Genomic DNA, 72,089 nt, shown 5'->3' with positions numbered 1-72,089 from the left:
TTTGCATGTGTGTAATTCGATTAGGCCTTGAGAATTATGCTAGATTGCATTATAATTGCTAATGACACGACCAATTGATTTAGGAATTGCAATTATCGATTGGTTTGGATTGTGATTCTCTTAGTTTGTTATTCATAGTGAACCCTAGCTTAACGATTAGGAGATAGCTCTTTGATTCCAATTGATAGCTCTTATCATTAGTTTTCACAACCTTTGATTGGCATGATCTTCCCAATTTGTTGCAATTATCATGATTGCTTGTTGATCCCCATTCCTAGTGTTTTATTTGTTTGATTGTTAGTTTGTTAGTTGTTACTATTCCTTCTTCACCTTCGACTTCGACCTAGCTTAAGCGCATAATTGAGAGTGCTTGAACATTACCGTACCTTTGGGTTCGACTCTTGACTTACCCCTATACTTGTGTTTAGGTTTGTTAAGTGTTTATAAATTTAGTTTGACTTAGGGAGGATTAGTAAACGACCTAGTTTTCCCCTAGTCACTGGGCCATACTAGTCATCATATAGCAACATCATATCATATATCATAAAATTGCCACATAATAAATCACTCATCATGCTTTCCTAAACTAAAACATCGAATGTTCATAATTAAGAAAATATGGCACCTAAATATCTCATATTTTAATTACTGTAATTAAATAATGTCATATATTATTCATGATCATCAATAAAATATCATATATTTTAAATTAGGAATAAGATAGAATCAAATCATATTTATCCTCAGATATTATCCTAACTAACTTATTTAGGAGATTCTATCCTAATTACTAGGCAATCACAAATTTTAAACCAATTACCTAACTAATTATGGATAATCACATTACCAAGTCAACCTTTATCTTTTAAAATCTTGCTCAATTATTCTTGTAAAAATTATTTTCAAAGATTAAAACAAATTTTAATATTTGAAATTATCTTTTAAATTTTAAAATTATCTTAGATAATACCACATTTTATCTAAAATAAAAATAAAATAAATAATTTTAATGAAACAATTTTTTTTATTAAAACTTGCTACCACGTCAGCTAGGGAATAACCCTAACCAACGAAGCAATCGTTCCCGCAAGGTTGCAACCGCAACCAGGAACAAAGCCCAGCCACGGTACACCAGCAGGCAGCAGCCTAACCAGAACATTTCTGGTCAGCTTTACAGTGGGCTATGATCGCCGATGTTGCCTTCACCCTCGCCTGAAATCCATGCCGTCACTTGAGGGCTGCCGCAGTAGCTAGGCCGAAGCCCAGCCACCAGCAGAACGCTGGCTGCAGCAGGCGGCAACACAACGGTTGCACTTCACTGTTGCCGCCTTCTGCCGCCCTCCCTGGTGCCCGCCTTCCTTCAACTAGTAGGGTCGCCGCCGTGGTCCACTAGATGGTGGTTCTTCCGCCCAGCCACGGTGACCCTCCCTCAAACCCTTTTTTTAGATAATTAATTAAAATAACTTTTGTATTAATTAATTATTACTCTTAGAGAATTATTCAACATAAAACAGTTTTATGTCTAGTAAACCGATTAAATTAAAATCAAAACTAGATCTTATCTTGAATTTTGCAATCATATTGCAATATTTAATTAATCAAGGCACTTAATAATTTAATTTAAACATACATATAAAACTTTTTTACATGAATTAATTAATTATACAAGAACTAATTTAATGTATAATTAATTTGATCATATTAAATTACATATCAAATTGAACCAAAATTTTCAAAAATTAGGGTTCTACACGACAAGGAACAAAAGGGCTAGGGTTAGGAAAATTTGAGCAATTAAAATCACCATTTCAACATATTCCAATACAATTAAAATCACTATTTTAATTATGTTATTGAATTCATATTTAAATTCCTCCCATAATTGAATTAAAATTTGTGAACATTAATGATTTAGGATCAATATGCGTAAATGCAAGAGGCTAACTAATACCTCAGTAGGGTTTTAGGTACTATAATGCGGAATTTCACGAATCATATTTGTTTGCACCTAAATAGGATCTACAAGCATAACACATAAAGAATCACATTGTAGACATCTACTTTTGGCCTCCCGTCCCGACAGGAAGTGCAATGAAGATAAATAAAACCATCTTCGTGTTGGATCGAAGTGAAGAATGCTTATGGATGACTGGCTAAACCGCAAAGACACAAAAAGACTAGCCTAACCCAAAACAAATACAAAACAAGGTGCAATTAACTAAACGCGATCTTAATTAGGCTTAGGCTCGTGCTTAAGACCCAATAATGACAGATTTAGAGGCGCCTAGGTTAAAATTAAAGCTGTCGAAGAAAAATCCGCGCGCATCTTAATGAGTCGCGTTGGTCTGACGCGCGCAACGCGCGCAACTAATTCAGTTGCGCGCAACACCCAGCGCAACTTCTAGAGATGCGCTCGCGGAAGATTCAGAATTTTGTAAAATATAGAATCGAATCTTACCATAAAACCGCGCGCAAGACATGGGCAGCGCAACTAAATCACTTACGCTGGGATGCCGCGTGCAACTCATTCAGATGCGCGCGACACCTGCTGCGACATAATGCTTAAAACCCTAATTGCACCCATTCCCTATAAATAGGGGCTTAATACGAGGCTTAAAGACACAGAAATAAACCTAAAATCCTGGCAAAAACTCTTGTGAACTTGTGCTTCCAAACCCTCTTGTCTTAAACACTCACCCCTTTTAATCTTTGTTACTACGGTGGAGGTTCCCAAACAAGAAGGAGTCCATAAGTGTTCTAAACGGAGATCTAGCAAAGAGAAGTGGTAAATTCTCGAGCACTTAGATAAATCACAATTATTTTTCTTGTTTAAAAGAACTTTAATCAATAAAATAGTGTTGTTTGACCACCTTAACAGGACATTTAATTAATCGATTCCACATAGTATCTTGTGTTAAATAAGATTAGAATTGAATAATTAATTGATTGATTGATCACCTAAGCCAAGGCGAATCTTGTTCATTTTTTTTTCTCCTTTCACGAATTTGAATTAAATAAAGAATAACGACTTTGCAATGTAATTCTTACGTGATTAACGCTTGTAAATAAAATCAACTAACTTAGTTTTAGGTATTGCGTTGCATATACTGTTTGGTGATGAAATTGTAAAAAAGGAAGAGCTAGTAGAGGCCGCACTAGGGCTAGAATAGCAATTCTCCTTTAAAGGGAACGTTATTTTAGTACCCTCGCTCCCAAACTTATTTCTGGTTTATGGAGACCAATTTGGGCATGGGTAAACTTATGATTTGTGCTAAATATCCCATGAACTCCACATGGGAGAAAGGCATGAACGAGGTTTATGGGTTTTCCCAAAACTCATTGGCGACTCCTACTTGTTTTTTTACAAAAAAGCGTGATGATAGAATCAATTCTAATTCAAGGTCCCCTAAACAGTTAGGAATTCAAATCCTAATACACCCTTACAAGTGTAAAGTCCTAGGCTTTTAAATGGCCACGGGCATCTAAGGAACGACCCCCCTACGATGGGATCACCCTCCTTACAGTGGCGACTTCGCTGGGGACTTAGAGGTTACATGATTAGTTCTTAGTTATGGTCCAAGGTTTCCAACACCAAGTTGTCTATGGGTTTTAACAAGAATTAACTTGGATAATCTCTAGTTAGAGAGCGAGACTTAAATGCATAATATCTTCCTTTTGCACAAAAGTAAAAACCAAACAAGCAACATTACATCATGCATAATCATAGCACACTTTAACCTTTGGGGATTGGCTTATTGACTAGGGGCTGCCAACACCAGGCTTCTATCCCGAAATCAATAACAATCATCCCACCCATGTCGTCAACAAATGTTGAGACAGCAATGTCATGAGTCAACACGTTGAGTGATTGATTTGTGCATCGTTTCTTAAGATATGGTACCCTTAGACACCCAAGCCTTTGACCTTAGAATGGCATTATGTGTATCTTGGCTTATGGTATGCTTATGTATTACGTGACTATATGCGACGTGTTAGGATAGCTTTCTTTTTTTTTCTTTTAGTTTGGTTTAGGTTCCCAATTACAAAGTTGTCTCTTCGTAATTTTGAGTCATATTCGAAGGGTAAAATAAAAAATACCGAAAAAATGATGGAAAATATAAAAAAAAAGCGCTCGAATAAAAAAAAAAGAAACTTTACGAGCAGGTGGCGCGCGCAACTCAATGAGTTGTGCGACCCCAGCCAGCGCAAGTGATTCGGATGTGCGCGCTAGCCGCGCGCAACTTAGTCACTTGCGCGTGCCTACTGTTACGAGCCCTTTTGATTTTTGCGAAAACAAATTGGCTCATTCAAACAATATCTTCATTGAAGAATTTTTTAAAGGTGATGTTATCCATTCGAATATATTTTGCTTTCTTTCTCCTTCTTTTTCTAAAACAAGCGTATCGATTTACTTATCCTTTCGTACTTCTTTTAGGGCCGGTTTTCAAGCTTGGGAACGAAGACTCCCGGGCGCTCGCATTCTACGTTTACCATCAAACAATCCACTCCTTTCAAACCACCTTCCCTCGACAACTAGTCCAAGTCCAACAACTATGTCAACCATTGAGCAACTACAAGAAGAGATTGATCGCTTGAGAGAAGAAAAGGCTCAAGAGGCCGAAGAGAGAAGAATTAAGAAACTTGAAAAGGCTGAAAAGAAAAATGCCGAGACTCTAGCCTTGCAACAAAATATGGAAAAATTATCCGTTAAATAAAAGTCGTTGGAGAAGCTTGTTCTTCGTTCCACCATGGGGAACAAGTACTTCGACGCAGAAAAGTTTGCTCCTCCCCCAGGACTTGCTTTACCGGAAAAGTTCGTAGCTACGGACTTGCCAATATTTAAGGTGACCAATAATCAACAAAAACTTTTAATGTGTTTTACTGGCACCATGGCATTAAAGGGAGTTGATCCTAAGCTTTATGCTTTGACTTTCCCTTTATCTCTAGACCCCAACCGCGAGAGAGTGGTAGTATGGGCTAGATCCGAAATTCAAAACAACATGGGAAGATGTAGTTTCGGCTTTCATTACCCAATATGAGAGTAACGTGGAGTTCAAATCGACTCTACGTGAACTTGAAATGCTTAAGCAAGGCGACGATGAATGTTTCCTTGCTTTCTATGGTAGATAGTGAGAAAAGGCGGCTCACCTTGCTCAAAGGCAACCTGAACTCGAGTTCATACAAAAGTTCATTGACAATTGTCATGAAAAGTACAACAAGCATCTACGTTACCTTGGTTTGGACACTTTTAAAAAGGTCTATTATGTGGCTACTAGGATTGAAGATGATCTTGCTAAAGAAAAAGCAAACAAATCTTATCATCATCAACCTAGGAATAACTACAAAAAGAGGAATGATAATACTTCATCCTCTATTGATGTATTTACGACTTCTACGTAATATAATAATAGTAATGATCCACGAAGAAGATGGACAAAAGAAAGAAAATTTACACCATTTCCTGTGAGCTATAAAGAATTATTAGAAAAATTGAGCGAAAAAGGTCTACTTACACCAACAGGGCCAACACCACTCACTCCACCAGAAAAAAGGTACGCTCAATGGGATGGTAGTGCTTATTGTGCTTATCATAGGGGCGTTGGGCATGATACCGAACGTTGCTATGTCTTAAAACACAAAGTACAAGATCTAGTAGACGATGGGAGAATTCCCACGCCTAAACCTAACAACAATGTATCCCCACTAGGGGTATTTCACATTGATGAGGACCATATTGGAAATGATACGTTCAATCCTATGGACTATATCACACCTATAGGGAAACCTCTAACCACAACACTTATAGGGGCAACTAATGAAGTGTGTGGGTTATGGGACGACGACTCTCAAGACTTATATGTCCCTTAGTATGCTGCCGTCCTACCTCCATCTTGTCTCCAAAGTGAGACAAATGGAGCGCTTGATTGGGATCATTTCTTGGGGAAGTCACAAGACTTATCAAATCTCTCCTTGGATGAACAATGGCATCAAGCACAACTCATGGAACATCTTGAAATGGAGGCACATTCAAAGCCTCTAGAAGAAATTTGGTTCACGAGTCCTATAACTAACCCAAACAAAATAGATCATCTAACTCGTTCTGGGCGAGTTTACCAAGCACCACCAAATGGATCTTCAACTACACAGAATCAAACTGAAGGTCAAATACAAAACCCAATACCACCTCCACTTGAGGTGGAAGATCCATTGATCAAACAACTTCGCCAATCCAAGGCGAATGTTAGCATTTGGGAACTCCTAAGTACTTCTAAAGAACATAGGAATTCTCTTATGAACGCTCTAGCGACTATGTCTGTAAGTACAGACACAACCCCCCAAGATCTCGTTAGCTTGCTTACTAGCGAGAAATCCGATAAATCAATCATTTTCAATAGTGATGACTTGCCTTCAAAAGACATTACCCACAACAATGCATTATACTTAACTTTAGGGTGCAAAGGGTATAATATCCCTCTCACTTTAGTAGACAATGGGTCAGTTGTAAATGTGTGCCCACTACGGACAACAAAATATCTAGGCCTTAATCCAGAAAAAGATTTTCATTCAACAACACAAAGCATTACGGCCTATGACAACTCAAGGAGATCGGTGTGTGGAACTGTTAAGCTACTAGTCACTACAGGCCCAATTCAAAAGATGGTTGAATTCCATGTCATGGATATTAGACCCACATTTAACCTTCTACTTGGACGTCCTTGGATACATGAGCTTGGTGCAATACCATCCTCACTTCATCAAATGATTAGGTTGAACTATCAAGAGCTTCCTATGACTATACATGCCTCTCCTCTCAAAATAGCTATAAATGACCAATCACTTCTAGAAATAAACCATGATAATGATGAAGAGGACATGTGGGGATTTTCCGCTAAGCCAATCTACACAATTGAAATGGAAGAGAGCCTTGAAGGATCATTCAAGCTTGATCCATATTCCACCCGGATAGTAATCAACATCTTGTTTAAGAGTAGTAGTTACTTTCCTGGGATGTCTTTGCGAATAAGAATGAAGAAATCTCTTTCACTTCCTATCCCAAAGGAAAGTCTCTCTTTTGGATTGGGATACAAACCAACCAAGGAAAAACTAGAGTCTCACGGTGCTAAAAACAAAGCACGTAGAGGCAACAATAAAAAGGGGATAATCACTTTGCTCCCATCTTACCAATAAACCCTTAATGGACAATTCATTAGGGAGGGAGAAGATTACCCTTGCTATGACTTTCCAGAACCATTAGTTCTGGGAGGAATCAAGAAGCCTGGATTTGAGATATTTCATGATTGCTACTTCTTGAATAACGATCTCGAAATCGTTGAATCAAAACACCCAACCCTAGGGTGCTATGATAGGCAAGCATTCAACTTGCTATTTGGACTAGAGCAAAACCATGTTGCTACCATGACTAATCAAAATGCCATCCAAGATGAAGCTTTTGACCCAACCTCGTTAATTACCCCTTCTAATGAAACCTTCGAGCATGGATGGAGGAAATCTTTCAAGTGGACTAATCATAAAGGTGATAAGCTGGAGATCATCACAGGAGAAGGGAAGATGTTCGAAGAATCGGATGATGAGTTTAGCTTAGACTTTAAGGAAGCTGAAAATTTGAGCCTTGTGGCTATTACTAAGTCTTTATTTTCTAGTGCTAAGGACGAAGATCCCAAAAAGGATTCTTCTCTTAATGTACTCTGTTTTGAATTCAATAATATGAGCTCTATTTCCGAGTATATGCCTTCTCTCGAATCTTTTGAATGCTATAACAATCAATCTAATGAAGATGATAATATTAATAAATTGGTTGAACTAATCAATGAACGAGAACAAAAGAACCCTATAATTGAAGAAACTAAAACAGTCAATATAAGGACTAATGAAAACAAAAGAGAAGTCAAGATTGACTTAACTTTAAAGAGATCGATTCTTATATCGATGCTCAAAGAATTCGAAGATGTGTTCTCTTGGTTATACAAGGACATGCTTGGAATAGATAAGGAAATTACGCAACATACAATTCCCCTGAACCCTACCTCTAAACCAGTAAAACAAAAACTTCGACGAATGAAACCTGATGTCGCTTTGAAAATAAAAGAAGAAGTACAAAAGCAATTAGACGCAGGTTTCATTCGCGTATGTAATTACCCAGAACATCGTCTCAGTCCTTAAAAAGGATGGACGAGTTCGCATGTGTGTCGACTTTAGGGACCTTAACAAGGCTAGCCCTAAAAACGATTTTCCTCTACCTCATATTGATATATTGGTAGATAACACGGCTGAACATGCGATGTTATCCTTTATGGATGGATACGCAGGTTACAACCAAATCCTAATAGCAAAAGAAGAACAAGAAAAGATATGCTTTATCACCCCTTGGGGTACATATTGCTACAAAGTCATGCCATTTGGTCTAAAAAATGCAGGAGCTACGTACGAAATAACGGCTACGACTCTCTTGCATGATATGATGCATAAAGAAATAGAAGTGTATGTGGCTGATATGATTGTAAAGTCCAAAGATAGAATGGGACACATAAAAGCTTTACGCAAATTTTTCACTCGCATAAAAGAATATAAAATGCGATTGAATCCACAAAAATGCGCCTTCGGAGTAACTTCTGGTAAGTTACTCGGATACGTAGTAAGCACACGTGGTATTGAGATCGATCCCTCTAAAATAAAGGCAATCGGTGATATGCTCCCCCTCAAACTACAATACATTAGTCGGTTTATCAACAAATTGACTATGACTTGTGAGCCAATATTCAAAAAATTGAAAAAAGATGAAAAACATGAATGGGACGATCAATGCCAAAGGGCTTTTGAGAAAATCAAAGATTATCTCAAAAGTCCACCAATTTTAGCACCACCAGTACCCAAACTACCTCTTAGGCTATACATCACTGTTACAGACACGGCCACAGGTGCCATGCTAGCACAAGAGGTAGAGAAAGTCGAGCGTGCAACATACTACATAAGTAAAAAATTCATTCAATATGAAACAAAATATAGCACTTTGGAAAAAACAAGTTTAGCATTAGTGTGGGAAACTAAAAAACTACGACATTATATGCTACCACACACTACTCATGTGATTTCTCAACAAAATCCGATAAAGTATTTGTTTGAACAACCACTTATACAAGGAAGAATATCCAAGTGTTTGGTGATGTTGGCCGAATTTGAATTAAAATATATTCTTGAAAAATCAATAAAAGGAAAAGTAATTTATGATTTTCTGGCCCAACATCCTATTCAAACAAGTCATGCAAAAACTACTCATCTTCCGGATGAAGAGATTCTCATGACGCAAGATGACAAATGGGTAATGTACTTCGACGGTGCAACCAATCAAAAACGATGTGGCGTGGCAGTGTTACTCATAAGTCCAGATGGAGCACATACTCCAATCTCTGTCAAACTAGACTTTGAGGTTACTAATAATGCCGTGGAATGTGAAGCGTGTATTATTGGATTAGAAGCAGCAGCTAGCATAGGTGTACAAAAATTAGAGGTATATGGAGATTCTAGTTTGATTATAAATCATATACTAAAAAAATGGAAAATAAAGAACTCCACAATGATATTATACCAAGCACACCTAGAGCAACTCATCGAGCATTTTGAACATATTGATTTTAAATACCTCCCAAGGGATGATAATCAATTTGCCGATGCGCTAGCAAAATTAGCCTCAATGATCAACATTCCAGATCATTTAAATATGATGCCATTATGCGTTGATAGAAGAGAAGAACCAGCATATTGCAACACAATAGAGGAAATAAATGACATTGAAGGAGACAATCCTTGGTATGATCATATCCTCCTATATATTACCCATGGCACATATCCTGAAAATACTTCATCGAAAGACCAACGAGCTCTAAGAACACTTGCGGCCCAATATGGTCTATTAAATGGTCAATTATGCAAAAAGGGGCCTAATGGTCAAAGCTTATTGTGTATAGGCCAACCTGAATCCACACGCCTTATGGAAAATGCTCACAAAGGCGTTTGTGGTCCTCACATGAATGGTAAAATGCTTGCTAAAATAATTTCACGACATGGGTACTATTGGTCCACCATGGAACATGATTGCATACAATATGTTAAACAATGTCCAGAGTGTCAAATGTTCACTAACTTATAACACCTTCCACCATCCGAACTATATAATCTCACTTCCCCTTGGCCTTTTTTCGACTTTGGGAATTGACATAAATGGAAAAATATCTCCAATAGGAGCAGGAGGGCACGAGTACGTATTAGCAGCCGTCGATTACTTTACTAAGTGGATGGAGGCCGCTTCTTACGCGAACATCACTTCTAAACATGTTGCAAAGTTTCTCGAAAGAAACATATTTTGTAGATATGGAGTTCCACGCAAACTAATTAGTGATTAGGGATCTCAATTCAAAGCTGAAGTTGAGACCCTCTTAACTCGTTATAAAGTAAAACACCATCATTCATCCTCATATAGGCCTTAAATGAATGGAGCTCTAGAATCGGCAAATAAAAATATAACAGTCATCATTAAGAAAATGGTTGTAGACATCTACTTTTGGCCTCCTGTCCTGACAGGAAGTGCAATGACGATAAATAAAACCATCTTCGTGTTTGATCAACGTGAAGAATACTTATGGAGAACTGGTTAAGCCAAAAAAACACAAAAGACTAGCCCAAATTAAAGATAAAAGCCAAAACAAAGGTCCAATTAACTAAACCCGATCATAATTAGGATTAAGCCCGTGCTTAAAACCCAATAATGATGGATTTAGGAGCGCCTAGGTTAAATTTTAGTGCTGCCGCAGAAAAAGCCGCGTGCATCTCAAACAGTCACGCTGGGCTGCCGCGCGCAGCTGATTCAGTTGCGCGTGACACCCAGCGCAACCTCTAGAGTTGCGCTGCGGAAGATTCAGAATTATACGGAAAATATAAAATCGAATCTTACCATAAAGCCGCGCGCAAGACAATTAGTTGCGCTGCCCATAGCAGCGCAACCTAATCACTTGCGCTGTGATGCCGCGCGTAAGTCATCCTGTTGCACGCGACACCCGCTGCGGCAGAATGCTCGTAACCCTAAACCTAATCATTCCCTATAAATAAGAGCTTAAACCTAGGCTTAAAGAGACAGAAAAATAACCTAAAAAACTCTGGCGAAATACTTGTGAACCTGTGCAACCTAGCCCCTTTTGTCCTAAACACTCACCCCTTTTGATATTTGTTACTACGATGGAGGTTCCCCAACAAGAAGGTGTCCATAAGTATTCTAAACGGAGATCTAGCAAAGAGAAGTGGTAAATTCCCGAGCACTTAGTTAAATCACATTAATTTTCTTGTTTAAAAGAACCTTAATTAATTAATTAGTGTTGTTTGATCACCTTTAAAATAATTAATTAATCAATTCCACATAGTATCTTGCGTTAAATAAAGATTTGAATTGAATTAAATAATTTTCGGTTGATCACTTAAGCCAAGGCGAATATTGTTTATTTTCTTGTTCTTTTCACGAATTTGATTAAATAAAGAATAACGACATTACGATGTAATTCCTACGTGAATTGGTACGTGTAAATAAAATCAACTAACATAGTTTTGGTGATGAAATTGTAAAAAAGAAAGAGCTAGTAGAGGCCGCACTAGGGCTAGGATAACGATTCCCCTCTAAAGGGAACGTTTTAGTACCCTCGCCCCCGAACTCATTTTTGGTTTACAGACCAATTTGAAAGTAAGCTACCGGAAGCTGAATGGGTAAGAGCGAGGTATGAAGAGCTATTATTCCTCGATGAACGACGATTAAGAGCTTTGCATCATGTACAAGTCTACCAACGACGCATTGCACGACATTATAACAAAAGGGTACGACCCAGAAATATCAAAGAAGGTGACTTTGTACTAAAAGAGGTTAGAGGCCCACCAACTGATCCAAGAGGGAAATTCAAACCTAATTGGATAGGGCCCTACCGCGTAATTGAAATTCTATCAGGAGGAGCTGTCAGATTAATGGATATTGGAGGTGATGAAATTCGCCAACTAATAAACATTGATCAACTTAAAAAATATTACATATGAAATCCGGATAAACTCGTTCATTCATTAAATAAATCATTTTTTAGCATTCAATTAAAAGATTCTAAATATTACGCACTTTATAGAATAACACGGTAAAGTTCAAACACTTGGGGGGGGGGGGGGTAATCTAAAAACAAAACATATGCCATTCAAGTGTTCAGATTTTTTCGAACACCACGAAAAAACTCTTCACACTTGGGGGGGGGGGGGTTATAATGCGAATTTTTTTTAACACTCGTAGCACAGGTGCCGCGCACAACTAAACAGTTGCGCGCGGATGTTATGCGCAACTTAATTAGTTGCGCGCGACAGGCTCGCGCAACTTTAGATGTTGCGCGCGCCACCTGATGACGAACTACGAGCCCATAATTTTTGCCTGAGAATAAAATTGCGATTTTTACTTGTGATAAAAAGAGGGCATTTCTCGAAAATAACATATACTCGAAAAATAAAAATTAAGCTTTGATTTAAATTATTAAACAAAGTTTGATTAATTTTTTCATTCAATTTCGAATATAAAAAAATATAAAAAAAAAAACATAATACAAACATTGCAAAGAACTACGCAAAGACCTGATTTCGAATACGAATACGTAGGCAATCTTTATGATTCGGTCATATAAAAAATATATAGATGTTAAAGCTCATTTTATTCCATTCGAAATTCAAAAAAAAAAAAACAAGAGGCATTGTTGAACTAGATAATAAATTAAAAAAAAAAACATAGTAGTGATTATACTTTATTCGAATTAAACTAATGACATGTTATGTAACACTATAAGGTTTTACTATATCCTCAATTGTCACAGTAGACGGAGGAGTAGTTTCCATCGTAATAGTTTGAGGGACCTTAGAGCTTTCCCCTTCACTCTTCTTTTCAACCCAAACATTGTTCTTCAATTTAGGGATTGGGGCCTTTGCAACCTGTTTTCCTTTTCCTTTAACAATTGTTGTGGCCTTCTTGCGAGTATTTGGTGAAGGTTCTTTAATCTTCACCACTTGTTGCGTATGTTTAGGAGGAGCCTTTCTTTTTGGTTCCTTCGAACGAGCCTTTGGAGATGAGAAGTCTAATTTTCTTCTCACTCCTTTGCTTTGGCCACAAGGAGTAGTAGTGGTGGCCGAATGCATCAAAGGTTTGGGTGGATTGCGAGCCGAGGCGGCTTGATTTTTTGATCGAGCCTTGTTGAACTCACCTTTGTCCGCCGCATTCATCCATGCCTTGTAGAAGGAGGATAACACAATGCTCGCATTAGGACTTTGTACTACCCACCTAGGGAGACTTGACCAATATTCCATCCAACGAGGGATCCTTTCAGGTTTAAAAATCATATCTTTAGGGGCATCACAATCCCGAGGGGGGATTACTTGTTTCATTTCGTATTGTCTCATCACCCTACAAGGAAAAATGTAAGTAGTACTAGATAAGCCTAAAAGCCTAATATAGGGACAATTAAAACTATTTCCAACCATACTACTTATGTTCCACAAAGGAATCACAAAGCATATGTTGGGAACCCCATGACAGAAAAACGACGTCCATTCTTCTTCATTCTTGTGTTTGTAGAGAATTCGACGTTCGGGGAATGTTCTCACTTCATGAGCCCCAAAATTTTCTGGCTGTTCAATAATTTGCAAGCGCTCCATGAGCCAAATTTGAAAAAAAAAATGAAGAAAATTTAATTTGCGACATTACACGAGCAGGTGGCGCGCACATCAAAATCAGTTGCGCGCTCGATCCGCGCGCATCGGTGAAGATTGTGCTGGTAAGGCCAGCGCAACTTCCTAACCTGCGCTGCTTTACGATAAAAAAAATAATAAAAAAAATAATAAAAAAAACGTACGTGTAATAGGAGTGGACTTTCCGTGAAACCATTCTCGTTAGGGTCTCCTCTAAGGCGATTCGAGCATACAACGGTTTTCGCCAAAGCTAAAGGAGCAGGTGAATGACATCCTTCTATTTGCTCCACTATGGACACCATGGAATAATCTCCGTATTCTTTACCTGTCCTAAGTAAACAATTGACAACAAGACAATAACATAAAGCACGAATTTTAAAGCGTTGTTTAGTCAAGTTATCACGAGGGGCGACGAAATGTTCAATGAATTGAACTAAATCCACGCCTTCTTCTTTTCTAATGTTAACCATATTGTTGTCACTCAAACCAAAAAATCGTTGAAAAACAGGTTTGGGATCTGACAAGTTAGGGGCATATGTCACAGGGAGAGTATTTGTAGGGAAGCCTAGTAGAGCCTCAAACTCGCCAGGTAATGGGACAATTTCATCCCCTTTAAAAAGAAAAAGATGGTGGTTCGAGTCCCAATGATTGACAGCAGCATGGAGAAAATCAAAGTTTATAACTAGTTGCATATAATTCAATAGAGGGTCAAGGTGGTATATTTTGAAAGATAGTTTATCCTCAGTTGAAAGGGAAGTGACCCATTGCTTCAACCTTTGTTCAAATGTCTTTGCCATTGATCAATGTAAAAAAAAAAGGGGAGAGGGGAAGAATTTAGAGTGATTAGTTCTTTTTAATTCTTTATAACACTACTAAGAGAATGAATGCGAGATGATCAAAAGCCTACACAAAACTAATTCAGTTGCGCGCAACACCCAGCGCAACTTCTAGAGATGCGCTCGCGGAAGATTCAGAATTTTATAAAATATAGAATCGAATCTTACCATAAAACCGCGCGCAAGACACGGGCAGCACAACTAAATCACTTACGCTGGGATGCCGCACGCAACTCATCCAGATACGCGCGACACCTGCTGCGACAGAATGCTTAAAATCCTAATTGCACCCATTCCCTATAAATAGGGGCTTAATACGAGGCTTAAAGACACAGAAATTAACCTAAAATCCTGGCAAAAAATCTTGTGAACTTGTGCTTCCAAAACCTCTTGTCCTAAACACTCACCCCTCTTAATCTTTGTTACTACGGTGGAGGTTCCCAAACAAGAAGGAGTCCATAAGTGTTCTAAACGGAGTCCAAAAGTGTCATATTAAATAAAGAATAACAACTTTGCAATGTAATTCCTACGTGATTAACGCTTTAAATAAAATCAACTAACTTAGTTTTAGGTATCGCGTTGCATATATTGTTTGGTGATGAAATTGTAAAAAAGAAAGAGCTAGTAGAGGCCGCACTAGGGCTAGAATAGCGATTCTCCTTTAAAGGGAACGCTATTTTAGTACCCTCGCTCCCGAACTCATTTCTGGTTTATGTAGACCAATTTGGTCATGGGTAAACATATGATTTGTGCTAAATATCCCATGAACTCCACATGGGAGGAAGGCATGAATGAGGTTTATGGGTTTTCCCAAAACTCATTGGCGACTCCTACTTGTTTCTTACAAAAAAGCGTGATGATAGAATCAATTCTAATTTAAGGTCCCCCAAACAGTCTGGAATTCAAATCCTAATGGCCATGGGCATCTAAGGAAGGACCCCCCACGATCGGATCACCCTCCTTACACACATAATACATACCTTTGACGCGTGATTTCCACAACCGATTGAATGTCAATTAGGGAGATAATAGAGCCCCAAGCGTTGTTCCTCTACTTAGTCCATGGGATAGGATTGAACCTTCACTACTGCTAGGTAGTTGGGAACGAACACTTTGAACCACCTTCTATGGGGAGGGGAGGAGAAAACCGACCACGAACACCACCACCGTGCACCACCTTGCACTAGGGGGCCGTACGGTTGTACAGACGTGACGGAGGGGGTGACGAGAGAGATTGTGTGAGGCTAGGGTTTGGTTGCTTACTAGTCTATTCTCAATTGACTGCTCAAGTGTTCTATATCAAACCCTAGGCAAGGCCTCTATTATACATCATATGTATAGTTAGACTCCAAACCAAGCCCAAACTATTCCCTCTTCAAACCGATATGGCCGGCCACTCTATGAGGCCCAATAATGGGCTTCTTTCTTTTGTTCAATCCATCACCCTTTTGTGTGACCTTATAGGATCCATTCTATTGGGGTTTGGATTATTTGACTAGCCCAAAGATCATTGATCAAGTTTAGCAACAAATAATGATGAACTAAAAGAACGAACTTAATTATCTCCAGAATTTGATCCATTATGTATCTAGTAATTGCACTTGATGAAGACATAAATCCTTCAGTATAGTCAACTGAATCTCATTGTTTGAAATAAAATAGCCTGTGGTAATGGGGAGCAGCCACTTAATCAGGATGTGTATTGGTTAGGTCTTCGTTTTTACTTTTTCTGCATGCTTTCGTGATACTTCACGACAATTTATTTCCATTAGCTACATTCATATGATATAGTGGGTACTGCGTACAGATGTCGAAAGAAATGCAGAGAAAGAACAATCTCAGGGAATATTTTCCAAAAATTGCGTTGTATTGCGAGTGCCAGCTTTTGGTTTCTGGCACACCAATACCACCATGACTATAAATCCATTTCGAACTATCGTCTCAATCTTCCACAATCTTCTACCAAATTCTGAAGAGTTAAATTTGAAGGAAGCAAATAACCAAAATATGACTAAGAACCCATGGAGCTAGCTAAAAGTATACAAGGCGTCGAACCAAATATTGCTGAACCATACAAGTCATATACAATCAGCAACATATAAGTTCTAGCCCTTTTGTGACATGGCTACTTGAGTAATACATTATTTCATTTTCAACGTATATCTCATGTCGGATAACAAAGGCATATCCGGGAGCTCTATACTTGGCTCCACTGGCGCGAGATGGTACACCCATACTGAATTTGCTTTGATTATCATCAAAGGTAGCCTTGTTTTGCTTTAGCCGTTCTGGGTATTTCATCAAAAAAGCCCGAGTCATTTATAGGACTTTCTTTGGGAGGATGCATGTAGGCTTATTAAAGGGAAATGAATCTTCTTATTTGATTTTGTTCAATATTTCTTTTATGGTGAGTGGCTCATTTGTTGACGACTTAGTACATGGATGTCACGATTCTATTAGCATAGAATGAGGTAGGCAAAACTCTACGATAAGCTCTTGTAGCTTCGTACATAAGTTATTATTTTAGTAATGTTAGATGATTGCCTTGGAGTTGAAAAAAGAACTGGTTTTTGTAGGTTAGGTAAACAGCTCATTAGCTATCAATTATCATAATCGTTGAACTTTATTTGGGTAGGCTGAGGTTATATGGGCTTAACCCTTTTGATGACTTTCTTTCTTGGTTATTTATTTGAATTTGCAATCAACCAAGATATAGGACGGAATGTAGCCTAGCTGATAAGCAAGCAATGAGAGTATTGTCTTATTGATAGATCAAGAGTTTCGGCCCAGCTATGATTCATCCTTAGCTTAGTAAAGCTAGGTCAAAAAATGGCTTTGATTACATTCCAAGTGGGGTTCCACAGAGAAGAAGGAATGAATTCATAACTACCAAACACACTACTACTAATAGACTGCTAGCACTCGACAGTAGATTAGTTGAGTGATTACACAAAGACTCTCTTTGATATCAATCACTAAACTAAAGAAATTAGCAAAAATCATAAGAGAAGAAAAGTCCATATATAGGAGGTTGGGAATTAGTATGCCCGGCTCTTGAGGTTCTACAACTACAAGACCCATTCATAGTCAAAAGAAAAGTTTGATCCTAGCTTGGAAGGAACTCTAGGTATATGCTTAACACACATAAGTCAAACGTTGTTTTCAAGGAGCTAGACAGAAAAGGAATGACACCAACTAATTTGTCGATGAAAAACCCAATCTTATCTGTCTTTCTACAGAAAGGTAAGAGTGATAAAAGTCTTCAGCAAATCGTCTTTGGCATTGAGGCGTTATATTTTTATAGAAAAAATAACGAGAGAGAAAGGTATGGTTAAGGAAGACAAAAAAGCGCCAAGACAGCTAAAAATGCGCAACTTGGCAACATAACATGTCCTTAAAAAAATAACTAAAGTTATGACAAAGCAAAATAAAGCAATTCAAGAGTTTTTACTAATGGAGATCAGCAAATTCCCTGAGTAATTGACAGCATCGCTACTATTAACATTTTTAGAAGGAAAATGGACTTTTTCTTAAAAATCAATCATAAGTTCGGAAAGAAAAGAAGACAACAACTTCTTTTATTTAGTGGGTTTCAAATCCACAATACCTAAAAAAATATAAAATAAGTAAAAGGTTGTTTTCCGATGTTAAAGAATAATATTTTAGCACCTCCGTGAATTGGATCTTGGGCATGCTCCTTGTGCGCCCTGAACATGGAAATCAAATATTGTTTTGGTGAACTTCAAAATCCCTAACTTTAGGTATCACACAATAGAATAATACAAAAGGCCTTCAAGAACCCCCAAACCCTTTAAAAAAAGAAGAGGGAGCTCTAATAAAAATTAAAAGAAAAAAAGTACTTATTTGGCCTTTTGTCTTGTAATCCTATGGAAAACCACAATGACCATATATAGAACTGCTACAAGCCATTTTATTAGCCTTTATGTCTAGTTTTGTATTTCTTTGCCTACATTTTCATATATAAGATGATACCAACTTTATAATTGTAAAGGTCAATTAAACTAAGCCTACGTTAAGCATGTGGTGAATATGCTTGACAATCATAAGAGATTACGGATGACATATAACAATTAGGGACGAAAAAGTAGGGAGCCAACAAGTTTTTAAGGAACTTGTTAACCGTTCATGAATTATTTAAGGCAACCACGAAAAGAGAAAAACATAAAGGCTAGGCAACAATGATTTAAACCATGAGAAAACTAACTCCTTAATAGTGGTATTTAACCATAATTGGATATTCGGGGATGATGGTATAAAATTTAGTCAGGAAGTCAATTCCGCCTATACTGGCCTCTACTCGATTCTTATAGCGGCATTGTATTAATTTGCAACCCTAAATACATATAAACAACATTCAATTTGATCCAAACTAATTAATGTAAGTTGTTTGACTATTTAATGCACACATAAAACTAGTTATTGTGGTAACATCGATTAAACACAAGATTAATGAGAACCTAAATAAATTGTCCAAATTATCTTGTTAGGCATGATTTTAAAATATAAGTCTTGATTTAAACAGGAAATATGGGTGATCAAAGCAAATAAAATAAATTAAATAAGCATGCATAGATAAACTGGAAGCTACCCTAGAATATTTAAAGGAACGAATCAAGCCATCCAAAACATGATACTAAATAACTATTAATACGATCCTAGACATTATACTTACAAGATTAATATAAAGCTTAAAGTTTGAACTAATAATTTAAAATCAATTCCTAAAGATAATGCTAGTAATTGATACAAGAAAAATAATTAGAGTAAAGAGAACCAATAGAATTAATTCTCATTTCGAATGTGCAACTTTGAATACTACATTTTGAGTAAATCCTTAGTAACTTTAATTAAAATAATAAATCAAAAGAATTAAATTAAAGATTTAGAAAAATTGATATCACCCTTGGGATATTACCTTCACGTACGCCTTAATTAAAAAGGTAGAAATTCGAATAATGTTTTAGACTTTGATTTACCTTCACATATGCCTTAGTTAAAATGATATCACCCTCGAGATTTAATCATAATCCAATCCTTGAAATAATGCAGGATAAAATAAAATTGGCCTAATTTACTACATGAATGCATCCTTAAGTATTAACATGACACACATTTCCGTGGATCAATAATTCAATAAGAAAAAATAAGGTGAAGTAAACAGGCCCTTACTCCATATGTTAGGCCCTGTTCACTTCACGTTAAAAAAATAATCTTTAGTAAAAATAATTTCAGTTCATTAAAATTAATTTCAGTTCAGTAAAAATAATTTCAGTTTAGTAAAAATCAGTAAACATAAAGAAGAAATATAATAGAAAATCAGCAAAAATAATTTCAGTTCAGCAAAAATAATTTCAGTTCAGTAAAATTAATTTAAGTTCAGTTAATTAAGTTCGGCAAATATAATTTTGTTTCAGTAAAAATAATTTCAGTTCAGCAAAAATAAGGAGAAGTGAACGGGGCCTCACTAATAGAAAAACGTACATTTGCGTCGCCTTATTTGCTTCACTCATACAAAAGAACGAAGCAAATGTTTTTTTAGCATCCTTAAAAGTGATTTGCGTCGCACATTAACCAAGAAGCGATGCAAAAGTCAGATACATTTTAGCTTTCTGTTATTTGCGTCGCTCTTAATTAGTGAAACGACGCATATAATAATGTTATTTGCGTCGCTCATTTAGTGACAAGTGACACAAATGAGTAATAGAATTAAATGCGTCACTCCTTTAATTAATAAGCGACGCAAATAAGTAATGGCATCATTAAACTTTGAGTTATTTGCGTCACGTTTTGTTAGTTGAGTGACGCAAATGACTCTGTTGCATTTACATTTATTTCGGATTCTAGTTGCTAGCTGCCTTCCTTTTACTAAAACAAAAAACATAATTGCTACTCCTATCTTCCAAGAACAGTGATTTCCTACAGCTAAACACCCAGAAATTCGAGAAAAAAAACCCCAGATATTCGAGAAAAAAAACCCCAGAAATTCGAGAAAATTAAGTCCTAATAAATATGTCCATTTATTGATTATACAAAATAAAAGTGTTTTCATTGATTAGTTTAAGAAAGAAGGAAGTTGGTGGGAAAGGAAACTACATTTTAAATGTTAATTAAATTTCTTAGAGTTAAAGTTCCATATTTCACAATTAGGTCCTGTTCACTTCACCTTACAAAAATAATATCCAGTAAAAATAATTGTAGTTTAGTAAAATTAATTTCACTTCAGTATAAATAATTTCAGTTCAGCAAAAATTATTTTAGTTCAGTAAAAATAATTTCAGTTCAGTAAAAATCAGTAAACATAAAAAAGAAATATAATAGAAAATCAGTAAAAATAATTTTAGTTCAACAAAAATAATTTCAGTTTAGTAAAATTAATTTCAGTTCAGTAAAAATAATTTAAGTTCATCAAAAATAATTTCAGTCAGTAAAAATAATTTTAGTTCAGTATTAATAAGGTGAAGTGAACGGGGTCATAGGGATGTAAAACTACTAAAAAGTCGTGTACCTTCCATCCCATAATGTAATTTCATTATTCCATGTTATGTGTCCAAATATTTTGTGTATGTTTGTGATCTTTTTAAAATTATTAATCTTATTTTGTACATTTTTTAAAATTTTGTATATTTCAGAGGATTTGATCTTGTGACCTCAAGGTTATAAGATGAATCCTTGACCATATACACCAAGTCTTATTGATTTTGCTGGTTTGATCTCGTATAATAACTATATAATGAAGCTTGTATTTTAATTTATCTTAGAGTGTTAGATTCCATAAACATTAGAATATCTCAAGAATCCAACTTGACCAATCAAATAAAATTGGAGGGTGTATAATTTTGACTTAACATGTTAGCGCACTAGTTTGATCATTTATATATATAATTTTGTTTTAGTAAAAATTATATTTTATATATATTTAAAAAAAAACTATGTTTAAATGTTATGTTGATTATACTAAACAACAATTACATAAATCAAAATCAATATTTATAAGTTACAGAGTAGTAATCAAGTGTGTTCAAAGTTGATTAGTATTTTCCTCGTCTACAAAAGTTATTTTTATTTTTTAACGAGACAATCACCTCTCATAAAGCTAAGGAAGCCCTAATTTATCCATCAATTTGCCAGATAAACTGGAAAAACGTTTATCTTGTACTCCTTGTGTCTCAAAATAAATGACACGTTGGACTCTTTTTCACTAAAATAATAATTAAAACAAATTTTTTCATAAAATATGTTATAAGATTGGTATTAATATAAAATTTCATAATACAGATTATAAAATTTTAATTGCCAAAAAAATATACTACCTTCCGTTCTTGTTACTTGCAACAATTTCCTAAAATGGAAGGTTCACATAACTTGCAACATTTTTTTTCTTTCCTTTTATAGTAAGCTTTTGGGTGTAGATTGACCAAAATACCCTTACTTTTTTTTTTAAAAAAAAACTACTTACTTATACTACTAATCCTACCAAAATTAAGTTAACAAATCCCAAGCTGTAGATTAATTAAGTTAACAAATCCTACCAAAATTACCCCAACCGTTTTAAATTCACCATCACCCCAACCACCAGAATTGAATGCTTCTGCATTCAATTCATCTGATGAATATGGTTTAATTCTTAAATTTCTGGATAATTCTTCAGAATATCTCCTCCCCAAACCCTAGTTCTTCATTTCTTACTCTTGCTTCTAAGCCATTCTCACCCTCTTTCCCTCTCTTCAGTTTCTGGGTTTCCTCCATTTCTACCCTCGTTTTGATTTTTTTTTTCACAATGACTACTCCAAATGATGAAACTCCTGACCTTTTATACAATGAGTCTCTCGGATCAAGTAGGTCAAGGGCCAAGGCTCGATCTCAACCCACTAGATACAAAACTCAGCGAGGATCTAGAAACATGAAACCAGTTTGACGCGCTTTGCTCATTGCTAAAAGGAAGATTTTTGGTGCAAAACTTACTGAGTACATCTCTAGTGATAAGGAGGAAAAGCCAAAGAAGGTGGTTTGTGAGTCTAAGGTTGATGTTCAACCACCTACGACCTCAGATCTGGTTGAAATAGAGGAGACTTTAGCAGTTGGTGGGTCCCCTAAAGTTGTTGGTGAGGTAGGTGATGCCGGATCTCAAATTAGGGAGACCACTCTAGTAGATATGGTAGCTGGTCAGGTTGTGTAGCCCTCTGAGTCCCCTGAAGCCGAAGGTGGGAGGCCTTCCTCTGGTGTGAAACACATCATATCTGGGCAACCTGATAGTTTGGAGCCTGATGATGATTATATGGCTTATTTGCAAATCTACTACCCACAGAACTACATTCCTCCTAATTGATTGAGCAGTGTAAGTTCTAAAACCCTAAATTTTGTCGATTTAACAATGCATAAGTATTTTGTGGTTGATTTTATGTCTGATTTTTGTTGGAATTTCTGCCTTATATTTGTTTGATTGTTAAGTCCCAATCCAAACTCTAGCTTTGTGTATATATTCGGTTCAATTTTTACTTGGATGTTGCTTGATTTTTATTGAACTATTGGTGTGATTGATTTCCTTGTTGCTGGATGATTTGGTTATGCAATCTTGTTTTGATGAACTGAAGTTCTGATTGATAATTCCCCCTGTTTTTACTGGTTTTGATGCATTGAGCCCCTTGATTTTTGGTTTTGTTTGTCGTTATTTGAGTGACCTTGTTGGTTATAGTGGTTTTGTTAAGCCATAACTGAGTCCTCTTATGGTGGTTCTATTTTAGAAGCATTGAGTCCCTTACCCCAAAATGCATTAACTTGTGTGAAATCCAAATGATGAAAGGACTCATTTGATAGCAAGTTGAGTAGCTTGGATGCTCTTGTTACTTTTGACTGAAGTTCCTGTTGAGGTACCAATACTCAATAATGTTTTGACTGGAAAAAAATACCCTATCTGATGAAAATTGTGTACAAAAGTGTTGGTTTTTTCATTACTTTTAAAAGAGTGTGACTTTACAAAAAACTACATCACTTGCATACATGACTGCCTAATAATTTGTCCTAAGTATTTATCAAAAAATACATAACCAATACATAAACACATGAAAAAAAAAACAGTTGAGTAGTTAATGGTTTTGTGTGGCAGTGTATGAGTCCCAAAACACTTCCCTACTTCCTTCTTGTTCATCAGTCTGCATCTGCTTCCATTTGTGCTTAATCTGGACTTGTGGTTTGAATTGATATTGTTTTCAAGTAATGCACTACTCTTGCAATGAGTTCCGCACTACTCTTGTAATGAGTTCCTTGTCCACCTCTAGCAAATCTGGTAGTATCCCCTACCTGTCAAGACTTCTCTTCTTCATGTATGGTGGTGTGTAGTTGCTTTCATGTTGCCTTGCTAGTATTTGAAGCATGCATTATTATAGTGTGATCCATGTATACTTGTTCAAAGTAGAATTAAATTTTATGTTAAAACCATTTGCTTGACAAGCTGCTTGAAATTCAGCATCCTTAGTAACTTGTTTAGGTGTAGCATTATCCCATTGAATGGTAATATCCTTGGGCAGTTGTGTTGGCTATTTTTCATGTATTGTTGGAATGACATCCATGGTTGAGTTACATGTCACTGATTGCTTCCTTGTTGACACTCTACACAACCTTTGTTTCTAAGGTGCCCTTGTCTCCATTTTCGCTTTTTTCCTTGGTCATTTTATACTTCACAAAAGGAAATAGACCATATTTCCCATCATGCAATAGATTTTTGTTTACATCATATAATGGCTTCCTTATTATCCCCATAAACATAAACTTGATCTTAAACCTTTTTTTTTTTTACTGTTGTGCTCTATATGGGTCTTCTTCTTTAGGGAGAAGGTAGAATGCTCTTATTTCTTGGTTTAGGTAAAACCACTTCTCATCTATGTAAATGACTTGTTGCATGTCAATGAAGTTGGGGTCTCCTTCTACTGAGATGGGGTTGATATGACTTAGAACCCACTTTTGTCTTGCAATTTTATGATTATCTATCAGGGTGGGATGATTGACGCTTGTGTGTGTTCTAATTCTGCCTTTCTTCCTTAACATATGTAATGTGGACTTTGAAATGTAAAGGGCTACAGCATAGCCCCTTTTAGTGGTTCTCTTAAACAAGGGCACTAATGTTCGGAATTCATTAGTGAATTCCCTGGGTTTGGGTCCAGTGTTGCCTAACTTTTTGGTCCTCACATTAATGACATTTCCTTCTTCTATGTGTTTTTTAATTACCTGGAACCATCTTGTTGTTGATGATCTGTGCACAGAATGTTTTCTTGCTAAGTTGAATAAAAATCCTCTTGGTAATGAGTCCTTCTCCATGTGCAACAGAATCTCATCAACTAGTTGCCTTTTTTCTTGAACATTCATTTCTCTGCTGTTTCGACCATAATTATGTGGACCACCATTGTTGTCATCATCATCATCTGCTTCATAACCTCCTACATTTGCATTGTTGGCTTGTTGTTCATCCCACTCTGATTCATGAGTTCTTGAATCTTCATCTTCCATGTATGTTTCATTCATTGTCTACTGGTATATGATGTCATGGCTTGTTCTTCAACATACAATTGATATATATTGAAAAGAAGTTCTTCTAAGAACTCTGCCATAAGTCCCTTATCTTTTTTTCAGATTGGCTGGTGGTGATGAAGTGGCGGCTGGTATTTTTTGGGCAATCTTCAATAGAGCCTAATTTCTGTAATATAGATGCTGCTAGTACTAACACAACAATTAGAAATTATGATAATTATGGATTAATTGTAGGATGATGTAATTTGTAGGTGGCTGCCTGATTTTGTAAAGCTAAATTGTTAGATTTGTAAACAGTATGGTCCCCCCCCTTCAACCCCATTGAAACAGAAAATGAGAATGGGATGATAGTAATGGGGTGCCTTCTTTTTATAAGGGGATTTTAATTTGAATTTAATGAACTATAAATTTTTGGGGACATTTGGGACTTCGATTGAAATTTCGTGCAAAAAATAGGAGGGAAAAAAGGTGGGTTCCAAAATTCCCTTCTCCTTTGAAAAGTCAGCAAAAAACTTCATTTTTTAAAAAATAGGAGGGAAAAAAAGGAAGTAGTAAAATTTCATAATATAACATTTTTTATAATTTTAATTAGAATTTTTTTTAAATTACACCCAAAAAACACACCTTTTTTAAATTACCACCCGTTAAATTTTTTATTTTATTTTACTACCCTTTCATTAATAAAAGTACTCAGATTCCCACATTTTTCAAAAATCAGGTGAACTTTCCGTCACTGCGACCCACATAACGACTATTAACGACTATATTGAGCCTCATTATTGTTTTCCCCCCGATTCTTTGTATAAAATAGCTCCCCAAACTGAATTAGCTATTTCTTCTCCAATTTGTATCAAATTTTCACACATTTTGCTAAGTTGTATTTGAAGACGAATCCCTCCTCCCCAAGTGCAGAAACTCATTTTGCAATTAGGTTTGATAAATTCTCTATTAAAATTAGGGTTCTTCGTGCATTATAATTGGGGGAAATTTGGGGATTTCATGAATTAGAGTTCTTCGCGCATTATAATTGGGGGAAATTTGGGGATTTCATGAATTAGGTTTTAGTTTAATAATTATGAGGGTGGTTGAACAATTGATAGAGAATTTATGAAGAAAGAGATAATTTTTCAGAGATTTAATGAAGAAATTGAATGAGGGAAGGGTTTAGTTGAGTTCACTAGAATAGTGAGAGGGTGAAATCGAGAGAAAAGAAGAAAAAAAAGAAGGGAAATAAGTTAGATGGGGCCCACTGACGAAAAAGCCACCGGAATTTTGAGAAAGGTGTGAATTTAAATGTTTTTTTAATTTAAGGGGTGGTAAAATAAAATAATAAATTTAACGGGTGGTAATTTCAAAATAGGTGTGTTTTTCAGGTGGTAATTTTAAAAATTTTCTTTTCATTAATATATTTTTATATAAAAATAAGGTTAAACTAATGCATCGGCATGCGTATAAAGTTTGATCGCATCAATTATTCTAAGACAGAGAAAATATATAATTGTAAGGGATAGGTCCTGCTGAGCTATTCCCTCCTAGCTGAACCCATCTTGAGAGGACTACAAAAACTAGATAAGAGTTGGCACGAGTAACTTCATACCACCTCTTAAGAGGCTAGTTGTACGGGATAGCTCCCGCTGAGCTATCACCAGGCTCCTAGCTCCACTCTCGAGGTGCGCAGTCACCGCTGGAGGAGTACCTAGAGGGGCTCACCAGCCCGACAGAGTTAGCCAGCAGGTTGACCAAGCAGGATTCTCCACAAAGGAGATCGTACACCTATAAATAAAGGATAAAGTACAACGGAAAGGAGGTTGGACACACATTTTATTACATCATCTACTCTCTAAGTACACTTTCTCTCTCTAAACACATTCTAACTTAGGCATCGGAGGAGGGTTCCTCGAGCCACCCCTGAGGGCAATTAACGTGTGTTGCCTTGCGTAGGTCGTCAACCGTACCCAGCCCGTGTAAGCCTGAACACTTGGATCCGTACCCGGAACAATTGGTGCTAGAAGGAGGGGAAGGATCATTTGACCTGAGGTTCACTAGCTGAGCAAGGGACTAGTTGGTAGACCGCCATCGCCAGAGAGGAAGCTGTACAAACACCAGTCTCCAAGGCTATCGACACTAATCAAACATCACAAAAAACAACATCAGTAACCATCGATCCTAAAGGATCAACCGAAAATCCCAAATCCGGTATCTCTTAGACCACCAACCTCACTAGGTCGGCTGCAATCAAAGCGGCGGCGAAACCAATACATCCGATAGGATCAAGTCCTTCTTTTAAGTTCAGAATTCCAGTGACAGGCACGAACAATGAACCCTTTATCCAAACACCAATAACCTAGAAACCGCAGCCTATCAACATGTCAGCCATTCTGCAAAACCTCTCTAAGTGTAGTAAGGAGCAGCTGGCGGCCATGACAGCAGTTCTTACCAATTTCGGTAAAGGAACGAGCTCCCCACTAGTATCTGCAGCTACAAATTTAGCCACGAAAAAGGCAACACCTGTGACTCTCACCCCGGAGCACTAGTGCAGCTAAGAAAGAAGGTGCTAGAACTAGAAGCTCGAAATCTGAACCGAAAATGGAGTGTGGAGGAGGCAGCCTAGGATAAGAGCAGCCCGGAGAATCTAGTCGCTCGCAGCAGGTCATCGACCTTTGAATGAGGACAAAGTTTGGACAGGGAGAAGTGAGCATGAATCCAAGTGATTCTAGATGATTCCCCATTTTGCAAGGAGATTCTGGAAGAGCCAATGGAGAAAATCAAGATGCCTAGATGCAAGTACAACGGTACCACAACACCTAAGAATCATGTCTCAGCATTTGAGAACCATATGGTATTATACACTATGACAGACTTAGTCTGGTGTAAAGCATTTCCACAGACCTTAGAGGGGCTGGCTGCTGAATGATATGGGGCCATCCCGAAGGGATCTGTTTATTCCTATAATCAGCTGAAGAGAATGTTCATGGAACACTTTGTCACGCTGGTGGATCGTACAAAAATAACCACCGAGCTAATATCATTGGTTCAAGGAAAAGATAAGCCCCTGCGGGAGTTCATTACCATGTTTAACAAAGAAGCAACCACCATCCCAAATATAAGTCAGGAAGTAGTGCTGCTAGCAATGCAGAGCGGCCTACTTTCAGGCTCACCATTCAGAGCGTACATGGGGTGAAAGAGCCTCAAAACACTGGCTGAAGCGCTAGGTAAAGCGCTTGAGTTCATAAAAGCAGACGAGACTAACAGAGCCATGCGGAATAGAACAGCACCAAGTGACCCAATCAAGTGGGCTGAAGTCACTCGAGCAGAAAATATAGCCAGGTTGGATCAGCCTAGTAGAGCTGAACAAGGTCTTAGGGATGCAGACAGGCAGTGGGAGTGAGAAGATCAGACTGGAAGCGCAAAGCCAGGGCTAGAAGGTTAAATCAATATACTCCGCTCACTCATTCGAGGTCCCACATTTTCAGCGTGAACAAAGCTGATGATAAATGGCAGAGGCCACCCTGGATGGTGAACAGAAACCGTGACCCTAGCAAGTGGTGTGACTTTCACAAGGACCACGGACATACCACAAATTAGTGTACACACTTGAAAGACAACATAGAGGACTTAGTCTGGAAAAGGGTATTTGAACCAGTTCAGGAAACATCCCGACTCCTCCCGATGGAGGGAAGAAGATAGGTTTGGTTACGACCGCAGAGGAGTTCATAGAGGCCTAGTTGAGGGCAGAGATCGGGATAGTAAGCCAGAGGGAAAGGTGTATGTAATCAATGGTGGACCGATACACGGGGGAACCGTGAACAGAGACAGGGTTGACTTACGAGCAATGCAGATAGGCTACAATGAAAGGCGCAGATGGTCACCACTTCCCCTGCAGCCACGAGCCACATTTGACGAGTATGACCAGAAAGGCTTAATTTACCCGCATGAAGACCCTCTGGTAGTTAAAATGAGAATTGCAAACTGGGAGGTGGATAGAGTATTAATTGACGGTGGAAGCTCAGCCAACGTCATATACATCAGCGCGTTGAAAGAGCTAAAGCTAGATAAGAGAGACTTGAAAAGGGTGAGCTATGAAGTCACTGGGTTTAATGGGTCAAGACTGGTCCCTGATGGCATAATAGAGCTGTTTGTTCGTGTTGGAGAGGGATCAAGGCGGCGCGATGTCCGAGCTGAATTCTTAGTAATAGACTCCCCGTCACCCTATAATGTAATTGTGGGAAGGCCACTCATCCATAAAGTAGGTGGGGTGGTCTCCACTTATCACCTTGCCATGGCGTATACAGCCAATGATGGAGGATCCGCAAAGCTTAGAGGAAGTCAAAAGACAGTGCAACAATGCTATATCACAGCCTTGAAGCAACCAGCCAGAACCAAGAAGCAGTTTGGTCCAGAGCTAGGGTTTAAGGATCAAGGTGAAAAGAAATCAAGAAAAAGGAAGCGAGAAGAGTACCATAGGGAAAAGGACATGCAGAAGCTAGCAATGGAGAACTTTAAGCCAGCGAAAGAAGAGGTAGCCAGGCCATTACCCAGTAGAGAGCATGTTACAGTTGAGCTCACAGAGAGCGAAAGCTCAAGGACAGTAAAAATTGGAAAAGACATTGACACTGGAATAGAAGTGCACTTCATAGAGCTGCTGAGAGCAAACAAGGACATCTTCGCAATTTTAGCAGATGAAATGCCAGGAATTGACCCAGAGGTTATGGTCCACAGGCTGAATGTGAAAGAAGACATCAGATCAGTCAATTAGAAAAAGCAAAGCTTCTCCATGGAGAAAAATTAGGCCATTCAAGAAGAGGTGGACTAGCTGTTGGAAGCTAAGTTCATTGATCCATGCGATTATCCAGAGTGGTTAGCCAACGTGGTCATGGTAATGAAAGCAAATGGCCAGTGGAGGATGTGCGCTGACTTCACAGATCTCAACAAAGCATGTCCAAAAGATTGTTACTCGCTTCCACGGATAGATCAGTTGGTAGACTCAACCAGCGGTCATGCCTTGCTGAGCTTCATGGATGCCTTCTCAGGGTATCACCAAATCAGCCTGCACAAGCCAGACAGGCAGAAGACTGCGTTCATCACCTAAGGGGGGGGTGTACAATTACATAGCTATGCCCTTTGGACTGAAGAATACAGGGGCTACATTCTAGAAAACAATGGACAGAGTGTTCATGCACTAGAAGGGACGGAATGTCGAGGTGTATGTTGATGACTCAATTTTCAAAAGCGTCAAGCAGGCAGGTGACATTCTGGACTTGGCGGAGACATTTGCTACATTGAATAAATATCATATCAAGCTCAACCCGAAGACATGTGTTTTCGGGGTGAGTTCTGGGAAGTTTTTAGGCTTCCTGGTCAGTGAGAGGGGAATTAATGCTAACCTAGAGAAAGTGGAGGCAGTCCTCAGCCTCCTAGAGCCCAAGTGCACCAAAGATATTATGCGGTTAACAGGGAGAATGGCAGCACTGACCCGTTTCATCAGCAAGTTAGCTGACAACGCTTTACCATTCTATCAGTTGTTGAAAGGAAACAGAGAGTTTAAGTGGGGGGGAGCAGAAAAAGAAGCTTTTGAGGGGATCAAGGAGCACTTGACCAACCTCCTAACCATGATCAGCCTAGAGCAAAGCGAAAAACTCCAGTTGTACATTTCCACCTCAGTGTAGACAATTGGGTTAGTCCTCCTAGTTGAAAGGAAAAAACAGCAAAACCAGTGTACTTTGTAAGTCACGTGCTTACAGATGCTGAACAGAGAGACCCACTGGTAGAGAAGCTGGCCTTCGTAGTGGAGACAACGGCAAGAAAACTAAAACCCAATTTCGATGCGCACACAATTCAGATCCTTACAAATCATCCACTGGAAAAAGCCCTACAAAACATGGACACTTTCGGTGGGCTCCTGAAATAGAATAGAACTCTCCGAGTATGAATTTGAGGTCAAGCCTAGGGCAGCTATTAAAGCTCAAGCCCTAGTTGACTTCATAGTAGAAGCCTCTTACGAATAGAAGGAGGATGAAATTAGAGTATGGAAGGTGGCAGTAGATGGATATTCAGCTCAAACAGGAAGCGGAGCAGGAATAATAATAACATTGCCAGAAGGCACTGTATTCGAGTATGCCATTAAGTTCAAGTTCAAGGCATCGAACAACGAGGAAGAATACAAAGAAACTCTAGAAGGCCTGAGGATGAGTATGCAGCAGGAGCCAAGAAGGTGCACCTGCAGACTAACACTCAGGTGGTAGCCAGCCAGCGGAAGGGGGAGTTTGAGGCTAGAGAGCCTACAATGCTGAAGTACACAACCAAGGTGAAGGAGCTAGTTGCCCAACTAATACATTTTCAGATAGATTTGGTCCCTAGAGATGAAAATTCTCAAGCTAATGCATTATCAAAGTTAGCAAGTTCCACTCTCCAAAGCCTCACAAGGACCGTCATGGTGGAAGTCCTAGAGGAAAACAATATTGCAGAAAGAAAATAGGTGAATTGTACCAGGCAGCAACGTGCATGGTTCTGAGACATATTGGCCTATAAGGTACATGGCTCACTTCCTAGTGACGAGGCACAAGCTAAGAAAGTAAAAAAGGATGCTAATTGGTACGTGGTGATGAATGGCGAGCTTAACAAAAAGGGCTTCACTAAGCCACTTTTGAGGTGTATTCCAGAGTGGGAGCAGGAAAGAATTATGGAAGAAGCACACTCAGGAATCTCTACCAATCATATCGACAAAAAATCCCTGGGAGTTAAAGTACTTCGAAAAGGGGCATACTGGCCAACCCTGACACAAGATGCTTTGGAATACGTTAAAAAGTGTGAAAAATGCCAATGATACTCCAGTGATAAATCAGTCAGCGAATGATCTGACCCCGATTCTCAGCCTGATTCCGTTTGCCCAGTGGGGAATGGACATTTTAGGACCTTTCATCACTGGGTCAACGGGAAGGAAATATCTCATAGTAGCAGTGGATTATTTCACCAAGTGGATTGAAGTTGGGCCCACAAAGTACATAAAAGCTTCCCAAGTAAGGACATTCATATGGAAGAACATCATAACCAGATTCGGTGTGCCGCAATGCATAGTCTTTGACCATGGGTGTCAATTCGACTGTGATACCATCAAGGATTACCTGGAAGAGATGGTTACCGAATATGAAAGAGCCTTAGTTTGTCATCTGTAGAGAAACTGATGTGGATTTAAACCCCTTAGATTAATAAAGAATCTAAAATCACACCCTTAGAATAAAGCTTCGTTCTTGATAAAAAATTCAAACCAAAAACGATTGAAAGTAACCGGATATGACCTTGAAAACGACCACTCCTAGAACGAATTCAATGCCTAATCAAACTACTTAAACTACTCCTACAACTAAGTATTTTGATGAACAAATCTTAAACTACTCCTAGAACTAAAAATTGCACGTTCTAATTATCAAAACAACTCCTTGAATTGAAAACTAGCAAGAAACCATTTAAGCAAAGCTAAACAATTTTTATTAAAATTAATCTGATTTTCTATGACATGTCTCTAAGAGCCACGGAATTCCTCTATTTATAGACTAAAAATAACTAATTCTACCCCTAAAAGGATTAGGAAAATCCCCTAATCTTCCCCCCAAGTATCCTAACTAGAATAGAAAACTTCTTCTAATTAGAATAGGAAAACTAATCCTACATAAACTCTAATTAACTAAAAACTTTCCTAACAACCTTAGGAAGTTTATAGCAATTAAATAACAGAAAAAAAAACTTATCCTAAGTGCTTAAATCAAGAAAAACCCTCTCAAGTGAAAGGTAAAAACCTGGAAGCAAAACTCTAGAAAAAAAACTAAGTATAAAAACTCTTCCATTTCACATCGCTGCCACAAAACCACCTCACGCGCCGCCCCTTGCCTCACGCGCCGGCTCAGGTTGTAGCTGGGTTCAAGGCGGTTCTGGGAAGGTGGCGCGTGGGCCCCATCTCGGCGCGTGGCCTCCATCAACCTCATCGGAATCGAACTGCTGCACACCTTCTTCCTTGGTGATCAAGCTTTCTTTTTTCTCTATTGATCTAGTGGACCTTTCCTTGTTTATTTCTTTGTTTGGGCAGCCTATAATGAAGCTATTTGGACATTATAAAAGTGTCTTGGGCCCTTCAAAAGAATTAGCCTCTTGATTCATATCAGCAACGGCCAAGCAGAGGCAGGAAACAAGCTGATCCTAATAGCCTTGCAAAGGAAATTTGAAGAGCACAAGGGCCTCTGAGCTGACTTGGTCCTAGAGGTATTGTGGGCAAACAGGACAATAGAGAAAGAATTTACTGGGAAAAGTCCATTCACCCTGACTTATGGAGCAGGCGCAGTGGTTCCAATGGAGGTGCAAATCCCCAGCTTGAGAATCTAGCACTACGAGCAGCAAGGGAATGAGAAGCGCCTGCTAGAAGAGCTAGACTTCCTTCCAGAGATGCGACTAAAAGCAGCCCTCAGGCTGGCAGCCTAGAAGAGCTGAATCTTAGAAGCCTTCAACAAAAGAGTCAAGCACTGGGAAATACTACCTGAAGACTTAGTTCTTAGAAGGACCGTAGTAGTAGAAAGAGGAAACCAACATGGAAAGCTGTCAGCAAATTAGGAAGGCCCTTTCCTCATCCATGAGCATGTAAGGTCAGGTGCTTTCCTCCTCGCAGATCAAGAAGGTCAGGTCTTAAGGAATAGTTTCAACGCAGATGTGTTAAAGAAATATTTTGTTTAAAAGGCATGTGGTTAAGTGGAAACTGAAAAACTTTGTTTAAAGTTATGCAAAACTTTGTTTAAATTATGATGTGCTAATCAAGGCAATTCAAGCCATTCAAATTCAATGAAATATGAGCCTCTATGTGAGGAGTATACTATATAAGTTTGCCTAAACATGTTTATTTGTTAAGTTATGCTTTAGCATCATGCACTAACATACAGAAAACATCATAACATGCGTAATAAGTAAAAAAAAAATGTATCAAAATTAGATGCAGCAAGACATTGTTAACTTGTGAAGATCGCATTTCCCTAAGATTGACCTACCTGCTCAAAGTAAAATAGGGCACCACCTCGGGGACGCCTGAGGAGGAGGCCTAGCACGTTCAACTTGAGCAGGAAGGGGTGATCGAAAGACAAAAGAACAAGCTGAGCGGGTATCACCAAGGTTCTCTTGGTTTCACACAGCCCACCCGTTTTGTGGGAAGAGAAGAGGTAGATCATTAGTGAGCCCTTACAAGAGATAAGTAAGGAGCACGAGCAATAAGTCACAGCCAAACAACTGAATGACATACATAATAAGTCACAGCCAAACAAGATTAATGACATACATAATAAGTCCCGGCCAAACAAGCTGAGTGACATACACATAAGTCATAGCTAAACAAGCTGTATGACATACAAATAAGTCTCTACAAAGTTAAGTAGGTGACATAGCATACAAGCCTTCGTCACAAAAAGATGAATGGCATGAACTTAAAAAGTTCCTACCTAATGCAATGAAGGACAAAAACTAGTGAGGTCTTGTACAACCGAGTTAGGGAGCAATGGAAGCAAATGCAATAGAAAAACCCAACACACGAGGTTTCACCTAGTATAGTGAAGGGGCTGCTAAGTCAAGGTTTAGGTACCGCTATACCATGATTCAGTAGTAGACTTGAGCAAGCATATTGGCAACAAATTAAACAACAAACAAAACAGCAGTAAAGTTATTAATGCATATACTAATAGGCTGAACCCCTGTCCACCAAGGCAGGGAAAACATTCAGCCAGAAATTACAACATTCACAAAGTTGAACCCTCATCCACCAGGATGAAGAAACATTCAGCAAAAGCAGTCAGAAAGGCAAAAGAATTCAAGTTAAGCTGGACAAACCCAGCTGGCAGAAATATAAAGTGTTAACGAAAAGCACACAGAAAATACAATCTTTGGCGGCTATACACCCCAAAGACAACAACAAGCACTACCTAGTAACTACATACCTAGGTTAGGGAAACTCCGATGAACCGCTGAAGGAAGGGGGAGACAGCCGCCAAAACCTTTATTGCTCAATGGCCAAAGTGTCCACTCCAATGACAGCAGCAACATCAGCACAGAGAGGCACTACCAAATTCAGCATAACGTGATTGGAGACTTTTCAGTTACCAACACGGGGGTGGTCAGCAGACATATTATAGTATTCAGCTTCACTGGCAACATTAACCTTAGCCCAAAAGGCTTTGGAACGAGTCTGCTGCTCCACACTCTCCCCATAAAGGCCACTCACACAGCGAGTTGCAGTCTCCCATCCCCCGACATGACGATTAACAAGCAATTTAACAAAGGCTGGAGAAAGCCCAAAAGACTTAAGTGCCTCTTCTTAGCAGCTTCAAGCTCATTTTCCCTCCCAACTTGCAGATTGGCCATCTCAGCCTCCATCACTTGTACCCTAGTTTGAAATGCTCCCTGTTGGCTCTCACAGTCTTCTAGCTTAGTCTTGGTGAGTTGGAACTCCCCTAACTGAAGTTATAGGGCATCCACCCTCTCTCTCAAGGGAACCACCTCGCCAGCCATTGCATCCCTCTCAGAGCGAGCCAAATGAACATCCTTGTTGTATAGGATAGCTCCTGCTGAGCTATCACTGGGCTTCTAGACTGGCCCACGGGGTGTGCACTCACCGTTGGAAGAATAATTGAAAGGGCTCACCAGCCTGACGGAGTTAGCCCGCAGGCTGACCAAGTAAGACTCTCCACAAAGGAGATCGTACACCTATAAATAAGGGATATAGTACAACAAAAAAGAGGTTAGACACAGAAGTTGTTACACTCTCTATATCTCTCTAAGTACACTTTCTCTCTCTAAACACATTCTAACTTAAGCATCGAAGGGGGGTTCCTCGAGCCACCCCCGAGGGCAGTTCACGTGTGTTGCCTTGCGCAAGTCATCAACGGGACTCAGCTCGTACCAGCAGAACCCTTGCATCCACACTTGTAACAATTGGCGCTAGAAGGAGGGGTAGGATCATCTAACCCGAGGTTCATCGGCTGAGCAAGGGACCAGTTAACAGACAGCCATGGCCGGAGAAGAAACTGTACAAGCACCAATCTCGAAGGCTATCGAAACCAACCAAACACCACAAAAAACAACGTCAGTAACTCTTGATCCGAAAAGATTAACTGAAAAACCCAAGTCTAATATCTGTCAAAAGTCTAACCCAACCGGATCTACGTCTACCACAACCAAAGCGACGGCGAAGTTAGTAGATCCGGTAGGGTCTAGTTCTCCTTTTAAGTTTGGAATGCCACTGACAGGCGCGAACCCATCATTTCAACACCAGTAACCCGGAAACCGCAACCCGTTAATATGGCAGCCATCCTGTAGAACCTCTCTAAGTGCAGTAAAGAGCAGTTGGCAGCCATGACAGCGGTCCTTACCAATTTCAGTAAAGGAACAAGCTTCTCACCAGTACTTACAACTACAGAGCCAGTTATAAAGAAGGTGACGCCTATAACTCTCACCCCGGAGCAGAAAGAGTTGGTCCAGCTGAGGAAGAAGGTGCTGGAACTGGAAGCTCGAAACCTAAATCAAGAGTGGAGTGTAGAAGAGGCAGCCCAAGATAAGGGCAGCCCGGGGACCGAGTCGCTCGCAGCAGGTCACCAGCCTCTGAGCGGGGACTGAGCCTAGACCGGGAGAACCAAGCACGAATCTAGGTGATCTCAGATGATTCCCTATTTTTCATGGAGATTCTGGAAGAGCCGATGGAGAAAGTAAAGATGCCTAGCTACAAGTACAATGGAACCATAACACCTGAGAACCATGTTTCAGCGTTTGAGAACGACATGGTGCTGTACCTTAGAGGGGTTGGCAGCTGAGTAGTATGGAGCCATCTCAAAAGGATCCATTTATTCCTACAATCAGCTGAAGAGAATGTTCATGGAGCACTTTGTCACCCTGGTGGATCGTTTAAAAATGACCACTGAGCCGATGTCACTGGTTCAAGGAAACGATGAGCCCCTAAGAGAGTTCATCACTAGATTCAACAAAGAAGCGGTAACCATCCCAAACATGAGCCAGGAGGTAGCACTGTGATGAGTGTCATTTATGGCATTCTTAGGCTAGGTTTTCTTTATAGTTTTATTCTCATTTTTAGTCCTTTTTGCCGTGTTTTTACATAATAATGCTTGCTTTGCGTGTTTGTGTGTAAGTTTAGAGAAATGCATGCTTTTAATGGTTTTCTTGTCATTTTGTTCATTTCTCGACTATTCCTCCCGATTCTTTGTTTCCTTGATTTGTTTTGTAGGTGTGTTGAGTTTCCCGAGGTATGATCACCAAGGAGAAGGCTCAAGCGCATTCAAGAAAGTTGATGGAGCAAAGTTTGGGATTCCGAGAGCGCAATTCAAGCTAGCTCCGCGAGCTCGAGGGCCTTGGAAGTTATGCTTTGGCTTGAGGCATTCAAATGCTTGGAAGATAAAGGAGCTGCCCTTCTCATAAGCATCGCCTCGAGTGCACCAATGATAGGGATGCTCGAGAGCGCGGAGATTTATCGAGCAAGCGAAGGAGGCAAGGCAACGAGCACCAAGCAGGGGTACGCACGCGGCACAGGGGGTGCATGCGCGCAGATCCACCTGTGCGCGCGCACTTGGTGCCCCGCCCCCTTTGCTCGTTTCTTCTATTTATACCCTTAAACTTTTCCTTTTTAGGAGGACGGCTTAATTTGTGCTTGACATATATTTTTCCAGAATTAGTAGAGAGAGAAAGTAGAGAGAGAAGCTTAAGATTACTTGATTATACTTGAATTTGATCTTTGATTTCAACTTGATCTTAGATTTCTTCTTCTCATCAATGAAAGTTTGTGAGATTTCTTTACTTTGAATTTAATTCTATTGCAATTTCCTTTAATTTTTAAATGTTTGATTTGAATTTCATTCTTTGCTTTAGAATTTGTTGAGAGATTGAATTCCTTCTTGATTAAACTTGAAATGAATATGATTTTGATTGAATTTGTTTTGTTTTTCAATTTCACCATGATTAGTGAGTAGATTAGTTGCTAAGGAGAAGGGGAAGCATGCTAGATTGATGATTTTTGCTAGTTGATGATCCTTGATTGATTGAATCGTTGCAATTAAATTAGTTGACATGGTTGTGCATGTGATTAATTAGACTAGGAGTGATCATCCTATACGATTAATCTAGATTGCATTGCAAATTTCAATGACATGAACCCTTGATTTGAGAATTACTTTAATTGATTGAATTTGATTGTGATTTTCCTAGTTAGCCATTCATAGTGAACCTTAGCTTGGCTTATAGGAGATAGCTCTTAAATTCCTTTGATTGCAACTATTGTTTGTCCTTTGCAAAGTTTGAATTGATTGAGTGATCCTTCAATTAGCATAATCATTGAGCTTGCATGTGGAACCTATATCCCTAGTGTTTAGTATATTGAATTTCTCGATTTATCTAGCTTTCTCGATACCTTAGTTGCCAACCATATCTTTCTTCAATCTTCGAAGTAGCTTGACCTAGGCGATAGCTTGCACCTACTCATTCTTTTGGGTTCGACCCTTGACTTACCATATACTAGTATTAGGTTGGTGAGTGTTTATAAATTTTCTTTGGCTCTAGGGAAGGGTAGAAAGCGACCTATTTTTCCCTACGTCAAAAATGGCGCCGTTGGCGGGGAATGATATTGGTGCTTTGTTATAGTTGTTGAGTATATTTCATCTTTAATTGAAAATACAAAAAGATTTTCTTTTAGGCTACATTTGTAGCCATGCTACTAACCATTTCTTTTGAGATTTTATGCATAGAGCACGTGGTCATTCACTAGTGTCATTTGATCCAGAAATTAAGAGAACTATTACAAGGTTAAGGGGTGCTAGACGATCTTTGAGCCCTAGCATTTTAAGTGAAGAAGAACCACAACAAGAGGAACAAGCAAGAATGGGAGAAAATCCAAGGGTGGCGTTGAAAGAATTGGGGATTCCCGGTGCATATAGATTTGAGAGTGGGATTGCTCCACCTATAACACCGGCAAATGACTTTGAAATAAGACCGGCAATTATCACTTTGATAAAGAGGTGACAATTTAGTGGGGCCAAGCATGAAAGCCCGCTAAATCACCTCAAGGAGTTTGAAAAGTATTGCAATACTATCAAGGTGAATGGAATTTCCCAAGAATTCATCCGCCTCAAGCTTTTTCCCTTTTCGCTCATAGGGTGTGCCTTGGAATGGCTAGACAAGGAAGTTAAGCCGAATTCTCTAAGGACAAGGGATGAAGTGACCAAGGAGTTTCTATCCCGTTTTTATCCACAAAAGAAAACGACGGAGGCTAAAGCTTTGATTCAAGGTTTCAAGCAAAAGCCTAGTGAGAGTCTCTATGAAGCATGGGAGAGATACAAAGATTATCAAAGAGAGTGTCCTCACCAGAGAATTCCTACGTACCAAATTATTCAAATCTTCTATGGAGGCCTTAGTCCTCAAGGAAAATCAAGGTTAGATGGAGGAGCCGGAGGTCCTATCATGAACAAAACGGAAGAGGAAGTGGTGGACATAATTGAAGACGTAGTGAGGTATTATAGAGATTGGCAAGATGGAAAAAGAGAGTCAACTAGCAAGAGTAGCTCTTCGGTGTACTCGGTTGATCATCTAAATGCAATCAACAATCTATCCTCACAAATGAAAAACTTGGGGAAGGAGATGTCCGCTATCAAGGCGAAGTTGGAAAGTGCTACCTACCAAGTTTCAAGTCTTCCTTCCCAATCTAAGGGGAGAGGTATGTCTTTTAATTCTCAAACCCCTCCTTCTTCTAGTAACATGCCTAGTGGATGCTTGTTTTGTGATGATTGTGGGTCGTATGATCATGATGTTTCTAATTTCCCTCATGCATGTATGGATGTTTGTGATGATCAAGATGGAAATGTGAACGAGCATGTGAACTATGTGTCAAATAATAATGATTCTAGGTTTGAGAATCAAAGAGGTCAATGGAATAGGAATTACAACAACCATGACAATTTTGACAACTACAACCAAGGTGGTGGTAATAGGAACCATGGGAACCAAAATTCACGAGGTAACTATAACAACCAAGGTTATAGTGGCCAAAATCATAACCAAAATTATGGTAATCATAACCAAGGTTATGGTAACCATAATCAAGGTAGAGGTAATTGGAACAATCAAAATAGGGGAAGTTTTCAAAATAATTCTCAAAGGGGTCCCCCACCCGGATTTGCTCCAAAGGCCCAAAATGATAATTCCTATGTTCAATCCTCTTCTTCTTCACATAGAACCAATTTGGAAGAAATCATTGAAAATCAAACAAAGTTGTTGAACACTTACATGGCCGTAAGTGACAAGAAATTTAATGAAATGATGACTCATAATAAGATGCTTGAAAACCAAATTTCTCAACTTGCTAATGCTTTGAACGACCATGCTAGTCCTTCTTCTTTACCTTCCCAAGGCCTAGATCCCAAGAGACCGGTCAATGCTATTGTCACAAGGAGTGGTAAGGTTCTTGAGGAGAGTTTGCCTAGGAAGAGTGAGACCAAGGAGGGCACAAAAGAGGTTTTGGTTGAAGATGAGAGAGATGGTGCATCTTTGAGTGAGGCTGAGATTGAGAAGCCTAGTAAGGTGAGAGTGGAGAAAGAAATTGTTAAACCCAAGCTTCCTTATCCACAAAAATTCATGAGACACAAGCTAGATGAACAATTTGGAAGATTCATTGACATGCTCAAGCAACTTCACCTTTCTCTACCATTTACCGAAGTTGTCACCCAAATGCCCAACTACGCAAAATTCCTCAAAGACATTTTGAGTGGTATGAGGACTTGTGATGGTGTAGAGACGGTGAACTTGACCGAGAATTGTAGTGCAATCATAATGAACAAGATGCCACCTAAGCTAAAAGACCCCGAAAACCTTTCCATCCCTTATGCCATTTATAAAATGCAAATTGAGAATGCCTTGTGTGACCTAAGAGCTAGTGTTAGCCTTATGCCATATTCGGTGTACCAAAGACTTGAGCTAGGGGAACTCTTACCTACTAACATCACTTTGCAATTGGCCGATAGGTCAATTAAGTTTCCTAAGGGTAAGGTAGAGGATGTTCCTTTGAGGGTTGGGAAATTTGTTATTCCGGTGGATTTTGTGGTGCTTGAGATGGACGAAGATGCTAACACTCCTATCATTCTAGGGAGACCATTCTTTGCTACTTCTGGTGCTTTGATAGATGTGAAAAGAGCTAAAATTTCACTCAAAGTAGGGGATGAGGTGATAGAATTTGACTTGAATGATAGTATGAAGTATCCAAGTTCTTCTTTAGAAAATTGCATGTTGATTGATTCTCTTGATCATGTTGTGTCTTCTATGCATGAGCAATTGCTCACTTCTAACGATGCTCTTGAGAATGTTTTGTTGAATAAGGAAAAGATAGGGATTCCTAGCAAGGAGATGGCTTTGTATGAAGATGTGCTCAATGGAAGCTTTGAGGATGTTGAAGAGCAAATGTGTATGAGCATTTCTAGCCAAGAAGCGTTGTAAGTGGCTACCTTAGGTATGAATTCTTGGGACCCAAGTCCACCTATCCCGTGATTGTTAGCTCTTCTTTGAGTGAGCGCCAAGCTCAAGAGTTGTGTGATGTTTTAAGAAAGCACCAAGGTGCTTTGGGTTTTGGGTTATACCATTGATGACCTCAGAGGTATAAGCCCCGCTTTATGTACACATCACATAACCCTTGAGGAGGGTGCTCTACCTTCTATTGAGAGACAACGAAAGCTACACCCCCAAATGGGAGAGGTAGTGAAGAAATAGATCACCAAACTTTTGGATACGGGAATTATATTCCCCACCTTAAGTTCTAGGTGGGTCTCTCCCGTTCATGTTGTCCCAAAGAAAGGAGGCATGACCGTCGTTGAGAATGAGAAAGGTGAGCTCATTCCGACGTGGACGGTCACTGGATGGAGGATGTGTATAGACTATAGACGTCTGAACACGTCCACCAAGAAAGATCACTTCCCCCTTCCTTTCATTGATCAAATGCTTGAGAGACTAACGAGGCACAAGTTCTATTGTTTTCTTGATGGTTATTCGGGATTTTTCAAAATCCCTATCCACCTGGACGACCAAGAGAAAACGACCTTCACTTGTCCATATGGAACATTTACTTATAGGAGAATGCCGTTTGGCCTTTGTAATGCTCCCGCAACATTTTAAAGATGCATGATGAGTATATTTGGAGATATGTTGGAGGAGGAAATGGAAGTGTTTATGGATGACTTCTCCGTGGGCGGTGTTTCATTTGAGGCATGTCTTGAAAACCTTGAGAAATGTTTGGCAAGGTGTGAGAAGGTGAACTTGGTTTTGAATTGGGAGAAGTGTCACTTCATGGTTGTGGAAGGCATAGTCCTTGGCCATAAGATTTCTCACAAGGGGATAGAGGTGGGCAAAGCAAAAATTGAGGTTATTGTGAAGCATCCACCTCCGGTTAATGTGAAAGGAGTGAGATATTTCTTAGGACATGCCGGGTTTTATAGAAGATTCATCAAGGATTTCTCGCTCATTGAAAAGCCCCTCAATGATCTTCTTCAAAAGGATGCCGAGTTTGTGTTTGATGATAAGTGTTTGGAGGAATTTAATAAGTTGAAGAAGGCTCTAATCTCTACTCCTATTGTTCAACCCCAAAGATGGGATTTACTTTTTGAGTTGACGTGCGATGCGAGTGATTCGACAATTGGAGGTGTCTTGGGTCAAAGAGTGGAAAAGAAGCTACATGTGATCTATTATATGTCCAAGACTCTAAATGGTGCTTAAAGGAACTACACCACAATGGAAAAGGAGTTTTTGGCTATTGTTCATGCTTTTGAAAAGTTTCGTTGTTATTTGTTAGGCTCCAAGACCATTGTCTTCACGGATCATGCGGCTCTCAAATACCGTTTTCCCAAGAAAGAATCAAAGCCTAGGTTGATCCGGTGGATGCTCGAACTTCAAAGTTTTGATATTGAGATTAGGGATAAGAGAGGAGCGGAAAATGTTGTGGCGGATCATCTATCTCGTCTTGAAGATTCTCAAAGTCATGATGATGGTTCTCCAATTGAGGATAGGATGCTTGATAACTTCTTATATGCTATTGAGGTAAAGGAGCTCCCATGGTTCGCCGACTTAGTGAACTTTCTTGCATGTGGGGAGTTTCCACCTTCCTTTTCTAAGAATCAACGAAAGAAGCTCAAGAGAGAGGCAAGACACTATGTGTGGGATGATCCCATCTTGTACAAGCGAGGAGTCGATGTCTTACTTAGGCGTTGTGTTCCAAATGAAGAGGTGCCTAGTGTTTTGAAGATGTGCCACTCGGATCCGAGTGGTGGTCATATGGGTATTTCTAAAACCGCCACCAAAATTCTTCAAAGCGGTTTATGGTGGCCGCATCTCTTCAAGGATTCATGGGGTTTTGTTAAGACATGCGACCGTTGTCAACGAGTTGAGAATATCTCCAAGCAAAATGAGATGCCTCAACAATCGATTCTTGAATTCGAGGTATTTGATGTTTGGGGAATTGATTTTATGGTACCGTTTCCCTCATCTTTTGGAAATCAATACATTCTTGTGGAGGTGGATTACGTGTCTAAATGGGTTAAGGCCATTGCTTCCCCAACTAATGACCACAAGGTGTAATGAAGTTGTTCAAGAAGGGCGTTTTTCCAAGGTTTGGTGTTCCAAAGGCGGTGATAAGCAATAATGGTTCTCATTTTATTCACAATGCCTTTCAAAATATGTTGCGAAAGCATGGAGTTCATCAACGATTTGGCCTTCCATATCATCCTCAAACAAGCGGCCAAATCGAGGTTTCCGATCGTCAAATCAAGTTAATCCTTGAAAAGACGGTTGCAAGAAATAGGAAGGATTGGTCGGACAAGTTGGATGATGCTCTTTGGGCTTATAGAACGGCTTTTAAGACACCTATAGGTACCACTCCATACCGCCTAGTTTATGGAAAATCATGCCATCTCCCGGTTGAGCTCGAACACCGTGCTTTGTGGGCAATCAAGAAGATAAACTTTGATTTGGCAAGTGAGGGGGAGAAAAGGTGGTTAGATCTTCATGAGCTAGAGGTGCTTCAATTTGATGCTTATGATTGTGCTAGTATTTACAAAGCTCGTTCCAAGGAAACTCATGATAAGCTTATTGAGAAGAAAGAGTTTTGTGTTGGTGATAAAGTTCTTCTCTACAATTTGAAAATGAAGTTGTTTCCAGGAAAGCTCATGTCAAGATAGAGCGGTCCTTACTTGGGTAAGAATGTCTTTCCTAGTGGTGTTGTAGAGGTTTCAATGATGGATTCTTCGTCTCCGTTTAAGGTCAATGGCCATCGACTCAAGAAGTATTTCGATGGTGCTTTTGTTGGCCTTATTCACATGTTTCTTCTGCAACAACCACCTTAATAGGTGGAGAACGTCGAGCTATGACGTTAAACAAGCGCTTCCCGGGAGGCAACCCGGTTTTCTAACCCTTTTATTTTGATTTTTCATTTTTTTGTATCTTTTATTTTTGAGAACTTATCTTATTCTTCTTTGTTTTCTTGATTTTAGGTGCCATGAGATTGGATCAATGAAAATTTCCAACAATTTCGGTGTTAATTCAAGGTTTCACGAGGTTTGGTTAAGCTTAGGTGAAGAAGTTTGTTGGGGTTTTATGCTCTCGTGTTTGCATTTTCATTGATTTTCTACTCTTTTTCGAGTGAGTTTTCAACTATCTCGTTAGTGCAAGCACGAGAGTATGTTCATGGCCAGGATTTTCTTGTTTGGGGCGCACACATTATAGGTTACGCGCGCGCACAAAAGGGGTCAGAAATCTAAGCTCTTTTTGATGGAATTTGACGGTTTTTGAACCCCTCCCCCTTACCCCCTGGTGCGCACACACCACCATCCTTGCGTGCGCACACCACATGGGTCAGAATTTTTGGCTTAGTTTGGTGCGTCTCAAGCAAAATCAGCCCTCCCCAAGACCCTACCTGGTGCGCACGCACCACCTGGCTGCGCGCACGCACCAGGTAGGGCAGAAACTGGCGTGTGTTATAGCCCCTAGCAAGCGAAGCAGCCCCCCCTGTCGTCGCTAGTGCGCACGCACCAACCCGCTGTGCGCATGCACCATCGACAGCAGCAACGCCCCCTTTTCGTGCCCCCTTTCATTCCCAAACCCTCCCTTATTCACTCCTCTCTCTTACCCCCACTTCCCCTTCATTCCTCTACTCTTTCATTACTCATAAACCCTTTCAATCTCTTTGAATATTCAAGCACATTCATCCATTTTAATTTCAATTCATCACAAAATTACATTAACCTCATTTCAAATCTTTCAAAAATTAAAAAAAAAAAAACTGAAATTTTCGATTTTATTTTCGAAAATTTGGGGCTAAAATTCGAATTTTTGAGGGTTTGTTTTGGTGCTTGAATATTAACTTTGGGTGTTATAATTGTTCTATATTCTTCAATTGTGAAATTTGCAAGTAATTCAAAGCTTCATTGAGGTATAATTTCTCACTTTCTAGTTATCTTCTTCCTCATTTTTGGAGCTTGAAACTCTTGTTTTTGCTTTCATGGTAGAACTCCATTGTTGGTTGTTTTAACTTGTAATTTGTGTTGAATGATGTTATTGGATGTTAAATTGAAGCTTTTTCATGATGAATTTGTATACCTTGCTTGAATCCTTGATTCACCATTGTTGGTTATTTTCTCTCTCATGGGTATTCTATATGATAATTTCATTTCTTTGATTATTCAATGTTTTGGGATTAATTTGCTCATAATGATTCATGATTTGGTCTCTTGTGTCCAATTTTTCCTTTACTTCATGACTAGTTGCTTCAAGCTTATATCACAATATTCATGGCATTGTGCATGTGTGACCATTTCTTGTTTCACTTTTGATTGAATAATGTTTATGCTTGATTTTAGGGCAATTTCTTTTGAATATTCTTGAACAATGATAATTGTAAATGAATTGCTCATGAATTGCTTTGCTTCTTGTAGATGGTTCCCATCCGTCATAAGAAGTGTGCTAGAACAAGTTCAAGCAAAGCTAGGCACGTTGTTCCACCTCCCCCCGAGGCGATAGAGACATATGGCATTGAATTCTCTAAGGAATTACATTGGGATAGGTTCAAGCAACTATCCAAGTGGAAGCTCAAGTCAACAAGATTCTACGATCAAACAACAACCAAGCTACTTGGAATAGATGATGACGTTCGCTACCTAGACAAGAACCTCGGTCTCTTAGAGTTCTTGGATTTGAGCGCCCTTACCTATGCTAGGGTGACGTATGAGTTTCTATCATCCCTTGAAGTGGTTTGAGAGTCAAGTGGTGACTCTTCGAGAACTTTGACCTTTCAACTTTTCAATAATGATCATCGGTTGTCGGAGTCACAACTTTGTTCCTACTTTCGGTTTCCTTGGGTCGTTGATGAAGACCGTCTTGTCTAACCGGCCAATGGAAAAATGACTAGCGACCATGATTATGATAAACTCAGGTGGTGGCGGTGTATCTTTGATGAGCGGAAATATGAGCCTCAAACTTCAAAATCCGCATCGATCATTCATCCGGCTATGAGATACTTTAATCGTATTCTCACTTATGCCCTATGCTCTAAGGAATCTTTGGGAGCTATCTCCCGTGAGGAGCTTTGTTGGCTATGGATTTCCAACCAAGAGTCGCATGAGATCGAGCTTGTTGATTTCACTCAACATTTAATCAACCGATTTTTGTATATCCGAGATGGTGTTTCTCTTTCGGGGAGCATCTAAATTGGAGGAATGATCTCTATCCTCGCTCTTTGCCTAAATGATTCATATAAAGATTTGCTATGCGAGCTCCCTCCGATAGTTGACCCTAGGGAGAGGACGCCTTCTCATTTCCTCAATGTCTATGCCCTTGTGAACCAAAAGTTCCTTGATCATACCAAGAAGCATAATGTTTTCATATGGAAGGTGTCCCGAGTAAAGGATTGGTTCTTGATTCCGAGTAAGGAGGCTACACACCGTAAGTCAAAGACGGATTCTTTTGACTTGGAGACCTCCAAGATGCAACATTGACCCCTCTCTTCGGAAGAAGTCAAATCATACAAGAACCGCCTCCAATGATGCTCTCTCGACGGATTTCCAAGCTTTACCCCCGGTTGAACGGGGAGGTATTCCTATCCCTCCTTCTACTTCTTCTTTTTCATTTGATTTATCTACTATTCATGCCAAGTTAGACTCCATCACTAATGTCTTGTTTTCCATGCCTTTGGGGCGTGATTCTTCTCTTGGCTATGATTTTCATGCTAATCAATTGTATAACTTCCATGTAAGGAGAGGAGAGATTGAACCTTACTTGAACTACCCATACCTCCCGGTCCAACAAGGACCTATTCCTCAATGGGAACCCTTTTACCCTATCGTGGGTCCTAGACCTTGTTACCCCTATTGGGAGGGTCCTCATATCCCTCCTAATGCTATCATGGGCACCACTCCGGCCACTTACGACTATAAGCGGCCCGGTGGATGCGATTATACATATGATCCCTAACCCTATGCCTTTTCCCAAACCCCGAGACTTTTGGTAGGTGGGGATTATCGAGAGAGCCGGTTTTGGATGATTGGTCTCATTTCTTTGAGATAGACCGTGCCAGGGGGGAGGGGAGGTTAAAGGGGAAAGCTCCTATTGAGGTGAGTGAGATGGCTAGCTCGGTTCATGTCTTAGAGACCGGTGAGGGGAGTTCTCATTCTACCCCTTACCATTAGGGCTGTACACCGGTCCAAAACCGGACCGGACCTGGACCGGACCTGTTGAGACCGGGACCTGAATCAAGATTTTTTAAGGACCGGAGACCGGACCTGATTTGACAGGTCCGGTTCCGGGTCAGACCTGAACAATCAGGTCCGGTCCCGGTTTTGGACCGGATAGACCTGAATCACCTTATAGATTTAAAAAAAAAAAAAATTCCAAATTCACAAATTGAATAAATATCAATGTATTCTACTCCGTATTATACATTTAATACTTTTAAATATTACTATAGTATCAACAATCAAAATTCAGTAAAAAATTTTCTCAAAAAAAAAAAAAAAAAAAAAAATTCAGTAAAATTTGAACCCAAATTAAGAGAATAAAATTTAAATTACAAATCTAATTTGAAACTTACCGTAAGAAGACTAAGCATATAAGCCTAAACTTTAATTCTAATTAAAATGAACAAATCCAAAAAAAAAAAATTGAATAATCTAGAATTGTAATCAGTTACGGGGACTAATGGTGGATCTCGCCTCTCATAATGGACCCTTGGACGGTCACGCGCTAGAGCTTGTGGTGACCGATCGAATGACCGCAGTGGGAGGGCCGAATGTAAAGAGGTGGGGCTGGGTCGCGTGTTGGACTGGTGGGTCGACGGTGCAGCAGTGACAGCTCTGGTGCTTGACGTCGCAGTGGGTTGATGGTGGTGCAGCCGGCGGCAGCAACCTTGCCAGTTTGTGTGGGTGGAGAGAGATTATAGAGAATGATTGAGAATTAAGAGAGAGAGAAAGGAGGAAGGAAATGAGAAATTAGAAGTGACGGTTATGACTTTATGAGTGTTACATTTAGGGTTTAGTAGGATATTAAGGGAATGCTGAACTTTTTTACAAAATAGAGCTTAAAACCGGTCTTCAGGTCCGGACCTGAAACCCCCGGGTTTTACCCGGACCGGACCTGAAAACCGGAATCCATGTTTTTTACAGACCGGGACCGGACCTGAATTTACCGGTCCGGTTCCGGTCCGGTCTAAACAGGTCCGGATCAGGTCGGGTTTCAGGTCCGGTCTAACTTATGTACACCCCTACTTACCATAGTGCAGAGTGAGTCTATTGTGGCTACCCCCCCCCCCCCTTTTTCCCATGTGCTTTATATGATGTTCTCTTTTTCCTATGTGTTTTTAGGTTTGGAGTTTGGGGGGTAGTTCATTCTAAGATTGGGGGTGATTTATGTTGTTTCTGTGCTTCACTGTTTCCCTCCTCGCTATTGTAGTTCACTCCTGGTCTCTTTTGCTTTTGGTATTCATCTCTATGTATCTCTTGCTTCATTGGTGATGATGATGATGTATTTCTGCTGATTTCTCTATCTAGTTCTTGGTATTGTTGTTTGTTCTATTGATCGATGTCTGGTGTGTATCTCTATTTCTCTATGATTCTGATTCCTGATAATGATTGTTTGATATCTTGTTTGTTGACTCTGCTTCTTGATTTCGTTGCTGGCCCTATTCCTGATGCTATCATATATTACTTTTTCTTTATTTACATACATTTTATCTTTTATATTCTTCTTTTCTTTTGTATTGAAGTTACTAACAATCTTCTATGTATATAGTCTATATTCTCTCTCACCCTGCTTCGTCGCTTATGCTTTAGATAGTGATGCTTCATTAAGGTGTTCTCTCACTTTGTTTAATGTAGCATAGCTTCGACGCCTGGTGAGATCCTTCTGATCTTCTTTTTATTCTTTTCTCTTGGATGCTTAGTTTAGGTTTAGATTAGGAGAAGTTGAACGGTTCGAGGATGTTTGCTTTCTAACACCTTAGTGTGTTTGGGAACATTTGCGTTGTAGTCGAATGTTCACTTGTTTGTTGATTAGGACTTATGTGTGTTAGCATGACTTCCTTGTTGCATTTCTACTTCTCCTTTGGTTTTCTATTTCTTATTTTATTTCTTTTTCCTCCTTTTCTATTTTCTTTTTCTTTTTCTTTTTGTTTCCCTTTTCTATTTTCTTCTCCTTTATTTTTTTACTTTTTGCTTTCATACATTTTGATTTTATACTTTCCTTTGAAAAAAGAAGAAGAAAAAAAAAAAGAAGAGAAAAAATAAAAATTAATTAAAAAACAACAAGGATTTTGTAAATATGAATATAATGTTTTAGAGGTATTGCTTTTCTTTCTTGAAATTTTGCTTTTGCTTTGGACTTAGTACCACTTGAGCTTGCACATTGGATATTATTCTTCCTAAAAACAATAGTTTGCACGGTTTGAGAGTATCTTTGGTTGATTCTAGGATAGAGTATGCTAAAGTAGTCCTTTTAGAACTATTGGGACCTTGACGCCAGATTCTTTTGTTTTTGAAAACTTGCAATCGTTTTCCTTTGGTGAATTTGAAGCTTTTAGTGAGTTTTTGCCACATCCTTGTGAGGTTTCATTGTTTTTCACGCCTTCTACAATTACTTGCATGAGCGGCATGGATCCTTAACTATTGCGGACCTAATCTTGAATCTTGACTCATAATTCTCAAACATGAGACCGAACCATCTAGGGAAGATAAAGGCATTTTTTCGGGGTGGAAAATTTTCTTTTCTAGGTTAATTTTCTTTATTTTAGTTCTTGGGTTCACATTTGCCTACTTGCTAACCATTTGAGCCTTTTCCCCTTCTTTTCAAGCCACATCTTTAGAACTTTGGGCCTTTTGTTTCTTTTTGTTCCATTTTTGGTTTTTGTGAAGCAAATGATCATGTTCTTGGAGAATATGGTATATGAGTTTGGATATTGGTTCTTATTTGTAAGCAAGCTTGTGTTTTGTATATCTTGTGAATAATGGCAAGTGAATAAATGAAAAATGTCGTTCATAGTTAAAAGAGGCAAGGACAATGAATAAAGTGAATAATGAAAAATTGAAAACATGAGAAAAAGCAAAGCAAATTCAAAAAGCTTTGGCAAAAATTGAAAAAAAAACAAAAAGTAAAACATGAAAAAGTTCAAAAACATTTTGATGTAAATGTTTCTCCCTATTTTAAGCATTGAGGACAATGCTTTGTTCAAGCTTGGGGGGAAGTGTCTTACGCTTTTTGTATATATGATTGTGGTTATAGCTTTGAATAAGCTTAGGGGTGTTAGTTTGTTTTTGTTTGGTGATCTCTTTGTTTTGGTGTTGAGATTTGGCCAATCTTTGCTTCACAACTTAGGTGTACCACCAAATTCTAAATTTTAAGCCTACCCTCAACCTTTTGCCTTTACGTTACAACCTTTGGGAAAGCTCTTTTGATCTAGTGGTTGAGTCATATACCGAGGGAGGGGCATTATGAGTTAAAGACTAAGGAGAGGGGATGCAAAGTCAAGATGTCGAGAAAACCTTAAATCTATTGTTTTTCCGGTTCCTTCGAGGAACTATTGAGATGCTTGCTAAAAGAAGATTTGAATCCAATTGGGAAAATGTGCTAAAATTGTTTTTAGATGAAGGTGAATTCCGTTTTGGTAGTTCTCTATACTTAGCATGTCCTATGTTTCAATCAACCCTCGATATCTTAGAACGTGCTTACCATTGTTGTTTTAGAAAGTTTGATATCCTCTCGTGTTTTGATCATGTGCAAAAGTTCATTGTATAAGCTCTCCTTTTCTTTTCAAGGTTTAAATTCTCTCTTTTCTCCTTTTATGTTTTGCCTCCTTTTAATAAAGAGTTATGGGTTAACCTCTTAGGAAACCCTTACGAGAGCATTACTCGTCCTCAAGGGCGATCTAGAGGTTTAAATGGCTTGTCAATTGTTGCTAAAATTGACCGTGATTCCTACGAAAGTGAGTTAGTGTATATTCTCTTATTCTCTAGTCTTTCTCCTTTCTTGCTTGCCTAATTAATGTCATCATTTTCCTTTAAGCTTGATTTTGTTTTGCTCGAGAACGAGCAAAGGTTTAGCTTGGGGGTATTTGATGAGTGTCATTTATGGCACTCTTAGGCTAGGTTTTCTTTATAGTTTTATTCTCATTTTTAGTCCTTTCTACCGTATTTTTACATAATAATGCTTGTTTTACGTGTTTGTGTGTAAGTTTAGAGAAATGCATGCTTTTAATGGTTTTCTTGTTATTTTGTTCATTTCTGGACTATTCCTCTCGATTCTTTGTTTCCTTGATTTGTTTTGTAGGTGTGTTGAGTTTCCCGAGGTATGATCACCAAGGAGAAGGCTCGAGCGCATTCAAGAAAGTTGATGGAGCAAAGTTTGGGATTACGAGAGCACAATTCAAGCTAGCTCCGCGAGCTCGAGGGCCATGGAAGTTATGCTTTGGCTTGAGGCATTCAAATTCTTGGAAGATAAAGGAGCTGCCCTTCTCACGAGCATCGCCTCGAGTGCACCAATGATAGGGATGCTCGAGAACGCGGAGATTGATCGAGCAAGCGAAGGAGGCCAGGCCACGAGCACCGAGCAGGGGTGCGCGCGACACAGGGGGTGCGTGCGCGCAGACCCACTTGTGCGCGCGCGTGGCCTGGTGGTGCGCGCGCACCAGGCGCCCCGCCTCCTTCGCTCGTTTCTTCTATTTATACCCTTAAACTTTTCCTTTTTAGGGGGACGACTTAATTTTTACTTGACATATATTTTTCCAGAATTAGTAGAGAGAGAAGCTTAAGATCACTTGATTGTACTTGAATTTGTTCTTTGATTTCAACTTGATCTTAGATTTATTCTTCTCATCAATGAAAGTTTGTGAGATTTCTTTACTTTGAATTTACTTATATTGCAATTTCCTGTAATTTATGAATGTTTGATTTGAATTTCATTCTTTGCTTTAGAATTTGTTGAGAGATTGAATTCCTTCTTGATATGATTTTGATTGAATTTGTTTTGTTTTTCAATTTCACCATGATTAGTGAGTAGATCAGTTGCTAGGGAGAAGGGGAAGCATGCTAGATTGATGATTTTTGCTAGTTGATGATCCTTGATTGATTGAATCATTGCAATTAAATTGGTTGACATGGTTGTGCATGTGATTAATTAGACTAAGAGTGATCAACCTATAAGATTAATCTAGATTGCATTGCAAATTTCAATGGCATGAACCTTTGATTTGAGAATTACTTTAATTGATTGAATTTGATTGTGATTTTCCTAGTTAGCCATTCATAGTGAAACCTAGCTTGGCTTATAGGAGATAGCTCTAAAATTCCTTTGATTGCAACTATTGTTTGTCCTTTGCAAAGTTTGAATTGATTGAGTGATCCTTCAATTAGCATAATCATTGAGCTTGCATGTGGAACCTATATCCCTAGTGTTTAGTATATTGAATTTCTCGATTTATCTAGCTTTCTCGATACCTTAGTTGCCAACCATATCTTTCTTCAATCTTCGAAGTAGCTTGACCTAGGCTATAGCTTGCACTTACTCATTCCTTTGGGTTCGACCCTTGACTTACCATATACTCGTATTAGGTTGGTCGAGTTTTTATAAATTTTCTTTGGCTCTAGGAAAGGGTAGAAAGTGACCTACTTTTCCCTACGTCACACTGCTGGCAATGCAGAGCGGCTTGTTACCGGGCTCACCATTCAGAGCGTATATGGGGCGAAAAAGCTTCAAAATGCCGGTCGAAGCGCTAGGCAAAGCGCATGAGTTCGTAAAAGCAGATGAGACTGACAGGGCAATGATGAACAGAAAAGCACTAAGCGACTCAGCTAAGCGGGCTGAAGCCACCCGAGCAGAAAATACAGCCAGGGTGGACCAGTCCAGCAGGGTTGAGCAAGGTCGCAAGGATGCAGACAGGACGATAGGAGTAAGAAGATCAGACCAGAAACGGGGAGGCAGGCCTGGAAGGTTTGATTAGTACACTCCGCTTACTCACTCGAGATCCCATATCTTCAGCGTGAACAAAGCTGATGATAAGTGGCGGAGACCACCCAGGATGGTGAATAGAAACCGTGATCCTAGAAAGTGGTGTGACTTCCATAAGGACCATGGACATACCACCGATGAATGCACACACTTGAAGGATAACATAGAGGACTTAGTCCGGAGAGGATACCCGAACCAGTTCAAGCAACATTCTGACTCCTCCGGGAGAAGGAAAAAGGCCAACATCATATATATCAGTACGTTCAAAGAGCTAAAGCTGGATAAAAAAAAGACCTGAAAAGGATGAGCTATGAAGTCACCGGGTTCAATGGGTCCGGACTAATTCCTGAGCGTATAATAGAGCTGTCAGTCCGGGTCGGAGAGAGGTTAAGGCGACGAGATGTTCGAGCTGAATTCTTAGTGGTAGACTCTCCATCACCCTATAACGTGATCATGGGAAGACCGCTCATTCACAAAATAGGCGGGGTGGTCTCCACCTATCACCTTGACATGGCATACACAACCAATGATGGGCAATCTGCAAAGCTCAGGAGAAGTCAAAAGACAGCCCAATAATACTATATCACTACCCTAAAACAGCCAGCTCAGACCAGGCAACAGCCAAGCTCAGAGCCAAGGTCCAGTGAGCATGCTGTAAGGAAATCAAGAAAAAGGAAGTGAGAAGAGTACCACAAGGAAAAAGATAAGCAAAAGTTAGCAATGGAAAACTTTGAAATCGCGAATGAAGAGGTAGTCAGGCCGCTGCCCAGCGGGGAGCATATAACCGTCGAACTCATAGAGGGCGACAACTCAAGGACGGTAAAATTGGGAAAGATATTGACCCTGGAGTGGGAGTGCACCTCATAGAGCTTCTAAGAGCGAATAAGGACATTTTCGCATTTTTAGCAGACGAGATGCCAGGAATTGACCCAACAGTTATAGTTCACAGGCTGAATGTGAAGGAAGACACCAAGCCAGTTAGGCAGAAAAAGCGAAGCTTCTCTAGGGAGAAAAATCAGGCAATCTAGGAGGAGGTGGACAAGCTTCTAGAAGCTGGGTTCATCGAGCCTTGTGATTTACCTAGAATGGTCAGCTAACGTGGTCGTGGTAAAGAAAGCAAATGGCCAGTGGAGGATGTGCGTGGATTTCACATATCTCAACAAAGCATGTCAAAAAGACTGCTACCTACTGCCACGGATCGATCAGCTGGTAGAATCAACCAACGACAACGCCTTGCTAAGCTTCATGGATGCCTTCTCAGGGTATCACCAGATCAGCCTGCACAAGCCAGACAGAGAGAATTCCGTGTTCATCACTAAAGAGGGAATGTACAATTACATAGCTATGCCCTTTGGGCTGAAGAACGTGGGAGCTACTTTTCAAAAGACAATGGACAGAGTGTTCATGCACCAGAAGGGACGAAATGTTAAAGTATATGTTGACAACTCAATTGTTAAGAGCGTCACGCAAGCAGGGCATATCATTGATCTAGAGGAAACATTTACCACGCTAAACAAGTATAATATCAAGCTCAACCCAAAGAAATGCGTTTTCGGGGTAAGTTCTGGGAAGTTCCTAGGTTTCCTAGTCAGTGAGAGGGGAATCGATGCCAACCCAAAAAAAGTGGAGGCAGTCCTAAGCCTCCCAGAGCCAAATGCACTAAAGATATCATGTGGTTGACAGGGAGAATGGCGGTGCTGACTCGATTCATCAGCAAGTCAGCTAACAAAGCCCTACTATTCTATCAGTTGCTGAAAGGAAACAGGAAATTCAAGTAGGGTGAAGCAGAAAAAGAAGATTTCGAGGGGATCAAGGAGCATTTGATTAAGCTCCCAACCATGATTAGCCCAGAGCAGAGTGAAAAAATCCAGCTGTACATCTCCGCCTCAATACAGACAGTTGCGTCGGTTCTCCTAGTCGAAACGCAGAAACAGCAGAAGTCGGTATACTTTGTAAGCTATGTGCTGACAGAGGCTAAGCAAAGATACCCGCTGGTAGAAAAGCTGGCCTTTGCAGTGGTGACAATGGCAAGAAAGCTGAAACCCTATTTCAATGCGCACACGATTCAAATTCTTACAAATCACCCACTGGAGAAAGCTCTGCAGCAAATGGACGCTTCAGGAAGACTCCTGAAGTGGGCAATAGATTTCTCTGACTACGAGTTCGAGGTCAAGCCTAGGGCAGCTATCAAAGCTCAAGCCTTAGTAGACTTCATAGTGGAGGCCTCGTACGAAGAGAAGGAGGATGAAGTTGGAGTTTGGAAGGTGGTAGTGGATGGATCTTCAGCTCAAATAGGAAGCGGAGTGGGAATAATAATAACATCGCTAGAAGGAAATGTGTTTGAGTATGCCATTAAGTTCAAGTTCAAGGCATTGAACAACGAGGTAGAGTATGAAGCAACTCTAGCAGGCCTGAGAATGAGTATTGCAGAAGGAGCCAAAAAAGTTCAAGGCATCGAACAACGAGGTAGAGTATGAAGCAACTCTCAACTGGTAGCCAGCCAGCTGAAAGGGGAGTATGAGTCTAGAGAGCCTACAATGCTAAATTACACAACTAAAGTGAAAGAGCTCGTGGCCTAGCTAATGCATTTTCAGATAGATTTGGTTCCCAAAGAGAAAAATTTCCAAGCTGACGCATTATCAAAGTTAGCAAGTTCCACTCTGCAAAGCCTCACAAGGACAGTCATGGTGGAAGTCTTGGAGGAGATTAGAATTGCAGAAAGCAAGCAGGTGAATTGCACCAGGCAGCAGCGAGCATGGTTCACAGACATACTAACCTATAAGGTACATGGCTCGCTGCCTGATGATGAGGCACAAGCCAAAAAAGTCAAAAAGGACGCCAATTTGTACGTGGTGATGAACCGGGAGCTTAAGAAAAAGAGCTTCTCCAAGCCACTGCTGAGGTGTATTCCAGAGTGGGAGCAGGAAAAAATTATGGAAGAAGCACACTCAGAATTATGTGCCAACCATATCGGCGGGAAAGCCTTGGGAGTTGAAGTGCTTAGAAAGGGAGCATACTGGCCACCTCTGACATAAGATGCCTTAACATACGTCAAAAAGTGTGAAAAGTGCCAAAAGTATGCTCCATTTATAAATCAGCTAGCAAATGATCTGACCCCAATTCTCAGCCCGATCCCGTTCCCTCAGTGGGTAATGGACATATTAGGACCTTTCACCGATGGGTCAGCGGGAAGGAAGTATCTCATAGTGGTAGTGGACTATTTCACTAAGTGGATTGAAGCTGAGCCCACCAAGTACATAAAAGCAACCCAATTAAGAACGTTCATATGGAAGAACATCATAACAAGATTTGGGGTACCGCATTGCATAGTCTTCGACCATGTGTGCCAGTTTGACTGTGACACCATTAAAGATTACTTGGAAGAGATGGGTACCAAGTATGCAAGCGCCTCAGTCTGCCACCTGCAGAGCAATGGCCAAGCAGAGGCAACAAACAAGCTGATCCTAACAGCCTTGCAGAGGAAGTTGGAAGAACATAAAGGCCTCTGGCTGACTTAGTTCCAAAGGCATTATGGGCAAACAGAACAACAGAGAAGGAATCTACCGGAAAAAGCCCTTTCACCTTGGCCTATGGGGCAGACGCAGTAGTTCCAGCAGAGGTGCGAATTCCCAGCCTGAGAATCCAGCACTATGAGCAGCAAGGAAATGAGAAGCGCCTGCTGGAGGAGCTGGATTTCCTTCTAGAGATGCGGCTAAAAGCAGCCCTCATGCTAGCAGCCCAAAAAAGTAGAATCTCAAAGGCTTTCAACAAAAGAGTCAAACACCGGGAACTGCTGCCTAGAGACTTGGTCCTCAGAAGGACTGTAGCAGTAGGAAGGGGATACCAGCATGGAAAGCTGCCAGCCAATAGAGAAGGCCCTTTCATCATCCATGAGCAAGTAGGGCCAGGCGCTTTCCTCCTCGCAGATCAAGAAGGTCAGGTCTTAAGGAATAGTTTCAACACAGACGTGTTAAAGAAATATTTTGTTTAAACGGCACATGGCTAAGTAGAAGTCGAAAAACTTTGTCTAAATTATGCAAGAACTTTGTTTAAGATTATGCTATGTTAATCAAGGCGATTTAAGCCATTTGAATTTAATGAAATACGAGCCTCTACGTGAGGAGTATACTATATGAGCTTGCCTAAACATGTTTATTTATTGAGTTATGCTTTAGCATTGCACACTAACATGCAGAAAATGTCGTACAAACATTAAAGTCAAGGCAGAAAGCATCACAATAAGGTGCATCAAGACACCATTAGGCAGGGAAGATCACACTTCCCTAAGTTTAACCTACCTGCTCAAAGTAAAACAGGGCACCACCTCGGGGATGCTTAACGGAGAGGCCTGGCACGTTCAACTTGAGCAGGGAAAGGTGAACGAAAGACAAAAGAGCAGGCCCAGCAGGCATCACCAAGGTTATCTTGGTCCCGCCTAGCTCACCTCTTTTATGGGGGAGAGAGGAGATAGACCAGCAATAAGCTCTTTACAAAAGATACGTAAGGAGCATAAAATAATAAGTCACAGCATAACAAGCTGAGTGACACACAAATAAGTCGCAGCCAAACAAGCTAAACGACATACAAATAAGTCACAGCAAAACAAGCTGAGTGACACACAAATAAGTCGCAGCCAAACAAGCTGAATGGCATACGAGTAAGTCACAACAAAACAAGCTGAATGACATACAAATAAGTCACAGCCAAATAAGCTGAATGACATGCAAATAAGTCTCTACAAAAATTAAGTAGATGACATAATGCACAAGCCTTCACCATAAAAAGACGAATAGCATAAAAATTTGACAAGTTCCCACCAAGTGCAAAAGGGTCAAGAGATAAGGAGGCCCTAACCAGCCAGGTCAGGGAGCAAAGTCAGAGAGCTGTAAAAGTAAGAGCAACAAGAAAGCCTAACCTATGAGGCTTCACCTAGTACGGCAAAGGGGCTGCTGAGTTAAGGTTTAGGTACCACTACACCATGACTCAGCAGCAGGTCTAAGCAAGCGTACTGACAGCAAGATAAATAGTAAACGAAATAACAGAAGAGTTATCAAATGCATATACTAACAAGTCGAACCTCTGCCCACCAAGACAGAGTAAACATTCAGTAGAAAAGTTACAACATTCACAAAGCTGAACCCCCATCCACCTGGATAAGGAAACATTCAAGAAAAAAGTCAAAGAAGCACAGATTTCAAGTTAAGCTGGACAAACCCTGCAGTTAGAAAGTAAAATGTCATGAGAAAGCACATAGAAAATACATTCTTTGGCGGCTATACACCCCAAAGACAATAACAAAAGCTACTTAGTAACTATAGACCTAGGTGAGGGAAACTTCGATGAATCGCTGGAGGAAGGGGGAGACAGCCGCCAAAACCTTTATTGCTCATTAGCTAAAGTCTCCACTCCAATAGCAGCAGCAATGTCAGTGCATGAAGGCACCTCTAGATTTAGCACAGCATGGTTGGACACTCTACAGTTAGCAACACGAGGATGATCAGCTGGCAGATCGAAAAAGCTAGCTTCCCCAAAAGCTTCAACCTTAGCCCAAAAGGCGTTGAAACGAGCCTGCTGCTCCTCACTCCCACCATAAAGACTATTCACACAGAGAGCTACGGCTTCCCAGCCCCCGTCATGGTGATTAGCGAGCAGTTTAGCAAAAGTTGGAGAAAGCACAAAAGACCTAAGTGCCTCTTTCCTAGTAGCTTCAAGCTCATTCTCTCTGCCAACTCGCAGATCGGCCATCTCAGCCTCCAATGCTTGCACCCTGGCTTAAAAAGTTCCCAATTTCCCCTCACAGTTAGCCAGCTTGGTCTTAGTAAGCTTAAATTCTCCTAGCTGAAGTTGCACGGAATCCGCTCTCTCTCTAAATGGAGCCATCTCACCAGCCATCGCATCCCTCTCAGAACGTGCCTGTTGGATCTCCTTATGATCTTGATACTCTTTTTCCACTATAAGCAAGGCATTAGCCAAGTCACCAGCAGACTTGGTAAGCTGCAAATAAACAAAAGCGCAAAGATAAGCTAATGCGAATAAGCTAAGGCAAAAGCAAAGTAAAGCAAACAAGCTGAAACAGATAAGTAAACACTAAAAACAGGCTAAGACAAAAGTAAGAAAATAAGCAAAAGGAGGAAGCTAGAGCAAAGAAGAAAAGCTAGATATATAAAGGCTAACCTTCTACAAATCATGGCACGCAGTGGCAGCAGGAGACTGACTAGGCTGCTAATCGAGTCAGCAGGAAGACGAATGCCCTGAGTTAAGCGATAACCCAAAGTGCCACCATTTTGCGGATTATCTACAAACAAAGATTCGTCAGCCCGAATATTCATCAAAGGGCGGAATGGAGCGTTCTCAACCCCAGCAGGGCACAGCAAAGGACGAAGAGTATCATCAATGGGAACCTCCCTAAACTCTATAGGTCAAGTAGGACGGAAAGTGCCTCCAGCAGAAATTGAGATCGTAAAGAGAGGGTTCTCAAAAACATCACCCAAGAACTGGTGAACACAGCAATTAAGATCACTAGAGTTTTGGGTGCTAGTCTCCTTAGCAGCATTCTCACCAAGAAGCCCAGAGTTGGCAGAGTGAGAAGCAAAAGGGTCAAGAGTAGAAGAAGTACGAGCCTTTTTAGCAACAGGCTGATCGGCATCACCTAAGGGAGAGATCACAGGATCATCCTCAAGATTAATAACTGGATGATCCTGCTTGTGCGAACCCCCAAGCTGAGAGTGCCCTCTCTTGCTAACCCTTCGCAGAAGACATCGTAGCCTAGAAGGGCAAGGGGGAATTCTTGGAAGTTCCATAATAGCCTCATCAGGCAATTAGAAGTCAAGAACTTAAGTAGAAAGACCAGTAGCGTCCTTAGCAGCAACGGTAGTACTTATGCTAGGAGAGTAGAGCAGAACATGCTCAGCAGAAGCTGTGGGTTTCTCACCCACCACAGCGTTAGCCCCAGCGAACGTTGTTGGCAAAGTCATTAGCATTATCATTTTTTGAGTCATCAAAAGCTTGATTTAAGTGGTTCGTTTACCGCAGAGGTCTGAGGTGCCACCCGGCCGAAAGCCGCAGCAAGATGCTTCCGCGCCACTAATGCCTCAGACCCTGAAGTAACTTCCTTGGACAAAGGACGAGTTTCCCGTCGCCCCCCAACAGTAGAAGATGAAGGCTCAGCTTCAGCACTACCAGACCCTACACGATCAGCAGCGGTCACAATGCTAAAAACAGCTCTTAGTTCAGTTGGGGCTAAGCGAACTTCACCCTTCAAAGAGCCAGCATAGACCTCCAAGGTCTCAAAAAGTTCTAGAAGATTTTCAGGAGTGGCAGTGAGAGGGTCCTTCCAGTTGTCTTTCAGCCCAAGAATTCCCCTATCCAGTTTGTCATAACCTGAAAATCAGGCAGCAAAGGAAAAAGAGCAAAAGGCATAAGAGCATAGTTTAGGCAAAAGCAAAGAAAGAAAAGCTCTTACAAATTAAAGGTAAAATAAAAGAAGGCAAGGCTTACCAGGCTCATGGGTAAAACACAAGCGCATAGCAGAAAGCTGCGCATTGCCCAAAATGTACAAGGAGTTGGGCAGCCTGAACTTGGGAAACTTAGCATCACCTGTGCCCGCTCCTTGCAGCATGTCAAAAGCATCTGTTTCGCGAGCATATTCAGTGGGATAAATAGTAACCCAAGCCATATTAATGTGAATCTCCTGAAAATTACGTGGCACATCAAAAGAGGAAGGCACTACAACCTAAAAGAACTTGGCAGTCCAGTCCCTAAAGCGGCTAAGCTTAGGGTAAGACAAGACTCGGCCCTCTTTGGGAGCCACGTAATACCACCCAGACTCAGAACCAGAAGATGACCTCTTCAGGCTCATCAGAGACTTGAATAGATGCAGCGATTCTGGATACCTCCGAAATCACATAAACCACAGTAAACGTAACAAAGTGTGTAGAGAAGCAGGGTGCAGCAAAGCAATACAAAGATTAAAGGCCCGAAAGACCTTGTCCAAAGTAGGGTCAAGGGGGAATCTCAAGCCCAAGCCTAATTGAGAAGCAAAGACAGCAATATGACCAGCGGGACGAGCAGACAGCTTACAGCCCTCAGTTGGCAAAACTAGCTTGTAGCCTTGGCCAAACCCATAAAACTTCTGCCCCACAACAGCAACATAACTTCCTTGCGTCCGTACGCCAGTTGGAATCCAGCACGCAATTTTTGGGGCCATGACACCTTTCGTCCAAAAAAAATTCAGATTTACCCTACTCAACAGGCTCCTCTACGTATATAGGCTGACAATCGTAAAAAGCACGTTCACTGGGAGATTCAGCCACCCCAATCATATTCGCAGTAGCAGGAGATGGAGAAGGTGAAGAAGTTGCAGCGCTACTATCCCGCACTACATAATGGTTAAACCAATTCACATCAGCCATGTCGTCAAGACAAGAAAAACTGTTTAAAGGCTGAACATGGGGAATAGGACTAACAAAAGAAACATCAAGAGGATTAGCCTTGACCTGGTCAACTAATAGCTTATGACACATCGCGCGCCTCCTTAAGCGGGTGAGATGGGATATAGGAATCCCATCCTGAATAAGCACCCGCTCGCAATAAAGGTCAACGAAATCAGGACGAGGTTTAGGCCGAAAAGGACGAAAAGCGCTGCTCTCAGCAGGGCGACTACTACCCGATCCAGATGCAACAGGAGGAGTCGTAGCAGTACGTGCTCTGCTCTCAGCAGGAGCGCGACTGAAAGGCATAACCATTTGCAAAGGAAAGGGGAGAGAAGTAAAGGAAGTGCGCGCAGAGGGCTCACCTGAGTGAGATGACTCAGAAGGAGAGCCGGACTTAATGGCCACAGAAGGCTCACTCATATTTTGATTGTCAGTAGCTTCAGATATTCTAAAATCTACAGAGAAAAAAAAAAGCTCCCCAAGAAGACGAAGAAAGTGGGGTGCCAAAAATCAAGGATCAGTTAAATCCTAAAAAAGAGCAAGCGCAGAAAAGGTAACGTAAGAATTGGGGGAAAGGAATTACGAGTACAAGTACAACAACAGAAAGGGAAGAATAAGTGGACAAAGACGGTCAAAATTGATCAAAAAAGACGCAATTTTGCGAGGAAAAAACACAAAAAAAAAATGAATTGGGTACATACGTACAAGAAAAGGCACAAAGAAACTACCTTTATGACAAAAAGTTGCTGAAGCAACGAAGCACAACAACAATGGCGACACCAAAGAGCTAAGCGAAGAGCAAGGTTTCAAACTGCAACCAAAAAAGGAAGAAACCTCAATTAAAATGAAGAAATAAGAGAAAATAAACAAACAAAATAAAAGAGTGGAACAAAAGCAAGGACGGGAGAAAATGAGAAAGACGAGAACTTACAGCAACAATGGAGGAGCAACGCGCGTCGGTGAAGAAGATGAAGGGCGAGAAATTCTAAAATAGAAAGGGAAAGATGAAAAAAATGAAGAAGGTAAAAAGAAAGAAAGAGGGGCAGTGAATTTAATGGGGAAATAAATAGGCGGTTGAGTCAAGCAATAAAGCCAAACCGCCATGTCACTTCAGTAAAAACAAACCGGGTCCGGGTCCAAAAATCAGGAGTTATAACTGGATCCAGTTCCAGTTCTTGATTTTACAAACCCGGTACCCACTGGGTACCCGGAACTGGTTGCATTGCTTAATAATTATGTAGTTTGTGGCCTCATCTTAACATATGGGACATAATTATCTATTGGGCCTTATATTTACCTAGGTCACACTCTATTTCTAACCTAATTAGCCACCATATATAAGGAGTACTTTTTTTTTAACTCATTTCTTTTATTTCATCAACCACCAAACACCACTCAACATTTATACTTTCATCCGTCAAACATCAAACTCCAATTTGATATTTGTTTCACCCAACTTAAATTAATCACTCCATTCTTATCTTTTTTTCCAAATTCTTGTATCTAAACTCACTTTTTTCCACCCTTACTTTTTATTAGTGCAATGGAAAGAGGTAAAAGATGAAGGTGATGATGAAGAAGAGGCCGAAAACAAATGAAGATTAAAGATGAATCGAGATTGCATATTCTATTATTTTGAGTTTTTGGGATGATTTGTGTGACTTTGGGCTAATAAATTTATGAAAATACCATGATTATATAGTACAACTCTAGTTTGCTAAATGTACATTCTTTAATTACTTAGATCTATTTTTTTATCATCTTTTTTTCTGCAATTTTCATATAATATGTTTAGGTTTGATATTGATTTTTTTTTATTTAAATTTCATTTTTGTTAATTGAGAAAACCTGATTTTTACTTTGGATATACATATCGGGTACCCGGTTCTGGAACCGGTTCCCACCAGTTTCGGTTCCAGTTCTAAAAATTCTGGACCCGGTCATACCGGTTCCGGGTCCAATTCCAAAATATAGGACCCGGTACAAACCAATTCCAAGACCGATTCCTTCGTTTTCCACCGGACACCCGGTTGTGCTCACCCCTAGCTGACACGTGTCCCACTCATGCAAAACACTGTTCCCGCAAAAAAAAAAAAAAAAAAAAAAAGTAATAATAATTATAATAATAAATAATATATAGAAATAAAAAGTTCAGTGGGAGTAATCAAAATTCCTCCCTGCAAGCTCGTCATTTCTCAGACTTCAGCGGGAGTAATCGAAATTCCTCCCTACAAGCTCGTCATTTCTCAGACTTTAGTGGTTATAATCGAAATTCCTCCCTGCAAGCTGGTCATTTCTCAGACTTCAGCGAGAGTAATCGAAATTCCTCCCTGCAAGCTCGTCACTTCTCAGACTTCAGCGTCAGACTTCAGCGGGAATAATTAAAATTCCTCCTTGCAGGCTCGTCATGTCTCACATTCTAGACGGAACAATTAAAGTCCCTTCTAGGAGAAAAATTGTTCCTCTAGCATCAGCAGGAATAAATTAAACATCCTTAGATACAAAAAGACATACGCGTCGCAAGCAAAGAAAGCCACTATCACCAAGCAAAAGCACAACGCGTCTCCACCAACCAATGGCATGACCTCTCAAGTCTCAGAATCACGTAATCAATCCAAAGTCTTGAGGGGATAGAGGTACACGAGGTAATTCAGCTAGACGACTCATTGAGCAGCCGCTGATAAGACTATATGCTCAGAATAGCTGGCATGAGTGACCTCATACCACCTCTTGAGGGGATAGTTGTAGGGGATAGCTCCTGCTAAGCTATTTCTTCCAGCTGGAATCATTAAGAAAGGCTACACCGCGCAAACAAGAGCCGGCATGAGTGACCTCATAACACCTCTTAAGGGGCTAGTTGTATAGGATAGCTCCTGCTGAGTTATCATCAGGCTCCCAGACTGGCCCACGGGGTGCGCACTCACCGCTGGAAGAATAATCGAAAGGGCTCACCAGCCTAACGGAGTCAGCCCGCAGGCTGACCAAGTAAGACTCTCCACAAAGGAGATCGTACACCTATAAATAAGGGACAAAGTACAACAGAAAAGAGGTTAGACACATAAGTTATTACACTCTCTACATCTCTCTAAGTACACTTTTGCTCTCTAAACACATTCTAACTTAAGCATCGGAAGGGGGTTCCTCAAGCCACCCCCGAGGGCAGTTCATGTGTGTTGCCTTGCGCAGGTCATCAACGGGACTGAGCTCGTACTAACAGAACCCTTGGATCCACACCTGGAACACTTGTCCTTCTGAATAAGGGTTGCACTCTGATTTTGGTACTCCTTCTCCACTGCAAGCAAGGCATTAGCCAATCGCCAACAGACTTGGTGAGCTGTAAACAAGAAAAATAATAAAAATAAGCTTAGGCAAATAGGCAAAGCAATTAAAATAAGCTGAGGCAAAAACAAGAGTAGAAGGAGAAAAGGAAAGCTAAAGCAAAAAAGAAAGCTACAGATACAAAAGCTAAACTTCTACAAGTCATGACACGCAGTGGCAGCAGGAAGGCTAACTGAACCGCTGGTAGAATCAGCAGGAAGACGAATACCCTGAGTGAGACAGTACCCTAAAGTACCACCTTGCTCTGGGTTATCCACAAACAGAGATTCGTCAGCCCGAACATTCATCAAAGGGCGAAAAGGGGCATTCTCAGCCCCAGCATGGCACAAAAAGGGACGAAGAGAGGCATCAATAGGCACCTCTCCAAACTCTATGGGTCTGGTAGGGCGGAAAGTACCGCCAGCCGAGATTAAGGTTGTAGAGAGAGGATTCTCAAACACATCACTTAAGAACTGGTGAACGCAACGATTAAGTTCACTGGAATTATGAGTGCCAGTTTCCTTAACAGCGTTCTTATCAAGAAGCCCAGTGTTGGCAGAATGAGAAGCAAAGGGATTGAGCGCAAAAGAAGTACGAGCCCTTTTGGCAGAAGGTTGGTCGGCGTCACCTGAGGGAGAGATCACAGGATCAGCCTCTAAGTCAATAACTAGGCGATCCTGCTTGTGTGAATCCCCAGGCTGAGAGTGCCCTCCCCTGCTAGCACTTCGTAGACGGCCTCGAAGCCCAATGGAGCGGGGCGTGATCTTGGGAATTTCCGTGATGGACTCGTAAGGTAGTTCGAAGGTAGGAGCCACATTTGAGAGGGCAGCAGTATCTTTAGCAGCAATGGTAGTACTAATGCTTGTAGAGTAGAGCAGAACATGCTCAGCAAAAGTTGTGGGTTTCTCACCCACCACAGCATCAACTCCAGCCTCCCCCTCAGGGGAGAAATAAAAAAACTCTATCAGCAAAATTATCAACATTGTCATTTTTGGGATCATCAGAAGCTTGATTCAGTTGTTCACTTATTGCGGAAGGCTGAGGTGCCACCTGGCCGAAAACCGCAGCAGGATGCTTCTTAGAAGAAGAAACACCCTGCGCCACTAACGCCTCAGTCCCCGAAGTAACGTCCTTCAGCCTATTGTGAATCTCCCGCCGACTCCCAATAGTGGAAGATGAAGGCTCAGCCTCAACACGGCCAGACCCTGCCTGATCAACAACAGTCACAATGCCAAACACAGCTCTTAATTCAATAGGGGCCAAGTGGATCCTCACCCTTTAAAGCACCAGCATGGACCTCCAAGGTCTCAAAAATCTCTGGTGGATTAGCAGGTGTGGCAGTGGATGGATCCTTCCAATAATCCTTCAGCCCGAGAATACGCCTATCCAGCTTGTCATAACCTAAAGAATCAGACAAGGAAAAAGAGAAGGCATGAGAACGAAGCGCAAACTGAAATAAGAAGGAGAAAAATCTCTAAGGAAAAAATAAAAAGGACAAGGCTTACCAGACTCATGAGTAGAGCATAAACACATAGCAAAAAGCTGCGCGTTACCCACAATGTACAAGGAATTGAGCAGCCAGGACTTGGGAAACTTGGAATCACCTGTGCTCGCTCCTTGTAATGCATCAAAAGCATCTGCCTCTCGAGCAGACTTAGAAGGAGAAACAGTGACTCTAGCCATGTTAGTGCGAATCTAACGAAAATTACGGGGCACAGCAAAAGAGGGAGGCACTGCAACCTAGAAGAATTAGCCATCCCAGTCCCTGAAGCGGCCAAGCTTGGGATATGACAAAACCATACCCTCTTTAGGGGATACATAGTACCATCCAGACTCAGAAGAACCAGACGATGACCTCTTCAGGCTCATCAAAGACTTGAATAGATGCAGCGACTTGAGGTAGCGCCGAAATCGCAGAAACCACAACAAGCATGTTAGGGTATCCAGAGAAGCAGGGTGCAGTAGGGCAATAAAAAGGTTAAAAGCGCGAAAAACCTTGTCTAAAGTAGGGTATATAGGAAACCGCAAACCCAAGTCCAGATGAGAAGCAAATACATCAATATGACAAGTAGGGAGAGGGGATAGCTTAGAACCCTCAGCTAGTAAAACCAGTCGGTAGCTCGAGCTAAACTCGTAAAACTTTTGACGAACGGCGGCCAAATCCAACCTCTCAACGTCCTTACGCCAATTGGAATCCAGCACGCAATTCTTAGGACCTTGGCACCTCTCATCAAGGAAGAAATCAGGCTTACCCTCTTCCACAGGCTCCATAACGTAAGTGGGCTGACAGTCATGCAAAGCACAGTCACTGGGAGATCCAGCCATCCCGCTCATATTCGCAGCTGGAGGAGGAGATGGCAAAGGAGTTGCAGAACGTCCACCTCGTACTACATAATGATCAAATCGATTCACGTCATCCATATCATCAAGCCAGGCAAAACTGTTTAAAGACTGAACATGGGGAATAGAGCTAACAAGAGACACATCAGGAGGATTAGCCTTAACTTGATCAGCTAATTGTTTATGGTGCATAGCGCGCATCCTCAAACAAATGAGGTAAGGCATGGGAACCCATTATGGGTAAGTACTCGTTCACAATAAGGGTCAAAGAAATTAGGACGGAGCCTGGACCGAAAAGGCGAAAAGCACTGCCATCAACAGGATGACTACTGCCCGACCCAAACGCAGCAGGTGGAGTCGCATCAGTACTCACTCTGCCATCAGCAAGAGCGAAATCGCCCGACATAACTACTTACAAAGGAATAGGGGGAGAAGTAGGAGAAGTAGGAGAAGTAAAGGAAGCACGCGTAGAGCGCTCATCTGAGTAAGACAACTCAAGAGAAGAATTTGATTCAGTGCCCACAAGAGGGTCACTCACATTTTGGCTGTACAGTAGCATCAGACATCCTAAGATCTACAAAGACAAAAAAGCCCCCTAAGGAAGACAAAAAAATTGGGTGCTAGAAAATCAAAAATCAGTCGAATCCCAAACAGCAAACAAAGAAAAAAACAATGTAAGAATAGGGGAAAAAGAATTACGAGTATAGATACAACAACAAAAAGGGAAGAATTGGGCAGAAACAATCAAATTCGATAAAAAGACGCCATTTTACGAAGAAAAAACGCAAAAAGAAATGAAATTGGGCACTCAAGTACAAGAAAAGGTACAAAGAAAGTACCTTAACGACAAAAGCTGCAGGCGCAAGAAAGCACAACAACAATGGTGACACCAGGAAGCTAAGCGAAGAACAGGGTTTCAAACTACAGTCAAAAGAGCAAAGAATTGAATCTCAAGGTAGAACGAAGAGAGGGAGAAAATAAGCAAGCAAAACAAAGACAATAACAAAAGAGAAAGAAAAAGACAGACTTACAACAACAATGGAAAAGCAACGAGCGTCTACGAGGAAGATGAAAAGCAAAAAATTTGAAAAGTGAAGAGGAACATGAAAAATGAAGAAAGTAAAAGGGGGGAGACAGTGAATTAAATGAAAAATTGAACGGGTGGTTTGATAAGCAATAAAGCCAAACCGGCATACCACTTCAGTAAAAACAAACTGACCTTTAGATGGCCGACACGTGTCCCACTCATGCAAAACACTATTTCCGCCCAAAAAAAAAATAAAAAAAAAAAATCAGCGAGAATGATCGAAATTCCTCCCTCCAAGCTCGTCATTTCTCAAACTTCAGCGGGAGTGTTGAAATTCCTCCCTGCAAGCTCGTCATTTCTCAGACTTCAGCGGGAGTGATCGAAATTCCTCCCTGCGAGCTCGTCATTTCTCAGACTTCAGCGGGAGTGATCGAAATTCCTCCCTGTAAGTTCGTCATTTCTCAGACTTCAGCGGGAATGATCGAAATTCCTCCCTGCAAACTCGTCATTTCTCAAGCTTCAGCGAGAGTGATCGAAATTCCTCCCTACAGACTTACCATATTTTAGACTTCAGCGAAAGTAAGAGAAACCCCCCCAAGCAAAGTCAAGCATCAAAATCACACGGAAGCACACCTCAACTCCACACTTTACATATCACCTTAAGCCTCAAAATCGTATAACCAATCTTGAGACTTGAGGGGTTAGAAGTATGTAGGAAGACTCAGTCAGACGACTTATTGAGCAGCACTGACAGAAGTGTACGTTCAAAACAGCTAGCAAGAGTAACCTCATACCACCTCTTGAGGGGCTAGTTGTATGGGATAGATCCTGCTGAGCTATTCCCTCTAGCTGAACCCATCTTGAGAGGACAGTAGAACCCAGACAAGAGTCGGCACAAGTAACCTCATACCACCTCTTGAGGGGCTAGTTGTACGGGATAGTTTCCACTGAGCTATCAGCGGTCCTGGCTCCACTCTCGAGGTGCGTAGCCACTGCTGGAGAAGAGCCCAGAGGGGGCTCACTAGCCCGACAGAGTCAGCCAGCAGGTTGACCAAGCAGGAATCTCCGCAAAGGAGATCGTACACCTATAAATAAGGGATAAAATACAACGGAAAGGAGGTTAGACACACATTCTACTACATCATCTATCTCTCTAAGTATACTTTCTCTCTCTAAACACATTCTAACTTAGGCATCGGAGGGGAGTTCCTCGAGCCACCCTAGAGGGCATTTTACGTGTGTTGCCTTGTGCAAGTCGTCAACTGGACCCAACCCGTGTCAGCCTGAACCCTTGGATTCGTACACGAAGCAATAACAATTTCAAAAAAAAAAAAACAATAAATCTAAGCAGCATAACTTTTGAGTCCCACATTTAAATAAAGTTGTTGATTTATTCAAAATATTGTCACAAGATACATTTTTTTTTGTTTAGTGGGCAGATTAACTTGGATTTACTCCCCTTCATATAGGAAATATTTTAAGAGATAGACTAGTGTGTGTAAAAAGTCAATATAATGCAATATATTGATACATGTTGATAGCAACCTATCACTTAAAACTTTATGCTTACTTAAGCAAAATTTTGTATGTTCTTTGGTTCTCATTCCCCTTTTGTCATGAAACTTGCAATACATGTACTCATGCTAGTAATGTACTTGTACAAAATGAAGCTTCCTAACTAACACTTCATAATATGGGACACCGTAGTAGTGATTATAGACAGGTCACGTACAAATTTAGTCTGTCCTGGTTTAGAATTTTCCCAGGGATTGCATAACAACCAAACGTGAAGAAGAGCCATTGGTTGAATTGAATCTTGAAACTAAAGTTAATAATCATGGGAAATCGTTTATTTTATAAAATAACCATGAAATTCATATTCTCTTTGTCGTACATAAAAATAAGGTCCACTTTCATAATTTTGGAGGTTAGGTGCTGCAGTTATCTCTTCCTAAAGAAGAACCCATAAGTGTGATATTTAGTGGCGCCACATGTTTCCCGACCCTCTATTATTTAGGGCAGCCAAAGGAAGCTAAGGTTCTAAAGATGTAGCAAAGTTCCATATATTATGTGGTCATTGCCTTTTTTGATGTTACTAATTTTAGGTAAATTGTACTAAAATTTGAAGTTTTTACAATTGCACGTAAAAAGGTTAGAACTAAGTAATGCATAGAATTTGAACATTGAATTATGTGGTCGTTGCTTATTTTTTTAATTTTTTTTTTCTGTTGTTTTGAGACAATGATGTGGCGATTGTCGAACATTGAATCATCTAAATTGGATAAACAAAAAATGACAACTCTGTAGAAAATAAATGGAAGTAATGGGTCGTATATGCATTGACATCCTTTTAGACGAGAGCCACAATTCACCCAAACTAAAATACATCCTTAGAGCCGGTTGTTCTAAATATTCAACTATTAAGACAATTTATCTTCCAAATTACTTGTTGTGAACAGATTTTCAAATCATCTCCATCTTAACTATATTCTTCAAATTAAATGTGTTATTTTAAGATTCAAGTGGTATGCTAGAATTATAACCTAGTTTGATATTGAGAGGAAGAAAATAAAGAAGCAAATAATTACAACTACTATTGTGACTCAGTGTGGACACTTTACAATTTGTTCATTTCTGGGATAGTGAGTATATTTTTATTATCCATTTGTTTGTATATATGTGAATATTTCCTTTAGGATAATAATATTGATCTCGTTGATTGTAGTATAAGTTTATAGATAGGACCACATAAATGCTTGCCAGAATGCCAGATTAATCGGTACAAGAAAGAGGGTGAAAATAGAATGGTAAGAGGGGGAAAAGGCGGACATATTGAGCTAATAAACTTTTTTATAAAGAAAAAGACACAAAGGTCAAGACAACAATAATAAAACACAAATTTTTGTATGTGGCTGGCCACACGGTGCGGCCAGCCATAATTTTTATTATTATTTTTTTTAACATATCATAAGTCTTCGTTCTCCGCTTTTCTTAGCTTCTTCTCCAAGCCTAACCACACATCACCAACAACCATATCTCTATTTCACCCATTTTCTCTCTCCTCTTTTCTTAGTTTCTTCTCCAAGCCAGACCACACATCACCAACAACCATATCTCTACTCCACCCATTTTCTCTCTCCTCTTTGCCAAATTGCTACAATTAAAGGCCGAAATTGTAGAAATTAGGTGCCAAATTGTTGTGAAAAATTGCGATTAATTAAACTTAAGATCATCAACAACATTTGAAGTAGTGAAATCGATGAGAATCGAAATGTGAGCTCGTTTTATTTGTTG

The 72,089-nt window shown here is 40.1% G+C and overlaps 3 protein-coding genes and 1 pseudogene across 3 annotated transcripts; 3 read left to right on the top strand and 1 right to left on the bottom strand.

The window, feature by feature from the left end:
* Positions 1 to 30,015: 30,015 nt before the first annotated feature.
* Positions 30,016 to 30,808, top strand: LOC145588816 (putative mitochondrial protein AtMg00860). Its single transcript, XM_081645417.1, has 2 exons — positions 30,016 to 30,120; positions 30,383 to 30,808. The coding sequence occupies exons 1-2, from the start codon at positions 30,016 to 30,018 to the stop codon at positions 30,806 to 30,808; spliced, it is 531 nt and encodes a 176-aa protein (XP_081501543.1).
* Positions 30,809 to 39,435: 8,627 nt separating this feature from the next.
* On the bottom strand, positions 39,436 to 39,535 carry LOC145590273 (small nucleolar RNA R71; annotated as a pseudogene).
* A 15,981-nt stretch (positions 39,536 to 55,516) lies between these two features.
* On the top strand, positions 55,517 to 56,155 carry LOC145588815 (uncharacterized). The gene has a single exon (XM_081645416.1). It carries the CDS (start codon positions 55,517 to 55,519, stop codon positions 56,153 to 56,155), a length of 639 nt encoding a protein of 212 aa, XP_081501542.1.
* Positions 56,156 to 56,830: 675 nt separating this feature from the next.
* Positions 56,831 to 57,669, top strand: LOC145588814 (uncharacterized). Its single transcript, XM_081645415.1, has 2 exons — positions 56,831 to 57,075; positions 57,222 to 57,669. The coding sequence occupies exons 1-2, from the start codon at positions 56,831 to 56,833 to the stop codon at positions 57,667 to 57,669; spliced, it is 693 nt and encodes a 230-aa protein (XP_081501541.1).
* The last annotated feature ends 14,420 nt before the right edge of the window (positions 57,670 to 72,089 follow it).

This window comes from Chenopodium album, chromosome 17 (genome assembly GCF_948465745.1).
Source record: "Chenopodium album chromosome 17, dcCheAlbu1.1, whole genome shotgun sequence".
Lineage (NCBI taxonomy): Eukaryota > Viridiplantae > Streptophyta > Magnoliopsida > Caryophyllales > Amaranthaceae > Chenopodium > Chenopodium album.
This window is presented reverse-complemented; position numbering and strand designations above follow the sequence as displayed.

Bases quoted from the DNA above. Each gene is read 5' to 3' on its own strand.
- LOC145588814 (XM_081645415.1), top strand. From the start codon at position 56,831: ATGGACATATTAGGACCTTTCACCGATGGGTCAGCGGGAAGGAAGTAT. The intron at 57,076-57,221 runs GTATGCAAGCGC...ATGGGCAAACAG, and splicing joins TTGGAAGAGATGGGTACCAA to AACAACAGAGAAGGAATCTA.
- LOC145588815 (XM_081645416.1), top strand. From the start codon at position 55,517: ATGATTAGCCCAGAGCAGAGTGAAAAAATCCAGCTGTACATCTCCGCC.
- LOC145588816 (XM_081645417.1), top strand. From the start codon at position 30,016: ATGGTAATGAAAGCAAATGGCCAGTGGAGGATGTGCGCTGACTTCACA. The intron at 30,121-30,382 runs GTAGACTCAACC...AGCGTCAAGCAG, and splicing joins TTCCACGGATAGATCAGTTG to GCAGGTGACATTCTGGACTT.